The following is a 70,369-nucleotide window of genomic DNA, read 5'->3' as shown; positions in this document are numbered from 1 at the left end:
GAGAACTGACTGTTAAGTTTTCAGGAAAGTAACAGAACATTATTAAAAATTAAATAGTAGAATCTTACAATCAAACAGATTATGTGAAAAACAAAGGTAACAAGAATTCAAAACTCATAATTACTTCACTACGTTTTACTTTTATCTATGCTACTGAAGGTGTTGGCCTCATGTTAGTAGTTTGAAACTGGACTGGATGGGGGTGAAACTGACACCAGGGAAATTGGTAAATACTGGAGGTCAGAAAATGCTACAATTAGAGAGAGGGTGGTTAAACATTTACCAGCAGACCACTGGACCACTGCCACCTTTCTTCAGTATCTGTGAGGCATTGTTGGAAGGACCATATTTATATTCAGAAAGTGAGAGCATAAATAAGTGGTGAACTGGACTGATGTCAACATGGTCCCTATAGACAACACTGAAATTTCCCAACTTGGCCTTAGAGGGTTTTACACCTTACCAAACTTCCAAAATCCTGTGTATGCAGGGACTTGTTGCTACCTGCTGGCCACTGCAGGACCCAAGCCTGACTTGTATTTGAAACATGATTCAATTCCTTTATCTTCCTTCATCAAAATTCCCATACTCTTTCTTGCTCCCTTGTCCTGCCAACCAGACGAAATATTTTTGCTTTTTGGCTTCCTATTGGGATTTACATGTGTGACAATTGCTTTTTTTTTTTTAAGTTTATTTATTTTGAAAAGAGAAAGGCAGAGAGGGAGGGGGAGAGAGAATCCCAAGCAGGCTCTGCACTGACAGTGCTGACTCGGGGCTCGATCCCACCAACAGTGAGATCATAACCTGAGCTGAAATCAAGAGTTGGCTGCTTGACTGACTGAGGCACCCAGGCGCCCCAACAATTGCTTCTTATGTTAGCCATTCAGAGTCCTGTATTTCTTCTGGTTGCTTACTGGAACATGGTGTCTCTGCAACTGGGATGCCAGGCAAATGGAGGTACCTTGGGGTAGGGCAGGCATTGTAGAGTCCTGAAATCTTGCCTTGATTCTACCTATAATTAAATCAGTTCTGGGTGTTACAGTCCTGTCCTCCTACCACCCTGCAATTATGTTCCATTGAAACCACTTCTGTGGAGTGGGAAGGCTGTTGCCTTCTGTCAAATGCTCTTATAGCAAATGATCTTATGAGACTAACAATGAACTCAATTGTTCCCATCTCCTGAGAAACATGGTATTACAGATATTCCCTGCTTTTTGAAAGCTTTTGTTGCACCGCTTCACTTTTCCAAAAGACCTACATTAGTAACTGTTTTCACTAATCTTAAGAAATTGGGGCACACCTGGGTGGCTCAGTTGGTTAAGCATCCGACTCTTGATTTCAGCTGGGGTCATGATCTCACAGTTAGTGAGGTCAAGCCCTGCCTTGGGATTTGAGGATTTGCATTGGATGCGAAGCCTGCATGGGATTGTCTCTCTCTCTCTCACTCTCCCTCCGCCTCTCCCCTGCTTGTGCTCTCTCTCTCTCTAAATAAATAAACATTTTTAAAAAAGAAATTGGAAGAGGATTTTTGCTTTTATAAGAAAAGGAGAAAAGCAGAAATAACGCTGGGCATTTGTTCTGCACAAGCTGTTGCAGAGGTAGTGCACACCCCAAGCAGTGAGCGTGGCACCACCAAACTTCTTTCCCAGGAACCACACTCAGTGTGTCAGCATCCAGCTGCCAGAGCTGTGACCTGAGTGAGCATCCATGCTTTCTCTTGATTTACTTTGTGCGTCTGTTAGCAAGATGTGTCCTAAGACACCAGAAAAGCCTATGAGATTATTTTTTGTGTTTCTGGGAATGCTCAAAAAATGTTCATACAAATTAATGGTAATTGCTTCTTTGCTTTATGCCATTTCAGTTTAGGAGAGGTTTCATAAGAATGCTGTATTTTTCGATGGTGGGTGGGGCAGGGGGAACCTGTGTAGCAAAGGAAGTGGGAATCTACCTGGCAATGAACGTAATGTCTGGGCTGAATAAAACTATTTCTTGCACGTACAAGTGTTATCTGCTATCTTTCAAATGTTTGTGGATACTATTACAATAAATGGAATACAAATATTTAAAAGTGACTGATTCTACAATTGCTTTCTGACAGTATGTTTCTTTCAAGTGATGGGTATGGAACATCCAACTATTGTTATGAAGGAGTTGCTAGAATTACTGCAATTGCAATTGTATACACCTGATGGGAACCAGACGGCTATACCCTGAATTAGAGGCTGGAGGAGTCTACATGGAGTGGCTTCAGATCCTGGAGATTCCAACATTTAATAAACCCAACTCTGAAGAATTTCTGAGGATGAAGAGGTGGAAAAGAAGTTTGAAGAAACAGATTCTACTGTTAGCTCTGCCATCACTTTGACCAGTTCTTTTTTTTCTCAACTATATTTTTCCTTCTCTTGAGTGTGTCAAAGTACTGTCTAGCTGCAGCCCAAGAATTGGCATTTCCCTTCTGGGCTGTCTTTATGACACTCATTTTAAGTGGGAGAACCCCTTCTCAAAACGTGTTAGAATTCATTATAGCTTTTCCTGTCTCTCGCAGGTGGAGAAAACTTTTGAGGTTAGAATCCACATTTCTTTGATCTCTAATGACCAGTGCTAAGCAGAGTGCTTTGCTCATGGTGAGTGATAAGTGATTCTTTATTTAACTGAATTTTACTATGAGGATAAAACCAAATGGAAAACATGTATAAAGTGGTTTATAAAGTGTGAATATATATGTGTATATACACACATATAAAAAACTAAGTCATTATCGGTAAAGTTAATCTTACTTTCTTATCCTCCTTCCACTTATTCTATAAATATTTACTCTCTGAGGTGGTGAGCAGAGGATAATTAGAGAAAATAAATCCGTTTGGGCAACAGCAAACATCAGTCATTGCTCTGATATGTCATTGAGGAGATGCAACACTTTCAACCAGAAGCTGAAACCAGGAACCTAAAGACACTCTCTGATTTGGGTGAGGGCCAGTTCAGCAAGCAAGAAATGAGTGTTTTGGAAAGTCAGACAAAGGGACACTTCTGTTAGGAGGGGCTTAGCCTGAGGTGACACTGGAAGTGTATAATGAGAACCAAAGGGCCACCAAGTGGGCCACATCTCCAAAGCTAGACACTATGTGTCCACCAAAAGAGCGTACAATTCCCTGCCTTGTTTATTTTCACATAGTAGACTTGTAAAACTCTGGACATTTGTGGTAAATTAGTAGTTTTTGTTGTCTTAAAATAAGTGGGGCTAGGAGTACTCTCTTGATGAGTGAAGTCATTCATCATCATTTACTGAGAAATGCAGTTTGGTAAATTAAAATGTATTTGTAGAAACAGGCAGAATATTTTAAATTGGGGCTGCTTTACAAAACCCAGGATAGTTAAAAGCTAAGAGAAAACCATGAGTCTGAGGTCAAAGTAGTTGGAGACTTTTTAAAATTTCAGATTATAGTTGGGAGGGAAAGAGAGTGGAGCTGATGTTTCATCCCAAATCTTTCAGGAATTTCACACACACACACACACACACACACACACACACACACACAGTGGATAATATTTCTTGATCGGAGAATACTTCTTGGCTGCTGTCCTTGAATGGAAAGCCCATGTACTGCCTTGTATTGAAAGTCTTACCTCTGGCTCCCCAGGCTTTGAGCTACTTTCAGAGTTCTTGTAGCTACTAGTGAGTATGGGGAGCGCTTCCATGGTGGCCTGTGAGAGCCAGACAGGGTAGCACTGGGGACTCACTGTAGTTACCACACAGAAGCACAGAGGAAAAACCCTAAAGAAATTCAGGTAGTAGTCTTCCCACCCAGTCTGGTACTCTGCCTCCTCACAGACCTACTTGACTAAAGCTGGCCAGGTTCCTCAGGCTCATCATAGCGCCTTGTAGAGGCCTTTAAGCCTCTGCATCTGCCCCCGTAGCACTGCCTTGACTGTCTCATTGCAGAGGGTAAGGATAAAGATATTGAGAAAGGGGGTGAGGACTGATGTCACCAAGGCTATGGTCTTGTTGACTTCCATATAATGTTCTTTGCCAGACCTGACATGAAGGAAGATGGTGCCAGACCTGTAGCCAATGAAGACCAGGGTGAGGTGGGATCCACAGGTTGAGAAAGCCTTCTGATGGCCGCTAGCAGAGGGGATCCTCAGCACGGTGGTCACAATATAGCCATAGGAGATGAGGGTAACCAGGAAGGAACTGAAGACAAAGGCTAAGGCCATCACAAAGTCCCAGAATTCCTGCAGGCTGGTGTCTGAGCAGGACAGTTGCAGCAGAGGTGCATTGTCACAGAAGAAGTGGTTAATGATGTTGTCATGGCAATAACTGACATAAGCCTGGAAGAAGATAGTGGGCACCATGGCTAAGAAAGGAGCTGCCCAGGAAGCCCCTGCCAACTGGATATACACATCCCAGCTCATCAAAGTTCCACAGCGTAGTGGATGGCAGATGGCCACAAAGTGGTCAAGAGCCATGTCTGACAGGATGAGGAAGGAGGTGGAACCCAGGGAAAAGTAGAAGTAGAACTGGGCCATGCAGCCATTGAAGGAAATGACTTTGCAGGGGACCAGCAGGTCTGAAAGCATCCTAGGCACTGTAGTTATGGTCACCAAGGTCTCCAGCAGTGAAAAGTTACCCGGGAAGAAGTACATGGGAGTATGTACGTTGGTGTTGGCTGTGACTGTGACTATGATGACAGTGTTTCCCATGAAGGCAAGAAGATAAAGCATGAGGAAAGGCCCACACAGCAGAACTTGCAGCTCACCAAAAGAGGAGAAGCCCAAGAGCACAAATTCAGAAGGGTGGCTCAGATTTGTCATGATCCAGGAGCTGGGTGCCTGTATGGGAAGGAAACGAGAGAGAGAGAGAGAGAGAGAGAGAGAGAGAGAGAGAGAATCACTGATCATGAAACAAAATGAACAGGGAGAGCAAGACAAGTAGATGGTCAGCGATAAACAGAGAGATAACAGAAAGTGATAAACAGAGAGAGAAACAGAAAGAAGGAGATAAACAGAATGAGAGTATGAGAGCATCATACATTTAGGGAGTCTTAGAACTAAAAGCATTGAAAGCCATTGATATGGAGAGAGAAAAACAGAGAGGAGTGGATTAAGGAAGACAACACAGCAGCAGACATCAACATTTCTGGAGAAGGAAAGAAGAAAACAAAATTGGAACACAATTAAGAAAGGAAGACCAAATGTATGAGAGGGAGAAACAGAAAGATAGGGAGGGGAGGAAACATGGAAAGAAAGAGAGAATTAGTATAAGTCACCCCCAAGTCCTTACGTATGGGTTGGTACTGGGGGAGGGGGTCTGTGTCATGACTCAGAGACTGTGAACCAAGATTCCTTTTAAAGGGTCCATTCAAGTCTTTCTGGGCTATGTCTCTATTGAGGACTCTCACTCATTCACATTTCTCTAGCTATGATCATGAAATTAATGGGAAGTCAGAGTTTTGTGTTAATAAATTAGGTTCCTTTGGTGGTGGTGGTGGTGCTGGGCTCTAGTATATGCATTCAAGATGGAAAGCAGAAAAGACATACAGGGTCATGGAGATAAACCTCAGAACCAGGCGGCTGCCCTGCCAGTGATGAGAAGATCATTAGCATCCGACCTCCTGGTGCTGTTTTGCTGCTGCAGTGTGTCCCTTCCCCTCCTGACTCCTCTCATTCTTGCATGGTGGTTTGGGGCACAAGCTGTGAACCTGTGTTTGAATTCTGATCTGAAACTTGTTTGTGGAACATAAATCTTCTCTTTATAACATGCTCTCTGAACCTCAGTTTACTCAGCTATAAAATGAAGATAATGATAGTACTGGGTTTCTAGGGCTTCTAGGGCTATTGTGAAGATTAAATGAGTGAACTACTTAGTATAGTGACAGGCACATACCAAGTGCTCCACAAACAACTATGGTCATTGCTATCATTATCCTATGGCTGCCAATGATCTGCCAAAAATTTCTGTCCCATCATCTCTCCACACTTCCTGAAGGCCAACAGATGGTGTGTGTGTGTGCGTGTGTGTGTGTGAATATTTTTACAACTTTATGCTGCCTTAGACTTTAAGTTCACTGAAAGGATACCTTTAAATTTTTCCAATTGTCAAAGGAAATAAACACTATAATACAAACTATCAGAAGTGGAAAGAGCAAAGCTGTGAATAGTTATACTCTGGCTCTCTCTCTGGCCCCATTAAAAGCTTCATCTGAGGCTGTGACTTGGCCACTAGCAATGGCCTTCCAATTTAAAGAAGAGGCTTTGTCCCTCCATTAGCTTCTATCCATCCTACTAATAAACCCTAACAGTAGGTCTAAAATCTACATCCAGAACTGATCAATTGAAACCCAATTTTGATGTCTGTGCTGCACAGGAGCTCAACCCATATGCAAACCTAAGCCACTTACTTTGAGTGTTTTCTTGAGCTGCTCACATTAAGAAATTCACGTCTGGAGATTTCTGCCTAATGGGTTCACTCTGTAACATGAGTGACATGAGATATGTGGTCCACTACCCTTGGTTAGTGTGTTACAGCTGGCAGGAGTAGTAAGGGGCTTCTGTACTGCTAGGTGAGTGGCTCCACAAGCTACAATATCTCCAGTCCTCTACTGATTTCCTAATTAAAGACTTACCCCGTGTCACCATAAAGCCCTGGGCAGCAACTTTGATGAGACCAGAGGAGAAAGGTGCTGTCTTTGCCCCTTTCCTCCCAACGATAAGTGTTCTTGATTCTCTCTACCCACCATGTCTCCAAGTCCCTGGTTTCTTGATGTGGTTTAGAGCTAAGCATACATTGGATGGAAAAGACTCCAGCAGTGTTCTTCAGGGGAATGATGGGAAAACAAGGAATACTCTGGGGATTAAGAGGCACTATTGTTTTTCTTTAGAATAATGAGAACTCCTTTGTTCTGAGTAAGTAACATTTGAGAAAAAGATGTGAATGAAGAAAGGGATAGAGACCTAGATACACCTAAGCAGCTGATGGCTTAGGTTGGTCCATGGCAGTGCTTGCTTTCTGACCCTTCCTGGATTAAAATTATGGCAGACTGGATAGATAGTGAGGGTTAGATACAGTTTTCATTTGGAGATTTTGTCTCCCTCCCAGATCCAGGATTTTGAGATCAGGAGAAGTAGGGAATGTAGGTATTGGACCACATCATGCTCTTGTCTGAACTCTCCAGTGTCATCTGTAGAAGTTGGGGAATTGAAACAGTAAGCTTAAGAAGAGATATCCTCCTCTTGGAGCCATGGCCGCTGATAGAAACATCTTGGGAGCTGAGCAACCTGAAGGGCCTGTCTCTGACTTTTGTGAGAAGATGTACACCTTAGGGAGGGATGAAGGTGAAGGCAACATAGCATAGATAAAGGATCAAGCTCCCCAGTTAACTCTGAGTAACATCCTTCACGTCAGAGAAGTTCAGACTTTATAGATGCCACCCAACTTAGCCCCACCCACAGACAAATAATAACAAAGGGATATGAAGCAAAAGCTTTCCTATGAAGACAGTACAAGTGGATCCCAAGTTTAAAACCCACAAAGCTGGACAGATGGCCTGGCAATCTTTCTGTAGGACCTGAGTCTAGAACTGAGTTTTTAGGGCAAAGCTTTGATTGCAAGGAAGATTTTATGTCTGGACAGAAATGGGGGATAATGTAGAAAGGAGCATATTGCTACTCACTCAACACTTAGTATATACTATTAAAATAAATTGAAAATACATGCCTGAGTCTGTGTCTGAATTCTCTGTACTATTTCATTGGTGTATATGTCTACTGATCTACATGATATCATGTCAATAACATACTGTCTCAATTATTGTAGCTTTGTAAGAAGTCTTTAAGTAAGATTTGTGAGTCCCCCAGCTTTGTGCTTTTTAAAAATTATTTGGCTACTCTAGAACCTTTACATTTACATATAAATCTTAGAGTCACCTTCTCAATGTTAAAGCCAAAATAACAGTTCTGGGATTTGAAAAAAAAATTTATTTGAGAGAGAGAGAGAGAGAGAGAGAGAGAGAGAGAATGCACATGAGCAGGAGAGAGTGGCAGAGGGAGAAAGAGAATCTTAAGCAAGCTCCATGCTCAGCACTCAGTGCAGAGCCCGAAGTGGCACTTGATCTCACAACACTGGGATCATGATCATGACCCGAGCTGAAATCAAGAGTCAGACACTCAATGGACTGAGCCACCTAGGTGCCCCACGGCTCTGGGATTTTGGTTGAATTTGTGTTGAACCTTTAGACTAGATTAGAAAGAATTGGCTTTATAATAAAATCGAGTCTTCTGATTTGGAATATTTCTTCATCTATTTAGGTCTTTAATTTCTTTCAGTAATGTTTTATGACTTTATTTCTTGCACATAGTTTGTTAAATATATCCTTTAGTCTCTCATATTTTTGGATACTATTGTATATTATAGATTTTATTTCCATTTCTAATGTTTATTGCTGGTGTATAGCAATACAACAGATTTTTATATACTTAGCCTTTGTCCTGTGACCTTAATAACAACTTGTTAGTTCTAGTATTTTTTTGTGGACATTTTAGGATTTTTTACGTAGAAGGTTATGTCATATGTAAATAAATAGTTTTATTATTTTTATTTTCTAATTCTATGCTTTTTATTTCATTATCTTGCTTTATTGCATTAGCTAAGACTTCCAATACAATGTTGAATAGAAGTAGTGAGAATGGATATCATTGCCTTCCTTCCCATCTTTCCTAAAGGGAAAGCATTCAGTCTCCCCACAGCCTCCCCACAGGCAAAGGTCCCAGTAGACCACCAATTATAGCCATGTTTGCTCGTGTTGGAACAAGGATGCTAGGGTACCATGAAGCCTGATGCCAGATGTGTGTTGTGCTTTACCATAATCCCTGAACCACTGCTGATACATGATTGCATGAAATGTTTCTGGGGTGGACTGGCAACGGGATGCAGTCTCTGGACCTCTGCAGTGGCACAGTTGTGTGAGTGTTCCTGGGGGCAGGCTGGCACCCCACGATTCCTTGGCGAGACCCTCCTCTAGAGGGTCGGAGCAGGTTCAAACTGAAGGGCCCTAGAAGTGAGAGGTTTAGAAACACAGCCCTATATGAGATAAAATTTGGGAGAGAAGTGCTTCTTGGTAGGCTGAAGGCTTGGTCATGGACAGTGTAGAAGTGGGGAGTGGATGGAAGCCAGAGAAAAAGGAGGGGTGCTTGATTGCTGGTTGGTGATAACACAGAAAATGGGTGATGCCATTTTCACCTCTCCTGTGCATGTGCATACACGCATACATGAGCCAAACTGATCCACCCAAGTAAGCTAAAGAGAGCCACCTAGTGGAGAACCGAGCCATTACACCAAACCCTGACCAACTGTGCCAACGAAGCCCTAGAGGACCATCACAAGTCTCTCCACTTGCTTAGTTTACAGACTATAAAGTGCTAAATAGTTTGACTTCTGGGGAAACTGGATGTAATTTTACTCAGATTTCATTCTGTTTGCTGGTCTATCCATTTTTTTCTTTTCTTATTCTTGGATAGAGAAAGAGAAAAAAATTATTTTTATTTTCCATTTTTGTAAAAAACATTTTTCTTCATTTTTTCCTACTATATTTATTTGTGTGTGTGTGAAGTTTTTAGTCTATTTTACTTTCTTCATTTAATTTTACTCTATTTTATTGTATACAATTACAAAAATTTTAAAAATGTTTTCTTACTGTTTTTCACCTTTATTTCTTTTCTTTCTTTTGCCTTTTTCCTCCTCTATTCTACCAAGCTTCTTTCAACAACCAGACCAAAACACACCAAGGATCTAGCTTCCTTTACTTGATTTTTTGTGTTGTTTTTAATTTTTTTAATTTACTTATTTATTTTATTCTTTTTCTTCCTCCAAAATGATGAAATGAAGGATTTCACCCCAAAAGAAAGAACAGGAAGAAAGTCCTGACAGCCAGGGACTTAATCAACACAGATATAAGCAAGATGTCTAAACCAGAATCTAGAATCATGATCATAAGAATACTAGCTGGGGTCAAAAAAAACATAGAATCCCTTTCTGCTAAGATAAAAGAAGTAATATCTAGTCAAAACGAAATTAAAAATGCTATAACTGAGATACAATCTCGAATGGATGCCATGGAGGTAAGGATAGATAAAGCAGAGCAATGATCAGTGATATAGAAGACAAACAAGGAGAATAATGAAGCAGAAAAAAAGGAGGGGGAACTAAGGCAAAAGAGCACAATATAAGAATTAGAGAACTCAGTGACTCATTAAAAAGGAATAACATCTGAATCATAGGGGTCGCAGAAGAAGAGAGAGAAAAAGGGGTGGAAGGTTTATGTGAGCAAATCATAGTAGAAAGTGTTCCCAACCTGGGGAAAGACACAGACATCAAAATCTGAGAAGCACAGAGAACCCCCATTAGATTCAACAAAAAACGACCATCAACAAGGCATATCATAGTCAAATTCACAAAATACACAGATAAGTAAAGGATTATAAAACAGCAAGAAAAAAGAAAGTCCTTAACCTATAAGGGAAGACAGATCAGGTTCACAACAAACCTATTCACAGAAATCTGGCAGGCCAGAAAAGAGTGGCAGGATATTTTCAACATGCTGAATCATAAAAGAAAATATGTAGCCAAGAATTCTTTATCCATCAAGGTTGTCATTCAAAGTAGGAGAGACAAAGAGTTTCCCAGACAAACAAAAACTAAAGGAATTCATGAGCACTATACCAGCCCTGCAAGAAATTTTAAGGGGGACTCTCTGAGGGGAGAAAAGATGAAACAAAACAAAAAAGGTTTAAAGTAAGAAAGACTAGAAAGGACCAGAGAACACCACCAGAAACTCCAACTCTACAAACAACACAATGGCAATAAGTTCATATGTTTCAGTACTCACTCTAAATGTCAATGGACTAAACTGTCCAATCAAAAGACATAGAGTAACAGAATTGATAAGAAAACAAGATCCATCTATATATGCTGCTTACAAGAGACCAATTTTAGACCTAAAGATACCGTCAGATTGAAAGTAAGGGGATGGAGAACCATGTATCATGCTAATGGTCACCAAAAGAAAGCCAGAGTAGCCACACTTATATCAGACAATCTAGATTTTAAAATAAATCCTATAATAAGAGATACAGAAGGGCATTATATCATATTTCAGGCACTTTAGATTTTAAAATAAATCCTGTAACAAAAGACAAAGAAGGGCATTGTATCATAATCAAAGGGTCTATCCACCAAGATCTAACAATTATAAACATTTATGCCCCCAGTGTGAAGAAACACAAATATATAAGTCAATTAATCACAAACATAAAGAAACTCATTGATAATAATACCATAATAGTAGGGGACTTCAGCACCCCAGTTTCATCAACGGACAGATCATCTAAGCAGAAAACCAACAAGGAAACAATGGCTTTGAATGACACACTGAACCAGAGGGACTTAACAATTATATTCAGAACATTTCATCCTAAAGCAGAGGAATACACATTCTTTTCGAGTGCACATGGAACATTCTCCAGAATAGACCACATACTGGGACACAAATCAGCCTTTAACAAGTACAAAAAAATCGAGATCATACCGTGCATATTTTCAGACAACAACACTATGAAACTCGAAATCAACCACAAAAAATTTGGAAAGGTAACAAATACTTGGAGACTAAAGAACATCTTATTAAAGAATGAACGCGTTAAGCAAGAAGTTAAAGAGGAAATTAAAAAGTGCATGGAAGCCAATGAAAATGATAACACCACAGCCCAAAACCCCTGGGATGCAGCAAAGGCAGTCATAAGAAGGAAGTATATAGAAATCCAGGCCTTCCTAAAGAAGGGAGAAAGTTCTAAGATACACAACCTAACTTTACATCTTAAAGAGCGAGAAAAAGAACAGCAAATAAAACCCAAAGCCAGCAGAAGACAGGAAATAATAAAGATTAGAGTGGAAGACAATGCTATCGAAAAATGAAAAAAACAACAACACTAGAACAGGTCAATGAAACCAGGAGCTGGTTCTTTGAAAGAATTAACAAAATTAATAACCCCCTACCCAGTTTGAAAAAAAGAAAAAGGAAAGGACCCAAATAAATAAAATCAGGAATGAAAGAGGAGAGATCATAACCAAATACTGCAGAAATACAAGCAATAATAAGAGAATATTATGAGCAATTATATGCCAATAAATTTGGCAATCTGGAAGAAATGGACAAATTCCTAGAAACATATAAACTATCAAAACCAAAACAGGAAGAAAGACTAAACTTGAACAGACCAATAACCAGTAAGAAATTGAATTTGTAATCAACAAACTCCCAAGACTTAGGACCAGATGGTTTTCCAAGGGAATTCTACCAAATATTTAAAGAAGAGTTAACACCTATTCTTTTGAAGCTGTTCTAAAAAATAGAAATGAAAGGAAAATTTCCAAACTCATTCTATGGGGTCAGCATTACGTTGATTACAAAACCAGACAAAGACCTACTGAAAAGGAGAACTGAAGACCAATTTCCCTGATAAACATGGATGCAAAAATTCTCAACAAGATACTGGCCAACTGGATCCAATAATACATTAAAAGAATTATTCACCACAATCAAGTGGGATTTATACCTGGGATACAGGGCTTGCTCAATATCTGTAAATCAATCAATGTGATACATCACACTAATAAAAGAAAGGACAGGAACAACATGATCCTCTCAGTAGATGCAGAGAAAGCATTTGACAAAATATAGCATCCTTTCTTGACAAAATCCCTCAAGAAAGTAGGGATAGAAGGATCATACCTCAAGATCATAAAAGCCATATATGAGAGACCCACTGCTAATATCAGTCTCAATGGGGAAAAACTGAGAGCTTTCCCCCTAAGGTCAGGAACATGACAGGAATGTCACTTTCACCAGTTATTCAACATAGTTTGGAAGTCCTAGCCTCAGCAGTCAGACAATGCAAAGGAATAAAAGACATCCAAATCAGCAAGGAGGAAGTGGAACTTTCACTCTTGACAGATGACATGATACTCTATATGGAAAACCCAAAAGATTCCACCAAAAAACTGCTAGAACTGATTTATGAATTCAGCAAAGTCACAGGATATAAAATCAAGTACAGAAATTGGTTGCATTTCTATACAACAATAATGAAGCAACAGAAAGAGAAATCAAGGAATCAATCCCATTTACAACAACAGCATCAAGACCCATAAAAAACTAGGAATAAACCTAACCAAAGAGATGGAAAATCTATACACTGAAAACTATAGAAATATTATGAAAAAAACTGCAGACACACACACACACACAAATGGAAAAATATTCCATGCTCATAGACTGGAAGATCAAATATTGTTAAAATGTCAATACTACACAAAGCAACCTACATATTTAATGCAATCCCTATCAAAATAACACCAGCATTCTTCACAGAGCTAGAACAAACAATCCTAAAATTTGTATGGAACCAGAAAGGACCCTGAATAGCCAAACCAATCCTGAAAAAGAAAACCAAAATTGGAGGCATCATAATTCTGGACTTCAAGATACATTACAAAGCTGTAATCATTAAGACAGTATGGTACTGGCATCAAAACAGACACTTAGATAAATAGAACAGAATAGAGAACCCAGAAATGAACCCACAAATCTATGGCCAAGTAATCTTTGACAAAGCAAGAAGGAATATCCAGTGGAATAAAGACAGTCTCTTCAGCAAATGGTGCTGGGTAAACTGAACAGCAGCATGCAGAAAAATGAACCTGGACCGCTTTCTTACACCATACACAAAAATAAACTCAGAATGGATGAAGGACCTAAATGTAATACAGGAAGCCATCAAAATCCTTGAGGAGAAAGCAGGGAAAAACCTCTTTGACCGCAGCCACAGCAACTTCTTACTCAACACGTGTCTGGAGGCAAGGGAAACAAAAGCAAAAAGGAACCATTGGGACCTCATCAAAATAAAAAGCTTCTGCACGGCGAAGGAAACAATCAGCAAAACTAAAAGGCAGCTGACAGAATGGGAGAAGATATTTGCAAATGACATATCAGATAAAGGTTTAGTATCCAAAATCTATAAAGAGCTTATCAAACTCAACACCTGGAAAACAAATAATCTAGTGAAGAAATGAACAGAAGATATGAAGAGACACTTTTCCAAAGGAGACATCCAGATGGCTAACAGGCACATGAAAAAATGTTCAACATCACTCATCATCAGGGAAATACAAATCAAAACCACAATGAGATACCACCTCACACCAGTCAGAATGGCGAATACTAACAACTCAGGCAACGGCAGATGTTGGTGAGGATGCAGAGAGAGAGAGGATCTCTTTTGCACTGCTGGTGGGAATGCAAACTGGTGCAGCCACTCTGGAAAACAGTATGGGGGTTCCTCAAAAAATTAAAAATAGAACTACCATACAACCCAGCAATTGCACTACTAGGTATTTATCCAAGGGATACAGGTGTGCTGTTTTGAAGGAACACATGCACCTCAATGTTTATAGCAGCGCTACCGACAATAGCCAAAGTATGGAGAGAGCCCAAATGTCCATTGACAGATGAATGGACTAAGGAGATGTGGTATATATACATATACAATGGAGTATTTCTTGGCAATCAAAAAAATGAAATCTTGCCATTTGTAACAACATGGATGGAACTAAAGTGTATTATGCTGAGTGAGATAAGTCAGTCAGAGAAAGACAAATATCATATGACCTCACTCATATGTGGAATCTACGATACAAAACAGATGAACATAAGGCAAGAGAAGCAAAAATAATTTAAAAAAACAGGGAGGGGGACAAAACATAGAAGACTCTTAAGTGTAGAGAACAACCTGAGGGTCGCTGGAGGGGTTGTGGGTGGGGGGATAATTAATGGGTAAAGGACTAAATGGGCTAAATGGTAAAAACATAAACAACAGGCAAAATTGATCAAGAGTCTAGCTAATAAAGAATGGGGCATTCATATGGAGTACTATGCAAAAAAATTAAAAAAAAAAGAAAGCCAAAATGTGTTGATAGGAGAAATTATCTTCTTAAATTTTGGGTTAAATTGTATATTTTTGTTTTATTTTATTGAGGTATAATAGACACACAATGTTATATTAGTTTTAGGGATACAACATAGTGATTTCAGCTCTATACATTATGCTATGTTCACCACAATTGTAGCTACCGTCTATCATCATACAACACTATTACACACCATTACAGTACCATTGATTATATTCTCTATACTGTACCATTCATCCCAACAACTTAGTCCATAACTGAAAGCCTGTATCTCCCACTCCCCTTCACCCATTTTGCCCAATCTCTGTCCCCATCTCCTCTGGCAGGCACTATTTGTTCTCTGTATTTATGCATCTGTTTCTACTTTTGTTTGTTTGTTCTATTTGTTTTTGTTTTTGATCCCACATAGTGAAATGATAGAGTATTTGTCTTTCTCTGTCCAATTTATTTCACTTAGCATAAAATCCTCTAAGTCCATCTATGTTGTCACAACAACAAAGCAAGATCTCATTTTTTTTACGGCTAAGTAATATTCTGTGTGTGTGCGCGCACGCTTGTGTGTGTGTGTGTGTGTGTGTGTGTGTGTGAACCACATTGTCTTTATCTATTCATCTACTGATGGACACTTAGGTAGCTTCCATATCTTGGCAATTAAAGAATTGCTTCAATAAACATAGGGGAGCATATGTGTTGTTTTTAATTAGTGTTTTTGGTTTCTTTGGGTGAATACCTAGTGGTGGGGTTACTGGATCATATCATATTTCTATTTTTAAACTTCTGAGGAACTTCCATACTGTTTTCCACAGTGGCTATACCAATTTACATTCTTACCAGTAGTACAGCAGGGTTGTATTTTCTCCATATGCTTGCCAGAACTTGTTATTTCTTGTTGTTTTGTTTTGTTTTGTTGTTTGTTTCCACTCTGATAGGTGTGGGATAATATCTCATTGTGGGTTTTTAAAATTTTTTTTTAATGTTTATTTATTTTTGAGAGAGAGAGAGAGAGAGAGTGACCAAGTATGACTGAGGGATGGGGCAGAGAGAGAGGGAGACACAGAATCCCAAGTGGGCTCCAGGCTCTGAGCTGTCAGCACAGAGCCTGATGCGGGCTCAAACCCACGAACTGTTTTGAAATCATGACCTGAGCCAAAGTCGGACACCCAACCCACTGAGTGACCCAGGCGCCCCTCAGTGGGTTTTGATTTGAATTTCCCTGGCGACTAGTGATGCTGACCATCTTTTCATATGTCTGTTGGCCATTTTTATGTCTTCTTTGAAAAATGTCTATTCAGGTCCTCTGCCTATTTTGAAATTGGATTATTTGGGGGCTTTTGGTGTTGAATCGTATAAGTTTTTAAAATATATTTTGATATTAATCCTTTATCAGATATATCATTTGCAGGTATGTTCTTCTATTCAGTAGGATACCTTTTCATTTGGTTGATGGTTTCCTTTGCTGTGCAAAAGCTTTTTATTTTGGTGTGGTACCAATAATTTATTTTTGCTTTTGTTTCCCTTGCCTGAGGAGATATATCTGGAAAAATGTTGCTAAGGCTGAAGTCAGAGATTACTGCCTATGTTTTCTTCTAAGGGTTGTATGGTTTCAGGTCTCACATTTTGTGTTTAATCCATTTTGAACTTATTTATGTGTGTGGTGTAAGAAAGAAGTCCACTTCCCTCTTTCACATGAGAGGTCCACTTTTCCCAGCACCAGTTATTGAAGAAACTTTCTTTTCACATTGCATATTCTTGCCTCCTTTCTCATAGATTGACTGTATACCCATGGATTATTTTGAGAAGTGAGAGAGAAAATGCCATAACAGATATCCACAGCATTTTCTGTTAAAAATATGCAGATACATGCTTAGGAAATTTTTCCAAGATTATATGGCAATCTTGTTGGGCTCGGGCAATGTCAGGCATGGTTAGGATGATTGTCCCCAATTTATACCCTTTTTCACCTGGTGATATTCTCAGATTTAGCAGGTATTCTTCAAATGAAATCTCAAATCTAAATAAATGTTTTGTAGCTGCCACTTTTTCTGTCTCACTCTAGTATAAAGCAGATTTACAATTTACATTTGTCAGTTGTTTCAGGTTGTAAATATAACTGCCTACATTGGCTGTCCTTATGCTGTCCCCACTTTGAAGTGCCCAGCTGGCAAACATGGACACACCATAGAAATAAATGTAAGAATCTTGCTTGAATGCATACAGATGCATGTGTGTTCTGAAGAGTGGAAATCTGAGACAATAGCAGAGAGTGAAGTACAATTTGGAGGCAGAAACTCTCCCCAGTTTTCTGGAAGGTCCTCAGAGTTAGGAGCAGGAGCTTCTCTATGAAATGAGTGAAGGAGAAAACAGACTTTGTAGGGGATTTCTGGTGAAGTTAGGACTGTCTGGGACCAACATGCATGCTTTAAGATATTGGTGCACATTTTAGATGTCAATTGTAATGTGTCCTACTGGGGGCTGGGGGATGCTTGTTTTCTCTGAATAGCTAAAAGAATCAGGGAAAAGTCTAGGATTTGGGGCAGAAGGGGTGATCTGCTTGGAGTCTGAGATGTCTTCTTGAAACCTTGACTTGGGGCCTTTGAGGAGGCAGTCTGGGTATGGAAAACCTGTGATTGGTGAGATTTCAGGTTTCTTCATTAAGCAAAAATTTCAAAAGTTCTGGCACTTAATTGGTCAAAAATGGGAATACTAAAACTCTGTTCCGCTTTCCGCAGTCTGATTGCTTAGGGACGCCCTGAACCTGGCGTCCTAATTAAGAACAGGTACCTCAGTGACTAAGTCCCCTTGGGAAGGAGGGTAGTGAGGGTGAAGAAGAGAGAGAGAAACCCTCAGTTCCCCTAACCCTGTTATTTCTGGACTTTTTCCTAAGCTCCTCCCAAGAAAGTTGCTCTGGCTCCTGAGCAGTAACTAGATAGGAGTTAGCCTTGGCTGAGTCCTGGAGAGCCTGAGAAGTGGTGGAGAGACCCCTCTATGAAGGTGAGTGTCTTCTCACGGTTGCTTTCTGCCAAGGAATCAGTAGGAGAAGATCAAGTATAGAGTTATGGGCTTGGCTGCCTGCAAGAAGGAGGTCTAGCTTCTGAGGGGTAGAATAGTGGAGCAGCAGAATTGAGAGGCTCATCTCCAAATCCCCTCTACACAGCAGAGAGCAGATTCAATTCTTCTCTGTCCCAGTACTAAGAACAGTCACTGCTAACATTCTTCTGTATTTTTTTCAGCTAGTGCTCATTATGTAGACATTATATAAATGTAGATCACTGAGAGCTATCCCAACAGTTCTGTCCTTGACCTCTTTTCCCATCATTCCAGCCCACAGAAGCTTAGAGGAGGTGACATGAATAAGGAAAGTGAGGAAGGGAAATGGTAATGTGAGCCATGAAAGCAAATCAAGAAGAGTAGGCTCCATGGGGTATGGCCCAACTACTTTAATGAGCATCAAGTACTATTTAACCATATAGCACACATCCAAGCAACCATCATGTAGGAAAATTTATCAGCATGACTTTATAGCTCAATAATATATATATATATATATATATATATATATATATATATATATATATATACACATGTCCTTGCCTTCATAGAGTTTATATTATAGTATCATAGATGAACAAAGAATACATGAAATTGGTTTCCTGTCCTTCTTCCTTGCCTTATATTTGTTCCAGAATGATGAATAGACTAGCATCATAATTTTACTTACTTGTCTTGTATATAATCTGGCATCCACCCTCCCCTTGAATGTAAGCTCCACAGGGCAGGAAGTTTTGTTTGTTCTATCCACTGCTGAATTTGCTTAATGTTCAATGAAGGAATGAAATTAGTATACATATCATATCAGGTACTAAGAAGTGCTACAAAGAATGGTAAAGTCCAAAAATGAACAAGTTATTCCTAATTGGTGTAGGGTTACTGGAAAGAGTCTTCTGAAGAGATATTTGAGTAATGGGATGGAAAAGTGAGAGGTCGAGATCCAGACATCCACAGGGGCTACTGGCCTCAGATCTATCCTTGTTAGGGACAGGTGCCACCTTTCCTCTCTCCCAACATTTTGCAAAGCACATGGATTTAGAGAAGAATGATTCTGCCCTGGGAAATTATCTCCAGAGAGCTCCAGAGCTCTCATTTGTAGATGTGTCTGCTCTGTACAATGGAAGTTTACACTCTGGGGAAAGCAGGGGTGTTGGTCTTAGTCCTCTGCTGCTTTTCTACTACCCGAAGTTGGGTCTAGACAATTCCAGTAAGGATGACGTGTAGGGTTCAATGTTCCAGGATTTGACCATCACCTAGAACACTGTTATGTCATCTGCTACAGTTAACATAAGAAGAATGACACAGTCCCCGGACTGGTGTGGCTGATCAACACAGCTTCATAAGTGGTCAGTTTAAACACTCTTATCCTCTGTCCCTGGAGAGAAGGCCTATCCTGTGGTGTAAAAAGACAGAGAACGTTTTCTTATCCTCAGTAGAGATTCACGAGTCTTCCCCTATTCCAGACAGGCAGACTTGTGCTAGATTGAAGGTGATCACATTTATGTCTGACCTTGTGCAGAGCATTGCAGTCGGGGCATGTCACCAGGTTTTCAGGTTGAAAATATTTTCTCATCCTAACCTGTCTTCCTTCTCTTTGGAGAACAGGACTATGTGGCGCCATGTTACCAGTCTTTGAGCTCTAGGTTTTAAGACAAACAGAAACAAGGAGTAAATGATGAACAATCTCTCTAGTGCCACTGAATTCTGCCTTCTAGGCTTTCCTGGGTCCCAAGAACTACACCACATTCTTTTTGCCATATTCTTTTTCTTCTACTCAGTGACATTAATGGGAAACACAGTCATCATTGTGATTGTTTGTGTGGATAAACGTCTGCAGTCTCCCATGTATTTCTTCCTTGGTCATTTGTCTGCCTTGGAGATCATGATCACAACTATTACTGTGCCCATGCTGCTTTGGGGATTGATGCTCCCTGGGATGCAGACAATATCTCTGGTTGCATGTGTCACCCAGCTCTTCCTGTACCTTGCTGTGGGGACCACAGAGTTTGTGTTACTGGGAGCGATGGCTGTGGATCGTTACGTGGCTGTCTGTAACCCTTTGAGGTACAACATCATTATGAACAGCCACACCTGCATCTGGGTGGTCATTGTGTCATGGGTGTTTGGGTTCCTTTCTGAAATATGGCCAGTCTATGCCACATTTCAGTTTACCTTCTGCAAGTCAAATCTGTTAGACCACTTTTTTTGTGAACGCGGGCAACTGCTCAAACTATCCTGTGGTGACACTCTTTTCACAGAGTTTGTTCTCTTCTTAATGGCTGTTGTCATTATCATTGGTTCACTGACCCCAACAATAGTCTCCTACACCTACATCATCTCTACCATCCTCAAGATCCCCACAGCCTCGGGCCGGAGGAAAGCCTTCTCTACGTGTGCCTCTCACTTCACTTTTGTTGTGATCGGCTATGGCAGTTGCTTGTTCCTCTATGTGAAACCTAAGCAAACACAGGCTGCTGAGTACAACAAGATAGTTTCCCTGTTTATTTCTGTGGTAACCCCTTTCCTGAACCCTTTCATCTTCACCCTGAGGAATGACAAAGTCAAAGAGGCCCTTCGGGATGGTATGAAATGCTGCTGTCGACTGGTAAAGGATTAAATCTCTCTACATCAGTTTTGGGTGGCAATGTCTTCACTATAAATTATTCACTAACCTAGAAAACCCTAGCTCCTCTCTTATAATTGTCATCTTTTCAAAGATCAGTTTTGTACAACCTCCAATCTGTGCTGTTGGAGAAGACAAGACAGATAAAAATGAAACCTATTCTCTGCACACTAGAATCTCTTTCCTCAGTTTGTGATGGTTCCCCTCTTGAACCATGGAGGCATATCCTTGGGAAATGGGATGATTAAAGAAAGGTAATACACACATGTTTATAGCTCTGTATCCTTCAATTAATTCTCCTACAATGCATTTTTGAGGATGTATTTCCTAGGGAAGGAAGAATGTGGGAAGAAGGGGTGGGGAGGCATCTGGTATAATCAGTCCCAAGGGGCAGATGCTCACTTTGTTTCTTTATCAACTGTTGTAGAGATTTTCCTGTATTTTGTGCAATTTCTTGACGCAATGGCTGTATGCACTTTAAATATTCTATGGTTCTCCTTTCTCTGCTGGTTTTTCTCTGCTGGCCCCATTGCTAGTGCAAAGTATGTACAATGTTATATACTCTATGCCACAGAGCCAATCTAGAGTGGAGATACGGGGATTGGAATACTTTTAGTAAGTCTAAGCGATGTAAAGATATGAAATATTTTGGGACATATTGGTATTGGGACGTATGGGGATTGAGACAAGTAAGAATTAAATGACTAATTCTAGAGAAAGCATCCTGTGTTGTACAACTGCTTAAATCTACTATGTTTGTTGAGACTACTTCCAGACTCAGACTTTAGGCTTCATGATGCTTGTGGTTCTTTGTCTCTGAAATCCAAGTGTCTCAGTACCCTGTCATAGATTTTCTCCATGGGGAGAACCACAGAAATGAGAAGCTACCCTCTCAACTTGCAGCTCTTCAGGAATACAAGGCATGGTTTTATGATAATGCAAGTGTAGGAAGCTCATCATGTTGGAGCAAGGTATTTGAACAAAGGAGGAATTTAAAAGTATTTTCACTATTTTTTATTAAAAAAAGTTTATTTATTTATTTTGAAAGAGAGAATGTATGTGAGTGGGTGGAGGGGGAAAGAGAGAGAGAGAGAGAGAGAGAGAGAGAGAGAGAGAGAGAGAAGAAGAAGAAGAAGAAGAAGAAGAAGAAGAAGAAGAAGAAGAAAGGAGAGGAGAGGAGGGGAGATAGAGAATCCCAAGCAGGCTCCATGCCTTTAGTGACACAGGGCTGGACCTCACTACCCTGAGATTTTGACCTGGGCAAAATTTAAGAGTCAGACTCTTAACTGACTGAACCACCCAGGTGCCCCAGGAAGGTATTGATTAAATGGTAACACTCAGCAACTCCAGCCAGCCCTGAAATGGGTGGAGATATTGAGCCACCCAGCAGTAGATGATGGGATGATTTGCTTTTAGTTGGAACAAATTTCTTTGGTATTTCTTGTATGAAGACTCTGTTAACAACAAATTTTCTGTTTGAGTTTTTCTGGGAGGTTTTTTTTAAATGTTTATTTTTAAGAGAGAGAGAGAGAATTGTGGAGGGACAGAGAGAGGGAGACACAGAATCTGAAGCAGACTCCAGGGACTGAGCTGTCAGCACAGAGCCCAGTGTAGGGCTCCAACTCAAGAACCATGAGATCATGACCTGAGCCAAAGTCAGATGCTTAACCAACTGAGCCACCCTGGTGCCCTGAGTTTTTCTGGGAGTTATGTGTCTTTCCTTTGCTTTCAGTTTTGAAAGGTAGTTTTGGTGGATATAAGATTCTTGATTGACCATGTTTTTTCTTTAAGCACTTAAATATGTCATCCCATTACCTTCTAGTCTTAACTGTTTCCAGGAGAAGTCACCTGTTAATATTAATGGAGTCTCCTTGTATGTGAGGAATCATTTTTTTCTCGTTGCTTTAAAGATTTGTTCTTTGTCTTTTAGTAATTTTAGTATTATGTATTTGTGTGCAGATCTCTTTGAATTCATTTCACTTGGAGTTCATTGATTTTCTTGGGTGTGTAAATTAATGTTTCTCATGAAATTTGGAAAGTTTTTGATCATCATTTCTTTGAAAATTTCTTACTCTCCTTTGTCTCTCCTATTCTAGTGTCACCACAGCTTGTATTTAGTGCACTTAATAGACACCCTTATTTCTCTGCAACTATGTTCATTTTTCTTCACTCCTTTTGTAGTTACTTGGATTATGAACATAGACTTTTCTGAGGAAAACACAGACCCCAGGATACTAAAAGACTTAAAGTTAACCACATAAGAATAAAATATTTAACTATAAAAATATAAATAAACGAATGAATGAATAAATAAAGTGTTACTAAAAATTTTTTAAGTGTTTGAGAGAGGGAGTGCATGTGAACAGAGAAGGGACAGAGAGAGAGTGAGAAGGAGAGAATCCCAAGCAGGCTCCATCAGCACAGATGCTGAAACAAGGATCAGTCTCATGAACCCATGAGATCATGACCTGTGTTGAAATCAAGACTCAGAGGCTTAACTGACTAAGCCATCCAGGTGCCCCAATTTTTAATTTTTAAAATAAAGTTTTGCTTTATTTGTGCATAAAGTTCCCTTCTAAATTGGTAAGTTCAATAAAGAAAAATATAAATGGTTTTTGAAACTATGAAAGAGTCCAACTTGATTGAATATTAAGAACAGATCATTCAGCAAGAACATTTTTTGAATAACAGTTACCTTTCATACAGTGTGCTGAAAATATAGCGGGAAACACAGTGGAAATGGTCTCTTCCCTGATAGAGCATATTTGGTGAAGAGATACACCATACAGAGTGAAACCACACACACACACAAAATATATAATTAAAACTGTGGATCATTCAGGAAAGAAATTGTGAGGTTGTCTTAAGTCTGGGAGTGATCTTTGAGACAATTCCTGTAAAGGTGTGGGGGAGAATATGTTTGGGCAGAGGGGAAGCTGACTGGTAATGAAGTTGCCACAGAGGCTTCAACCCCAGGAGGAACCAATCCCACCGGGAGCCCCGGAGCTAGGATGGCTCTTTAGAATTGTGCTGACTTGTGTCCCTACCTCAAACACAGGAGCTGGACATTTGCACTCCTGCATCTACAGGTCATTGGGTACAGGCTACCTTAGAGGACAGGCTATAATCTTGGTGGAGGCACTTATGCTTAACTGAGGGCAATTTCTAGGGATAACCTCAGCTATGGGGTGGGGGGCAAGTACCTTGGTCCTGAGGGAGGTCTGGGGAAGGCACATAGCATCTACTACAAGGGTATTTGGAGAACACCTGACAGGGAACCTGAATATGTCTGTGGAGGTTAGGGAAAGCCCCTATAAGAAAGGATCATGGGGTGCTCCGTGGCTCAGTGGCTCAGTTGGCTAAGCATCCAACTTCAGCTCAGGTCATGATATCACGGTTTGTGGGTTTGAGCCTGGCATTGGGCTCTGTGCTGATAGCTCAGAGCCTCCTTTGGATTCTGTGTCTCCCTGTCTCTTGGCCCCTTCCCCGTTTGTGCTCTCTTCTCTCAAGGAGATTATTTATAATAACTCTCAAAGAATTATTAAATAAATAAACATTTTTTAAAAAGTTACAAAAATAAAGTGATCATTAACTGATGTGTGGCATGAACAAGGCAAAGCTGGGTGGGAATGGAGCGAGCACATTAAGAGTGCATTAAGAGCATGCACTAAAGCCCTTGAAAGAACTAAAAGAATGTCAGTGCTGCCGGGCAGCATGGGGTGAAGGAAGGGAAAGACAGACGACATTAGAGAAAAGCATTTCTAGAAATCATATAGATCCTTAGGGCACTCGGGACAGTGACCAATGAGCAGTGAGAAGGTTTTAATCAGGGGAGAGACCTGATCCAATCTGTGTCTTAAAAGATCACTCAAGCAGTTATGGGGAGAACAGAGTAGGAAGAGGGAAGTGATGGCAGACGTGAAGGTCAGTTAGCAGACTTTTGAGGCAGGCAATTAAGGATAATTTCCTCTCATCCCTTCTTTTGTGGGCAGGCATTCAGCACTTGGGGTAATAACCCTATCTGTCCTCCTAGATCATCAAGATGGCTCTTTATTTCTCTGGTCCATGTTGACTTCTCCTCTTGCCTGTGTCTCCAGTGTGCTTATGTGGAATATGGAAAAAATATAGACATGGAATGGCCTTCAGGTTTGGCCAACTTTGAGTTTGGGCAGTCACCAGCTTTACTCACATAAACAATCCAGTAAGCAAGGGTAACTTTACGTACCGAGTCTGGTGTGGTCTATGAATGCCCATGAGGTTATCTGGAAAGAGCTGATTCTGACAAAAAGTTTAGCCTTTGCAGAGGGGTTCCATGACCAAAGGTAATGAGTGGAGAGCCTCAGCAGGAGGCTGAGAGGCTCAGTGCATCAATTCAAGGCTCAAGGACTAGCTCAGTTTCTGCTCCTTGCCCCTTCACTTTGGGCAAGGTAGAGATTGTGAAAGAGAGGTCAGACATCCTGTACCTCACTGCCCTGATATTTCAGAAGAGAAAACCAAAGCCAGAGAGTTGAACACTCACACACCGAATTGAATATAACATAGCTAGTGGGTATGAAAAGGAATTAGCATTCAGGTTCCGGATTCTAATCACAATAGTTTATCCACGATTGTTCACTGTCTTGAGATCCTTTAACTTTCACCAAAGACGAATATTTTAAAATTGTGCTCTCATGTTATAAGCTTTACTGGTGGTTTATATCTGTCATCCATTTTACAAACTAAAGTTTGTTTGTAAACTTAAGAGGTGCTTGCAGAAAGTTACTCAAAAAGGTGATAGAACATGGTCAAAGAGAACATCTGTTTGGAGAATGGTCTGGAAATTACTTGTTACATTCTGACATCCATTAGGGTTAGTTAAGCCTGGTCTTCACCTTGTGTTCTTTTAACTTTCCCCATCCTCACACCTAATCCACAACCATATTCGACATACCTTACTTTGTCTACCTATTCTGTTTTAGCCTTCAGTATACCCTAAAGTATATAAAGCCTTATATACTTTATACTTAATATAACTTTATACTTCACTTAACCTTACCTCATTTCTCTACCCATCAATCCCTTAATGATGAGCCCTCTCTTGTTATAGTTTGGGTTTATTTAAAAAATATTTTCAACATTTTAATGTTAATTTTCATACAATAATGTAGCCATTTGATGTGTAAATTTCAGTGAGTTTTAACAAATGTATACACACATGTAGCTATCACAACCAAATTATAAAATATGTTCATCACCCTAAAGGTTTCTTTGTGCTCCTTTTGAATAAATCTCCATTTTCATTCCTAACCTCAGGCTGTTTTCTGTTATTATAGATCAGATTTTTTGTTTCTTGAGCTTATTAATGAAATAATAATATTTATGTCAGGATTCTTTTGCTTACTGTAGCCCTGTGCAGAATTATCCATGATGGTGCATCTATCAATAGATTTTTATTTCTGAGTGGTGTTCCACTGTATGAATGTACCATTTATTTATCCATTCACTTATTAAGCATTACTTGGGTTTTTCGAGTTTGTTGTGAATAAAATTGCATTCATGAAGATGTCTTTTGTGGTGTGTGTTTTCTGATAGATTGGGAAAATATCTAAGAGTGAAGTTGAATTATGGCTTTGTAGGGTAAGTGTATGTTTACTTGTTGTTGTTTATATCACCAGCAGTGTACGAAAGATCCAGTTTCTCCACACCTTCACCAACACTTCATGTGGTCAAAATCAATTAAAGATGTATGTTGGCCTTTGTGTCTGAATTCTCTATTCTATTTTATTGGTTTATGTCTGTTGATCTAATCATAGTATGTAAGTAAGATAGTGTTTTGATTACTGTAACTTAAATTAAGTTGTAAATAAGGTATTGTGAGTCTCCCACCTTTCTTGTTCTTTTTCAAAATTCTTTTGGCTCTTCTTAGTTCTTCATAGTTGCATAGAAATCTTAGAGTCAGCTTTTCAATATTAAAATAAAAACTTCCTGGGATTGTGAGTGACATTTTATTGAATTTAGAGACTAATTTAAAAAAAAAAAGGCATTCAAACAAAGTTCAAGCTTCTGATTCATGAAAATACAATGTTAATTTATTTAGGTATTTCTCAGTTTATATCAGCCATGTTTTATAGTTTCAAGTGTATAGTCATGTACAGTTTGTTGAGTTATCTTTTAGTATTTCATTTTTTGCATCTTATTATAAATTATAATTTTTATTTCCATCTCTGGTTTCTTGCTAGTATGTAACAATACAATAGATTTATATATATTGAGGCCTTTGTCCTGTGGGCCTGGTAATCACTCATTATTTCTGGGAAGTTTTTGTTTGTTTTTGGTTTTGGTTTTGTTTTTGTTTTGTGGATATCTGAGGATTTTCTGCATAATGGATTATGTAATCTGCAAATAAATATTTTTTCTTTATTTCCTAACTGTATGCTTTTAATTTCATTTTCTTGCCTTAATGCATTAGCTAGGATGTCCAGTTTAATGTTGAATAGAATTGGTGAGAACAGATATTGTTGCCTTCCTCCCTATCTTGGAGGAAGAAATTAGGTCTTTCATCATTAGGTTTCATGTTAGAATTAGATTTTTGGTGGGTTCTATTTATGAGTTTAAAGAAGATTCCATTTGTTCCTAGTTTGATCAGAGTTTTTCATCAGTGGATGTTGATTTTAGTGAAATGCCTTCTCTGCTCTTGTTTAAGTGACCATGTGGTTTTTCTCTTTATTTCTGTTCATATGGTGAATTATATTAATCTCCCAATGTTTTGTGTTTTTTTTTTGTTTTTTTTTAATTTTTTTTTATTTTTTAATATATGAAATTTACTGTCAAATTGGTTTCCATACAACACCCAGTGCTCATCCCAAAAGGTGCCCTCCTCAATACCCATCACCCACCCTGCCCTCCCTCCCACCCCCCATCAACCCTCTGTTTGTTCTCAGTTTTTAACAGTCTCTTATGCTTTGGCTCTCTCCCACTCTAACCTCTTTTTTTTTTTTTTTTTCCTTCCCCTCCCCCATGGGTTTCTGTTATGTTTCTCAGGATCCACATAAAAGTGAAACCATATGGTATCTGTCTTTCTCTGTATGGCTTATTTCACTTAGCATCACACTCTCCAGTTCCATCCATGTTGCTACAAAAGGCCATATTTCATTTTTTCTCATTGCCACGTAGTATTCCATTGTGTATATAAACCACAATTTCTTTATCCATTCATCAGTTGATGGACATTTAGGCTCTTTCCATAATTTGGCTATTGTTGAGAGTGCCGCTATAAACATTGGGGTACAGGTGCCCCTATGCATCAGTGCTCCTGTATCCCTTGGATAAATTCCTAGCAGTGCTATTGCTGGGTCATAGGGTAGGTCTATTTTTAATTTTCTGAGGAACCTCCACACTGCTTTCCAGAGCGGCTGCACCAATTTGCATTCCCACCAACAGTGCAAGAGGGTTCCCGTTTCTCCACATCCTCTCCAGCATCTATAGTCTCCTGATTTCTTCATTTTGGCCACTCTGACTGGCGTGAGGTGGTATCTGAGTGTGGTTTTGATTTGTATTTCCCTGATAAGGAGCGACGTTGAACATCTTTTCATGTGCCTGTTGGCCATCCGGATGTCTTCTTTAGAGAAGTGTCTATTCATGTTTTCTGCCCATTTCTTCACTGGGTTATTTGTTTTTCGGGTGTGGAGTTTGATGAGCTCTTTATAGATTTTGGATACTAGCCCTTTGTCCGATGTGTCATTTGCAAATATCTTTTCCCATTCCGTTGGTTGCCTTTTAGTTTTGTTGGTTGTTTCCTTTGCTGTGCAGAAGCTTTTTATCTTCATAAGGTCCCAGTAATTCACTTTTGCTTTTAATTCCCTTGCCTTTGGGGATGTGCCGAGTAAGAGATTGCTACGGCTGAGGTCAGAGAGGTCTTTTCCTGCTTTCTCCTCTAAGGTTTTGATGGTTTCCTGTCTCACATTCAGGTCCTTTATGCATTTTGAGTTTATTTTTGTGAATGGTGTGAGAAAGTGGTCTAGTTTCAACCTTCTGCATGTTGCTGTCCAGTTCTCCCAGCACCATTTGTTAAAGAGACTGTCTTTTTTCCATTGGATGTTCTTTCCTGCTTTGTCAAAGATGAGTTGGCCATACGTTTGTGGGTCTAGTTCTGGGGTTTCTATTCTATTCCATTGGTCTATGTGTCTGTTTTTATGCCAATACCATGCTGTCTTGATGATGACAGCTTTGTAGTAGAGGCTAAAGTCTGGGATTGTGATGCCTCCTGCTTTGGTCTTCTTCTTCAAAATTACTTTGGCTATTCGGGGCCTTTTGTGGTTCCATATGAATTTTAGGATTGCTTGTTCTAGTTTCGAGAAGAATGCTGGTGCAATTTTGATTGGGATTGCATTGAATGTGTAGATAGCTTTGGGTAGTATTGACATTTTGACAATATTCTTCCAATCCATGAGCAGGGAATGTCTTTCCATTTCTTTATATCTTCTTCAATTACCTGCATAAGCTTTCTATAGTTTTCAGCATACAGATCTTTTACATCTTTGGTTAGATTTATTCCTAGGTATTTTATGCTTCTTGGTGCAATTGTGAATGGGATCAGTTTCTTCATTTGTCTTTCTGTTGCTTCATTGTTAGTGTATAAGAATGCAACTGATTTCTGCACATTGATTTTGTATCCTGCAACTTTGCTGAATTCATGTATCAGTTCTAGCAGACTTTTGGTGGAGTCTATCGGATTTTCCATGTATAATATCATGTCATCTGCAAAAAGCGAAAGCTTGACTTCATCTTTGCCAATTTTGATGCCTTTGATTTCCTTTTGTTGTCTGATTGCTGATGCTAGAACTTCCAGCACTATATTAAACAACAGCGGTGACAGTGGGCATCCCTGTCGTGTTCCTGATCTCAGGGAAAAAGCTCTCAGTTTTTCCCCGTTGAGGATGATGTTAGCTGTGGGCTTTTCATAAATGGCCTTTATGATCTTTAAGTATGTTCCTTCTATCCCGACTTTCTCAAGGGTTTTTATTAAGAAAGGGTGCTGGATTTTGTCAAAGGCCTTTTCTGCATCGATTGACAGGATCATATGGTTCTTCTCTTTTTTTTTGTTAATGTGATGTATCACGTTGATCGATTTGCGAATGTTGAACCAGCCCTGCATCCCAGGAATGAATCCCACTTGATCATGGTGAATAATTCTTTTTATATGCTGTTGAATTCGATTTGCTAGTATCTTATTAAGAGTTTTTGCATCCATATTCATCAGGGATATTGGCCTGTAGTTCTCTTTTTTTACTGGGTCTCTGTCTGGTTTAGGAATCAAAGTAATACTGGCTTCATAGAATGAGTCTGGAAGTTTTCCTTCCCTTTCTATTTCTTGGAATAGCTTGAGAAGGATAGGTATTATCTCTGCTTTAAATGTCTGGTAGAACTCCCCTGGGAAGCCATCTGGTCCTGGACTCTTATTTGTTGGGAGATTTTTGATAACCAATTCAATTTCTTCGCTGGTTATGGGTCTGTTCAAGCTTTCTATTTCTTCCTGATTGAGTTTTGGAAGAGTGTGGGTGTTTAGAAATTTGTCCATTTCTTCCAGGTTGTCCAATTTGCTGGCATATAATTTTTCATAGTATTCCCTGATAATTGTTTGTATCTCTGAGGGATTGGTTGTAATCATTCCATTTTCATTCATGATTTTATCTATTTGGGTCATCTCCCTTTTCTTTTTGAGAAGCCTGGCTAGAGGTTTGTCAATTTTGTTTATTTTTTCAAAAAACCAACTCTTGGTTTCGTTGATCTGCTCTACAGTTTTTTTAGATTCTATATTGTTTATTTCTGCTCTGATCTTTATTATTTCTCTTCTTCTGCTGGGTTTAGGCTGCCTTTGCTGTTCTGCTTCTATTTCCTTTAGGTGTGCTGTTAGATTTTGTATTTGGGATTTTTCTTGTTTCTGGAGATAGGCCTGGATTGCAATGTATTTTCCTCTCAGGACTGCCTTCGCTGCATCCCAAAGCGTTTGGATTGTTGTATTTTCATTTTCGTTTGTTTCCATATATATTTTAATTTCTTCTCTAATTGCCTGGTTGACCCACTCATTCGTTAGTAGGGTGTTCTTTAACCTCCATGCTTTTGGAGGTTTTCCAGACTTTTTCCTGTGGTTGATTTCAAGCTTCATAGCATTGTGGTCTGAAAGTATGCATGGTATAATTTCAATTCTTGTAAACTTATGAAGGGCTGTTTTGTGACCCAGTATATGATCTATCTTGGAGAATGTTCCATGTGCACTCGAGAAGAAAGTATATTCTGTTGCTTTGGGATGCAGAGTTCTAAATATATCTGTCAAGTCCATCTGATCCAATGTATCATTCAGGGCCCTTGTTTCTTTATTGACTGTGTGTCTAGATGATCTATCCATTTCTGTAAGTGGGGTGTTAAAGTCCCCTGCAATGACCACATTCTTATCAATAAGGTTGCTTATGTTTATGAGTAATTGTTTTATATATCTGGGGGCTCGGGTATTTGGCGCATAGACATTTATAATAGTTAGCTCTTCCTGGTGGATAGACCCTGTGATTATTATATAATGCCCTTCTTCATCTCTTGTTACAGCCTTTAATTTAAAGTCTAGTTTGTCTGCTATAAGTATGGCTACTCCAGCTTTCTTTTGGCTTCCAGGAGCATGATAAATAGTTCTCCATCCCCTCACTCTCAATCTAAAGGTGTCCTCAGATCTAAAATGAGTCTCTTGTAGACAGCAAATAGATGGGTCTTGTTTTTTTATCCATTCTGATACCCTATGTCTTTTAGTTGGCGCATTTAATCCATTTACATTCAGTGTTATTATAGAAAGATATGGGTTTAGAGTCATTGTGATGTCTGTATGTTTTATGCTTGTAGTGATGTCTCTGGTACTTTGTCTCACAGGATCCCCCTTAGGATCTCTTGTAGGGCTGGTTTCGTGGTGACAAATTCCTTCAGTTTTTGTTTGTTTGGGAAGACCTTTATCTCTCCTTCTATTCTAAATGACAGACTTGCTGGATAAAGGATTCTCGGCTGCATATTTTTTCTGTTTAGCACACTGTAGATATCGTGCCAAGCCTTTCTGGCCTGCCAAGTTTCAAAGGAGAGATCAGTCACGAGTCTTATAGGTCTCCCTTTATATGTGAGGGCACGTTTATCCCTTGCTGCTTTCAGAATTTTCTCTTTATCCTTGTATTTTGCCAGTTTCACTATGATATGTCGTGCAGAAGATCGATTCAAGTTACGTCTGAAGGGAGTTCTCTGTGCCTCTTGGATTTCAATGCCTTTTTCCTTCCCCAGTTCAGGGAAGTTCTCAGCTATAATTTGTTCAAGTACCCCTTCAGCACCTTTCCCTCTCTCTTCCTCCTCTGGGATACCAATTATGCGTATATTATTTTTTTTTTAGTGTATCACTTAGTTCTCTAATTTTCCCCTCATACTCCTGGATTTTTTTATCTCTCTTTCTTTCAGCTTCCTCTTTCTCCATAACTTTATCTTCTAGTTCACCTATTCTCTCCTCTGCCTCTTCAAGCCGAGCCATCGTGGTTTCCATTTTGTTTTGCATTTCGTTTAAAGCGTTTTTCAACTCCTCGTGACTGTTCCTTAGTCCCTCGATCTTTGTGGCAAGAGATTCTCTGCTGTCCTGTATACTGTTTTCAAGCCCAGCGATTAATTTTATGACTATTATTCTAAATTCACTTTCCGTTATATTATTTAAATCCTTTTTGATCAGTTCATTAGCTGTTGTTATTTCCTGGAGATTCTTCTGAGGGGAATTCTTCCGTTTGGTCATTTTGGAGAGTCCCTGGCGTGGTGAGGACCTGCAGTGCACTTCCCCTGTGCTGTGGTGTATAACTGGAGTTAGTGGGCGGGGCCGCAGTCCGACCCGATGTCTGCCCCCAGCCCACTGCTGGGGCCACAGTCAGACTGGTGTGTGCCTTCTCTTCCCCTCTCCTAGGGGCGGGATTCACTGTGGGGTGGCGTGGCCCGTCTGGGCTACTTGCACACTGCCAGGCTTGTGTTGCTGGGGATCTGGCGTATTAGCTGGGGTGGGTAGGCAAGGTGCACGGGGGCTGGAGGGGCAGGCTTAGCTCGCTTCTCCTTAGGTGATCCACTTCAGGAGGGGCCCTGTGGCAGCGGGAGGGAGTCAGATCCGCTGCCGGAGGTTTGGCTCCGCCGAAGCACAGAGTTGGGTGTTTGGGCTGCGCGAGCAAGTTCCCTGGCAGGAACTGGTTCCCTTTGGGATTTTGGCTGGGGGGTGGGCGGGGGAGATGGCGCTGGTGAGCGCCTTTGTTCCCCGCCAAGTTGAGCTCTGCCGTCCGGGGGCTCAGCAGCTCTCCCTCCCTTTGTCCTCCAGCCTTCCCGCTTTCCGAGCAGAGCTGTTAACTTATGACCTCCCAGACGCTAAGTCGCGCTTGCTGTCGGAACACACTCAGTCCGGCCCCTCCGCTTTTGCCAGCCAGACTCGGGGGCTCTGCTTGGCCGGCGGGCCGCCCCTCCGCCCCGGCTCCCTCCCGCCAGTCCGTGGAGCGCGCACCGCCTCGCCGCCCTTCCTACCCTCTTCCGTGGGCCTCTAGTCTGCGCTTGACTCCGGAGACTCCCTTCTGCTAATCCTCTGGCGGTTTTCTGGGTTCTTTAGGCAGGTGTAGGTGGAATCTAAGTGATCGGCAGGACGCGCTGTGAGCCCCGCGTCCTCCTAATCTCCCAATGTTAACCTAACCTAGCATATCTGGAGTAAAACCATCCTTTTGTTATGGCACATTATTCTCTTTAAGTATTGCTGGATTTTATTTTCTCATATTTTACTAAGGATTTTTCCTTTCATATTCACAAAGGATATTGGTTCTTAGTTTTCTTTTCTTTCAGTGTCCTTGGTATCAAGATTTAATTCTGACCTCATAAAATTAATGACCAGCGTTCCCTTGCGCTCAATTTTCTGGAAAATTCTATGTAGAATTGGAAATATTTCTTCCTTAAAAATTTGATAGAATATACCAGTAAAGCCACTTGAAAGTATAGTTTTCTGTGTGGGAGCATTTTGAATTATGAATTCAATTATTTTCCATATTAGGAATACTTAGGAAACATGTTTAATTTCTTTTTGAATCAGTTTTGGTAATTTTTAACTTTCAAAACATTTTCTACTTCAGCAGGTTTTCCAATTGATTTCTCATTTAAGGTATTTTAATATAGTTGTCTTTAATTTAAATGAATTATGATCATATCTTTGGTTAGTAGCAGATCAGGAAATCAAGAGTGCTCTTATCACACAGTCTTCGTGTCAGTGTGAATCAATCCAAAATCTTTGGAGTATAATTGGTGTTAATAGAAACCAATACCTTTGACATATCTACCTTATAAGTGCCCAGTCTAGGGATTTATCAGAAATATCAATGTGTATGGAGTTATGATGTATAAAGATATTTATAGCATCATTTTTCACAATAAAATGAACACAATAAGCAATGATCAGCAGAGGGCTAACTAATAAAGAATGGGCATCCCTATAATGGAACACTATGCAGAGATAAAAGTGGGCAACATGTATAGATATGCTTTATATCTATTTTTTTTGGCTTTATATCTATTTTTTAAAATTTTTATTCATTTAGTTTTCCTGTTACAGGAGCTTCTATTTTTTTCTTTAATTTACATCCAAATGAGTTAGCATATAGTGTAACAATGATTTCAGGAGTAGATTTCTTAATGCCCCTTACCCATTTAGCCCATTCCCCACCCCCCCACAATCCTTCCAGTAACCCTCTGTTTGTTCTCAATATTTAAGAGTCTCTTGTGTTTTGTCCCCCTCGCTTTTTTAAATATCATTTTTGCTTCCCTTCCCTTATGTTCATCTGTTCTGTGTCTTAAAGTCCTCATATGAGTGAAGTCATATGATAGTTGTCTTTCTCTGACTGACTAATTTCGCTTAGCCTAATACCCTCCAGTTCCATCAACATAGTTGCAAATGGCAAGATTTCATTCTGTTTGATTGCCGAGTAATACTCCATTGTATATATACACCACATTGTCTTTATCCATTAATCCATCGATGGACATTTGGGCTCTTTCCATACTTTGACTATTGTTAATAGTGCTGCTATAAACATTGGGGTGCATGTGTCCCTTCGAAACAGCATACCTGTTTCTCTTGTATAAATACCTAGTAGTGTAATTGCTGGGCCATAGGGTAGTTCTATTTTTAATTTTTTGAGGAACCTCCAAACTGTTTTCCAGAGTGGCTACACCAGCTTGCATTCCCATATATATCTATTTTTATCTATTTTTATATGTTGTTAATGAGAGAGAAAAGGTTTTAAAATAGATTTTCACAGGATTTTCTATAAAGAATATGCAGATACATACTTATAAATTTTTTCTAATATTATATGGCAATCTAGTTGGGCTTGGCAACATCAGAAATGGGAAGGAAGATTATTCCCAAATTATACCCTTCTTCATCTATTGACCCTCTCAGATTTAACAGGTATACTTCAAATGAAATCCCAAATCCAGATACATGGTTGTAGCTGCCATTTTTTCTGTCTTGCTCTAGCATAAAGCAGACTTACAATTTACATTTGTCAGTTGGTTCAGGTTGTAGATATAACTGCCTGCATTGTCTGTCCTTATGCTTCCCACTTTGAAGTGCCCAGCTGGCAAACATGGACACACCATAGAAATAAATGTAAGAATCTTGCTTGAATGCATACAGATGCATGTGTGTTCAGAAGAGTGGAAACCTGAGACAGTAGCAGAGAGCGAAGTACAATTTGGAGGCAGAAACTCTCCCCAGTTTTCTGGAAGGTCCTCAGAGTTAGGAGCAGGAGCCTCTCTATGAAATGAGTGAAGGAGGAAACAGGCTTTGTAGGGGATTTCTGGTGAAGTTAAGGCTTTGACTGAGACCAATATGCATGCTTTTAGGATACTGGTGCACATTTTAGATGTCAATTGTAATGTGTCCTATTGGGGGTTAGGGGATGATTTTTTCTCTGAATAGCTAAGAGAATCAGAGAAGAGTCTAGGATATAGGGCAGAAGGGGTAATCTGCTTAGAGTCTGAGATGTCTCTTGAATCCTAGACTTGGGGCCTTTGAGGAGGCAGTTTTGGTATTGAAAGCCTGTGATTGGTGAGATTTCAGGTTTCTTCATTAAGCAAAAAGTTTCAAAAGTTCTGACCCTTAATTGGTCAAAAAAGGGAATAACTAAAAGTTTGTTCTGCTTTCCACAGTCTGATTGCTTAGGGACGCCCTGAACCTGGGCTAATTAAGAACAGGTACCTCAGTGACTAAGTCCCCTTGGGAAGGAGGGTAGTGGGAGGGAAGGAGAGAGAAAGAGACCCTCAGTTCCCACAATGCTGTTATTTCTGGAGTTTCTGCTCAGCTCCTGTTGAGTAAGTTGCTGTGGCCCCTGTATATGCATCAGCAGTAGCCAGACAAGTTATCCAAGTCCTGGAGAGTCTGAGAAGGGTGGAGAGGCCCCTCCATGGGGGTGAGTATTTTCTCAGGGTTTTCCTCTAGGAAGGAAAGAGTAGGAGAAGATCAGATTGGAGTTCTGGGCTTGGCTACCTGTTAGAACAAAGGAGGCCCAGAGCTTAAAGAGTGGTTGAGGACATCACCGAATCCCCTCTACACAGCAGAGAGCAGATTTATTTCTCCTCTGTTCCAATGTTAAAAACAGTCACTGCTAAGATTCTTCTATATTTTTTCACCCAGTGCCCAATACACAGACATTTTAGCAATGCAGGTCACTGAGCCATCCCCACAATACTGTTCTTAACCTGTTTTCCCATCATTCCAACCTTCAAAGGCTTAGAGGAGGTGGCGTGAGTAAGGGAAGGGAGGAAGGGGAAATGGTAATGTGAGCCATGAAAGCAAATCAAGAAGAGTAGGCTCCACGGGGTATGGCCCGGCTGCTTTAATGAACATCAAGTACTATTTAACCATATAGCACACATCCAAGCAACTATCATGTAGGGAAATTTATCAGCATGACTTTATAGCTCAACAATAATATAGATATAAATATAGATGTAGATACAGATACAGATATAGATAGATATATACACACATGTCCTGCCTTCATACAGTTTATATTCTAGTATCATAGATGAACTGTGAATACATTAAATTAGATTTCCTGTCCTTCTTCCTTGCCTTATATTTGTTCCAGCATGATGAATAGACTAGCATCATAATTGTATTTACTTGTCTTGTATATAATCTGGCATCCACCCTCCCCTTGAATGTAAGCTCCACAGGGCAGGAAGTTTTGTTTGTTCTATCCACTGCTGAATTTGCTTAATGTGCAATGAAGGAATGAAATTAGTATACATATCATATCAGGTAATAAGAAGTGCTACAAAGAATGGTAAAGTCCAAAAATGAACAAGTTATTCCTAATTGGTGTAGGGTTACTGGAAAGAGTCTTCTGAAGAGATATTTGAGTAATGGGATGGAAAAGTGAGAGGTCGAGATCCAGACATCCACAGGGGCTACTGGCCTCAGATCTATCCTTGTTAGGGACAGGTGCCACCTTTCCTCTCTCCCAACATTTTGCAAAGCACATGGATTTAGAGAAGAATGATTCTGCCCTGGGAAATTATCTCCAGAGAGCTCCAGAGCTCTCATTTGTAGATGTGTCTGCTCTGTACAATGGAAGTTTACACTCTGGGGAAAGCAGGGGTGTTGGTCTTAGTCCTCTGCTGCTTTTCTACTACCCGAAGTTGGGTCTAGACAATTCCAGTAAGGATGACGTGTAGGGTTCAATGTTCCAGGATTTGACCATCACCTAGAACACTGTTATGTCATCTGCTACAGTTAACATAAGAAGAATGACACAGTCCCCGGACTGGTGTGGCTGATCAACACAGCTTCATAAGTGGTCAGTTTAAACACTCTTATCCTCTGTCCCTGGAGAGAAGGCCTATCCTGTGGTGTAAAAAGACAGAGAACGTTTTCTTATCCTCAGTAGAGATTCACGAGTCTTCCCCTATTCCAGACAGGCAGACTTGTGCTAGATTGAAGGTGATCACATTTATGTCTGACCTTGTGCAGAGCATTGCAGTCGGGGCATGTCACCAGGTTTTCAGGTTGAAAATATTTTCTCATCCTAACCTGTCTTCCTTCTCTTTGGAGAACAGGACTATGTGGCGCCATGTTACCAGTCTTTGAGCTCTAGGTTTTAAGACAAACAGAAACAAGGAGTAAATGATGAACAATCTCTCTAGTGCCACTGAATTCTGCCTTCTAGGCTTTCCTGGGTCCCAAGAACTACACCACATTCTTTTTGCCATATTCTTTTTCTTCTACTCAGTGACATTAATGGGAAACACAGTCATCATTGTGATTGTCTGTGTGGATAAACGTCTGCAGTCCCCTATGTATTTCTTCCTTGGTCATTTGTCTGCCTTGGAGATCATGATCACATCCATCATCATGCCCATGCTGCTTTGGGGATTGCTGCTTCCTGGGATGCACACAATATCTCTGGCTGCATGTGTCACCCAGCTCTTCCTGTACCTTGCTGTGGGGACCACAGAGTTTGTGTTACTGGGAGCGATGGCTGTGGATCGTTACGTGGCTGTCTGTAACCCTTTGAGGTACAACATCATTATGAACAGCCACACCTGCATCTGGGTGGTCATTGTGTCATGGGTGTTTGGGTTCCTTTCTGAAATATGGCCAGTCTATGCCACATTTCAGTTTACCTTCTGCAAATCAAATCTGTTAGACCACTTTTTTTGTGAACGCGGGCAACTGCTCAAACTATCCTGTGGTGACACTCTTTTCACAGAGTTTGTTCTCTTCTTAATGGCTGTTGTCATTATCATTGGTTCACTGACCCCAACAATAGTCTCCTACACCTACATCATCTCTACCATCCTCAAGATCCCCACAGCCTCGGGCCGGAGGAAAGCCTTCTCTACCTGTGCTTCTCACTTCACCTTTGTTGTGATCGGCTATGGCAGTTGCTTGTTCCTCTATGTGAAACCTAAGCAAACACAGGCTGCTGAGTACAACAAGATAGTTTCCCTGTTTATTTCTGTGGTAACCCCTTTCCTGAACCCTTTCATCTTCACCCTGAGGAATGACAAAGTCAAAGAGGCCCTTCGGGATGGTATGAAACGCTGCTGTCGACTGGTAAAGGATTAAATCTCTCTACATCAGTTTTGTGACAATGTCCTCACTATACATTTTTCAGTAACCTAGAAAACCCCACCTTTTATCTTATCATTATTTTCCCTTCAAAAATCAGTAGTGTACAACTTATAATCAGGGCCATCGAAGAAGACATGGAAGGTAAAAAAGAAACCCATTTTCTGCCTATTAGATTCTCATTCCTCAGTTTCTGATGGTTCCCGACTTGAACCATTGAAGCCTATCCTTGGGAAGTGGGAGGATAGGGTAAAGGTAATACATACATGTTTGTATTTTTCCATAGCTCAATTAATTCGCCTACAATGCATTTTTGAGGATATATTTCTTAGTGGAGGAAGGAAGTGGGAAGAAGGGGAGGGGAGGCATCTGCCATAATAAGTACCAAGGGGGAGATGCTCACATTGTTTCTTTATCAACAGTTGTAGAGATTTTCCTATATTTTTGTGCAATTTCTTGATGCGATGGCAATATGCACTTAAAATATTCTATGGTTCTCCTTTTCTCTGCTGGTTCTTCATGTTATCCAGGCTCCATTGCTAGTGCAAAGTACATACAATGTTATATACTCTTTGCCACAGAACCAATCTAGAGTGGAGATATGGGGATTGGAATACTTTTAGTAAGTCTTAACGATGTAAAGATATGAAATATTTTGGGACATATGGGGATTGAGACAAGTAAGAATTAAATGACTAATTATAGAGAAAGAATCCTGTGTTGTACAACTGCTTAAATCTACTATGTCTGTTGAGACTACTCCCAGACCCAGACTTTCGGCCTCATGATGCCTTTACTTCTCTGTCTCTGAAATCCAATTGTCTCAGTACCCTGTCATAGATTTTCTCTATGGGGAGCATCAAAGAAATGAGAAGCTACCCTCTCAACTTGCAGCTCTTCAAGAATACAAGGCATGGTTTTATGACAATGCAAGTGTAGGAAGCTCATCATGTTGGAGGAAGGGGTTTGAAGGAAGGTAGGTTTTTAAAATTATTTTTATTTTTTATTTAAAAAAAGTTTATTTATTTTGAAAGGAGAAATTGTGTGAATGGAGGCAGGTGCAGAAGAGAGTGGAGAGAGAGAATCCCAAGGAGTCTGTGTGCCATCAGTGACACAGTGCTGGACCTCACTACCCTGAGATTATGACCTGAGCCAAAATCATAAATGAGACTCTTAACTAAGTCACCCAGGTGCCCCAGGAAGATGTTGGTTAAATGGTAATGCTCAGCACTTCCTGGCAGCCCTGAACTGGTGGCAGATATTCAGCCACCTAGCCGTGGATGATGGTGTTCCATAGAGTTGCAGAGTACTGTGTGAGGGTGCCTTCCCGTTTGGTGAAGACAGAGAAGTCTACCATCCATGATATAGTTGATTCCACCTCATATGGGCAACATATGAGGTGTTGGGTGGGGTCTTAATCCAGCCCATGCTCTGGTAGCTAACCAATAGGTTGTAATGGGACTGCATTGTCTCTGGGCTTGTAGAGGCAATTTAGGAGGACAGAAAAGAGAGCCTCACTGTCCTCATCGGTTTCTTTGGTTTCTGAACCTTCATCACCGATGCCTACTGCACCCTGTCCTGATCATCCTTAGTTCATCCACCACCTGTCTTCTTCCTTCTTCCTCTTTCCCCTTGTCCTTGAGCTCTCCTATTCCTCTCTTTCTCCTTCTTTCCCTTTCTCTCTTTTCCCTTTCCGCTTGAATCAGGCTCTGATCACCCACTGCTAATGCATTTCCTATTCTTCCCCTTGTCCTCCATCAACAATTCCATTCCTTTCCTGTATCTCAGGGATGCAGTGCTCTAAACTGCTTCTCTGAATGCCCCTGACCATGAGGAAGGAAGGAAAGTTCCAGGTCTAGTGATTTGTGATGGGGCGTGAAACATCTTTTGTACCAAAGGGAGGTTCTTCTGTTTGGTCTTTGATTCTGAATGAAGGAAAGTTAATGTTTATGTTAGTCTGCCTGGGCTGTCATTTCAAAACACTACACATTTGGTGGTTTAAATAAGAAAAAATTGTTTCTCATAGTTCTGGAGACTTAGAAGTCCGAGTTCAAGGTTCAGGCTAATTTAGTTTTGGTGAGAACTATTCTTATGTGATGAGGCCCCCACCCATTGACCTCCTTTTAGCTTAATTACTTAAGAGTCCCCATCTCCCAAATCAGCTGCACTGGGTGTCAGCATTTCAACATATGGATTTTAAGGGAACATAAACCTTCAGTCCATAACACTGTCACTGTGCCCCTGCCCTGCAAGCCATCTTATTCTCAACCAGAATGCCTACTCCATGTTCACACTGGGAGCTGGGAGACAGATATGTCTGCCCACTGAGGCTTAATTTCTCAACCAGCGGTTGTCTCCTACCCCCAAATGAAGTGAGATTCCTCACACCATTTCCTCACTACTATATACACTATCAAGTCTCAATAACATTTGTTCTATTTATTTTTTGTCTTTACTTTTCACAACTAAGTACACAGATAATCAATACAGATATCTAAATATAAATACGAGTAATATTCCATTCTATATACACATCACATTTTCTTTATCTGTTCATCAGTTGAACAGTTGGGCTGTTTCCATCTTTTGGCTGGGGTAGATCATGCTGCTATAAACATCGGGGTGCATATAGCCCTTTGATTTAGTATTTTTGTATTCTTTGGGTACATACTTAGTAGTGCACTTGCTGGATTATAGGGTAGTTCTATTTTTAACTTTTTGAGGAACCTTCATACTGTTTTCCAGAGTGGCTGCACCAGTTTGCATTCCCACCAATAGTACAAGAGGGTCCCTCTTTCTTCACCTCCTCGCCAACACCTGTTGTTTCTTGTGCTGTTGATTTTAACCATTCTGACAGGTGTGACGTGATGTCTCATTGTGGTTTTGATTTGGATTTTCCTGATGATCAGTGGTGTTGAGCATCTTTTCAGCCATAAAAGAAAATGAAATCTTGCCATTTGCTATAACACGGATGGAGTATTATGCTAAGCAAAATAAGTCAGAGGAAAACAAATACTATATGATTTCACTTATATGTGGAATTTAAGAAATAAAACAAATGAGCAAAGGGGAAAAAAGGAGAATGAGAGGCAAACCAAGAAACAGACTCTTAATTCTAGAGAACAAACTGATGGTTACCAGAGGGGAGGTGGGTGGGGGGATTAAATAGGTGATGGGGATTAAAGGGCACGCTTGTGATTGAGTACCAGATGTTTGTATGGAAATGTGAGTCACTAAATTGTACACCTAAACCAATATTACACTATTTGTTACCTAATTGGAACTTAAGTAAAAGCTTTAAAAAAAGGAATTAAAAAACACTCGTTATCATAATTCACATGTAATTATCATATTCAAATCTTAGGTATAATTTGATGTATCTCAGACATGATGTGTTGCAACTTTGTAACTTATTTTAAATATGTGCCTCTTAACATACTTTGTATTCTTAGTTATATGGTCAGGGTTAAAACAAAAACAAAACTGGAGAGAAGACTACTTTTACCAGGAAGTTTTTAGTAGTTTCTGTTCAGGAAAAGTTCCTTGGTGAAAGAAAATGCTAATCCTAGATAGTGTCTGTTATATACATCTGAGAAGACATTCACTTTTTTCCTGTTTTATTTCCTACAGGTATTTCATTATATTCATACTAAATGTTGCATAAATATTGTTGTATAGGATACAAAGTAAAATAAGTTTTTTTCCTTAAAATTTTTTTAAAAAAATGTTTACTTATTTATTGTCACACACACACACACACACACACACACACACACAGAGCATGGGAGGGGCAGAGGAAGAGAGAGAGAGAATCCCAAGTAGGCTCTCCTTTGTCAGCACAGAGCTCAATTGGGGGCTGTAATTCACAAATTGTGAGATTATGACCTGAGCCCAGATCAAGAGTTAGACACTTAACCAGCTGAATCATCCAGGAGTCCCTACATTTTTTTTATTTTTAAATTTTTTTTAGAGAGAGAGCAGGGGAGGGGTGCAGAGGAAGAGAGGAGAATCCCAAGCAGGTTCCACGCTCAGCACTGGAATCTGACAAGGGCTGGGTGGCATAACCCTGGGAAATGACCTGAGCCCAAATCAAGAGTCCAACACTTAATGACTGAGCCACTCAGGTGCTCCAAAATATGAAATATTCTAGTATAAACTAATGTCCCTTATTAGGAGATAAGGAGAAAAAAGGAGTGGTGTGTAATTAAAACTTCTATTTCTTTTGCATAGCCACTGCAAATATTTATTTTCTTTGTTCCTAATGGAAATACCTCCAATGTTTTATTAATATTGATAATAATTTTTAAAACTGAATAGGTTTGTGTGATTCCAAATTTTGATCTTAAACATCTTTGTTATTTTGTCCTATGAACATGAGGAAGTTTTTTCAGTAAAGATGCTGAATATAACTTTTATATAATTTGATTGATTTTTATACATTGAATATCTACTGCAGAAGAAACTTTGCTGAATGTTTTGGAATCATATAGATGGAAGGAAGGTAGTATTGATTGTATACTAAGTACCTTGTAATTTCTGTATATTGTCATTTAATCCTGGCAATAAGCTGTTAGGTGAGTAGTATTGTGTTCACTTAACAGATTAGTATATAGAAACTAAATAAGACTTTAACAGGAACACCTGAGTAGCTCAGTCAGTTAAATGTCTGATTTTGGCTCCAGTCATGCTCTTAAGGTTCGTGAGTTCGAGGCCTGCATCGGGCTCTGTGCTGACAGCCTGGAGCCTGCTTCAGATTATGTGTCTCCCTCTCTGCCCTCCCCTGCTCGTGCTCTCTCTCTCTCTCTCTCTCCTTCTCTTTCTCTTTCTCTCTCTCTCTCAGAATAAACATTAAAAACTTTAAGACATTAAACAACTTGCCAAAATATACTCAGCCATCAGCCATATCATTTCTATCTGATTGGAGAAAAGCAAAATTCTAAGAATCCTATTGTTCATGTGAATTCTGATGAATAGAGCTTTTATTCATTTATGATGGGAATATAAAATATTATGGCCCTGGTAATTCATAACAAACTTAGTAAGCATATGTTGTGCTTGTACACTGTGGCCTATTCTCATATGTTAATGCTTTCTTCATCTGCTTTAAGTGTCCTGATGATCTTATGAAAAAATTCTTTTTTTATATATAAATAAATGTTCATTCATTTTTGAGAGAGAGAGAGACAGAGAGAAAGAGACAGAGAGAGACAGAGAAAGGGACAGAGGATCTAAAGGGGGCCCTGCACTGATAGCAGTGAGGAAGGGAGAGGCAGAGAGGGAGGGAGAGGAAATCTCAAGCTCAATGCTGTCAGTGCAGAACCCAACACAGTGCTTGATCTCATGAACCCATGAGATCATGACCTGAGTTGAAATCAAGACTTGGACGCTGAACCGATTGAGCCACCCAGGTGCCCCAATTTTTAATTTTTTGAAATAAAAGTTTATTTTATTTGTGCATAAAGTTCTCTTCTAAATTGGTAAGTTCAATAAAGAAAAATATAAATGGTTTTTGAAACTATGAAAGAGTCTAACTTGATTGAATATTAAGAACAGATCATTCAGCAAGAACATTTTTTGAATAACAGTTACCTTTCAGACAATGTGCTGAAAATATAGCAGGAAACATAGTGGACATGGTCTCTTCCCTGATAGAGCATATTTGGTGAAGAGATACACCATACAGAGTGAAACCACACACACACACAAAATATATAATTAAAACTGTGGATCATTCAGGAAAGAAATTGTGAGGTTGTCTTAAGTCTGGGAGTGATCTTTGAGACAATTCCTGTAAAGGTGTGGGGGAGAATATGTTTGGGCAGAGGGGAAGCTGACTGGTAATGAAGTTGCCACAGAGGCTTCAACCCCAGGAGGAACCAATCCCACCGGGAGCCCCGGAGCTAGGATGGCTCTTTAGAATTGTGCTGACTTGTGTCCCTACCTCAAACACAGGAGCTGGACATTTGCACTCCTGCATCTACAGGTCGTTGGGTACAGGCTACCTTAGAGGACAGGCTATAATCTTGGTGGAGGCACTTATGCTTAACTGAGGGCAATTTCTAGGGATAACCTCAGCTATGGGGTGGGGGGCAAGTACCTTGGTCCTGAGGGAGGTCTGGGGAAGGCACATAGCATCTACTACAAGGGTATTTGGAGAACACCTGACAGGGAACCTGAATATGTCTGTGGAGGTTAGGGAAAGCCCCTATAAGAAAGGATCATGGGGTGCTCAGTGGCTCAGTGGCTCAGTTGGCTAAGCATCCAACTTCAGCTCAGGTCATGATATCACGGTTTGTGGGTTTGAGCCTGGCATTGGGCTCTGTGCTGATAGCTCAGAGCCTCCTTTGGATTCTGTGTCTCCCTGTCTCTTGGCCCCTTCCCCGTTTGTGCTCTCTTCTCTCAAGGAGATTATTTATAATAACTCTCAAAGAATTATTAAATAAATAAACATTTTTTAAAAAGTTACAAAAATAAAGTGATCATTAACTGATGTGTGGCATGAACAAGGCAAAGCTGGGTGGGAATGGAGCGAGCACATTAAGAGTGCATTAAGAGCATGCACTAAAGCCCTTGAAGGAACTAAAAGAATGTCAGTGCTGCCGGGCAGCATGGGGTGAAGGAAGGGAAAGACAGACGACATTAGAGAAAAGCATTTCTAGAAATCATATAGATCCTTAGGGCACTCGGGACAGTGACCAATGAGCAGTGAGAAGGTTTTCATCAGGGGAGAGACCTGATCCAATCTGTGTCTTAAAAGATCACTCAAGCAGTTATGGGGAGAACAGAGTAGAAAGAGGGAAGTGATGGCAGACGTGAAGGTCAGTTAGCAGACTTTTGAGGCAGGCAAGTAAGGATAATTTCCTCTCATCCCTTCTTTTGTGGGCAGGCATTCAGCACTTGGGGTAATAACCCTATCTGTCCTCCTAGATCATCAAGATGGCTCTTTATTTCTCTGGTCCATGTTGACTTCTCCTCTTGCCTGTGTCTCCAGTGTGCTTATGTGGAATATGGAAAAAAATATAGACATGGAATGGCCTTCAGGTTTGGCCAACTTTGAGTTTGGGCAGTCACCAGCTTTACCCACATAAACAATCCAGTAATCAAGGGTAACTTTAGGTACCGAGTCTGGTGTGGTCTATGAATGCCCATGATGTTATCTGGAAAGAGCTGATTCTGACAAAAAGTTTAGCTTTGCAGAGGGGTTCCATGACCAAAGGTAATGAGTGGAGAGCCTCAGCAGGAGGCTGAGAGGCTCAGTGCATCATTACAAGGCTCAAGGACTAGCTCAGTTTCTGCTCCTTGCCCCTTCACTTTGGGCAAGGTAGAGATTGTGAAAGAGAGGTCAGACATCCTGTACCTCACTGCCCTGATATTTCAGAAGAGAAAACCAAAGCCAGAGAGTTGAACACTCACACACCGAATTGAATATAACATAGCTAGTGGGTATGAAAAGGAATTAGCATTCAGGTTCCGGATTCTAATCACAATAGTTTATCCACGATTGTTCACTGTCTTGAGATCCTTTAACTTTCACCAAAGACGAATATTTTAAAATTGTGCTCTCATGTTATAAGCTTTACTGGTGGTTTATATCTGTCATCCATTTTACAAACTAAAGTTTGTTTGTAAACTTAAGAGGTGCTTGCAGAAAGTTACTCAAAAAGGTGATAGAACATGGTCAAAGAGAACATCTGTTTGGTCTGGAAATTACTTGTTACATTCTGACATCCATTAGGGTTAGTTAAGCCTGGTCTTCACCTTGTGTTCTTTTAACTTTCCCCACCCTCACACCTAATCCACAACCATATTCGACATACCTTACTTTGTCTACCTATTCTGTTTTAGGCTTCAGTATACCCTAAAGTATATAAAGCCTTATATACTTTATACTTAATATAACTTTATACTTCACTTAACCTTACCTCATTTCTCTACCCATCAATCCCTTAATGATGAGCCCTCTCCTGTTATAGTTTGGGTTTATTTAAAAAATATTTTCAACATTTTAATGTTAATTTTCATACAATAATGTAGCCATTTGATGTGTAAATTTCAGTGAGTTTTAACAAATGTATACACACATGTAGCTATCACAACCAAATTATAAAATATGTTCATCACCCTAAAGGTTTCTTTGTGCTCCTTTTGAATAAATCTCCATTTTCATTCCTAACCTCAGGCTGTTTTCTGTTATTATAGATCAGGTTTTTTGTTTCTTGAGCTTATTAATGAAATAATAATATTTATGTCAGGATTCTTTTGCTTACTGTAGCCCTGTACAGAATTATCCATGATGGTGCATCTATCAATAGATTTTTATTTCTGAGTGGTGTTCCACTGTATGAATGTACCATTTATTTATCCATTCAGTTATTAATCATCACTTGGGTTTTTCGAGTTTGTTGTGAATAAAATTGCATTCATGAAGATGTCTTTTGTGGTGTGTGTTTTCTTATAGATTGGGAAAATATCTAAGAGTGAAGTTGAATTATGGCTTTGTAGGGTAAGTGTATGTTTACTTGTTGTTGTTTATATCACCAGCAGTGTACGAAAGATCCAGTTTCTCCACACCTTCACCAACACTTCATGTGGTCAAAATCAATTAAAGATGTATGTTGGCCTTTGTGTCTGAATTCTCTATTCTATTTTATTGGTTTATGTCTGTTGATCTAATCATAGTATGTAAGTAAGATAGTGTTTTGATTACTGTAACTTAAATTAAGTTGTAAATAAGGTATTGTGAGTCTCCCACCTTTTTTGTTCTTTTTCAAAATTCTTTTGGCTCTTCTTAGTTCTTCATAGTTGCATAGAAATCTTAGAGTCAGCTCTTCAATATTAAAATAAAAACTTCCTGGGATTTTGAGTGACACTTTATTGAACCTAGAGACAAATTAAAAAAAGGCATTTTAACAAAATCCAAGTTTCTGATTCATGAAAACACAATGTTAATTTATTTAGATATTTCTCAGTTTATATCAGCAATGTTGTATAGTTTCAAGTGTATAGTCATGTACAATTTGTTGAATTAATCTCTTAGTTTTTCATGGTTTCGCATCTTATAATTTAAAATTTTTATTTTCATTTCTAGTTTCTTGCTAGTAGGTAGCAATATAATAGATTTTTGTATATTGAGGCCTTTATCCTGTGGCCTTGGTAATCACCTTTTATTTCTAGAAGGTGTTCCTTTTTTTTTTTTTTTTTTTGCAGATCTCTTAGGATTTTCTGCATATTGGATTATGTACTCTACAAGTATTTTTTTTTTCTTTATTTGCTAACTGTATGCTTTTAATTTCATTTTCTTGCCTTATTGCATTAGCTAGGATGTCCAGTTTAATGTTGAATAGAAGCGGTGAGAACAGATATCGTTGCCTTCCTCCCTATCTTGGAGGAAGAAATTAGGTCTTTCATCATTAGGTTTCATGTTACCATTAGGTTTTTGGTGGACTCTATTTATGAATTTAGAGAAGGTCCCACTTGGGGCACCTGGTTAACCCACTGGGGCTCAGTCGGTTAAGCATCCAACTTCAGCTCAGGTCATCATCTCATGGTTGGTGGGTTTGAGCCCTGTGTTGGACTCTGTGCTGATAGCTCAGGCCCTGGAGCCCACTTTGGATTCTGTGTCTCCCTCTCTCTCTGCCTCTCCCCTGCTCACTCTGTGTCTGTCTCTCTCTCTCTCAAAAATAAATAAACATTAAAATATTTAAAAAAATAAAAAATAAAGAAGATCTCATTTGTTCCTAGTTTGATCAGAATTTTTCATCATTGGATGTTGATTTTAGTGAAATGCCTTCTCTGCTCCCATTTAAGTGACCATGTGGTTTTTCTCTTTATTTCTGTTCATATGATGAATTATATTGATTAATCTCCTAATGTTAACCCAATCTTGCGTATCTGGAGTAAAATCATCCCTTTGTTATGGCACATTATTTTCTTTAAGTATTGCTGGATTTTATTTTCTCATATTTTACTAAGGATTTTTCCTTTCATATTCAAAAGGGATCTCAGTTTCCTTTTCTTTCAGTGTCCTTGGTCCTTGGTATCAAGATTTAAGTCTGACTTCATAAGATTAATGAGCAGTGTTCCCTTGCACTCAATTTTCTGGAAATTCTGTGTAGAATTGGAGATATTTCTTCCTTAAAAAATTGATAGAATATACCAGTAAAGCCATTTGAAGCTATAGTTTTCTGTATGGGAGAATTTTATATAATGAATTCAATTATTTTCCATATTTAGGAATACTTAGGAAATGTGTTTCATTTCTTTTGAGTCAGTTATGGTAATTTTTATCTTGCAAACATTTCACTTCAATAGGTTTTCCAATTGATTTCTCATGTGAGGTATCTTAATATTGTTCTCTTCAATTTTAAATGAATTTTCATTATATCATTGTTAGTAGTAGATCAGGAAATCAAGAGTGCTCTTATCACACAGTCTTCGTGTCAGTGTGAATCAATCCAAAATCTTTGGTGTATTATTTGGTGTTAATAGAAACCAATATCTTCAATGTATCTCCCTTTTAACCTAAAAGTGTCCAGTCTAGGGGTTTATTTCAGAAATATCAACATGTATAGACTTATAAAAGTATAGGGATGTTTATACCATCATTTTACACAATAAAATGTAAACAAGAGCAAACAATGATCAATAGAGGGCTAACTAATAAAGAATGGGTCATCCATATAATGGAACACTATGCAGAAAGAAAAAAGTGGTCAGCATGTGTAGATTTGGAGGACTATCTTTTATATATTGTTAACTGATAGAGAAAAGGTTTTAAAATAGATTTTCACAGGATTTTCTATAAAGAATATGCAGATACATACTTATAAATTTTTTCTAATATTATATGGCAATCTAGTTGGGCTTGGCAACATCAGAAATGGGAAGGAAGATTATTCCCAAATTATACCCTTCTGCATCTATTGACCCTCTCAGATTTAACAGGTATACTTCAAATGAAATCCCAAATCCAGATACATGGTTGTAGCTGCCATTTTTTCTGTCTTGCTCTAGCATAAAGCAGACTTACAATTTACATTTGTCAGTTGGTTCAGGTTGTAAATATAACTGCCTACATTGGCTGTCCTTATGCTGTCCCCACTTTGAAGTGCCCAGCTGGCAAACATGGACACACCATAGAAATAAATGTAAGAATCTTGCTTGAATGCATACAGATGCATGTGTGTTCAGAAGAGTGGAAACCTGAGACAGTAGCAGAGAGCGAAGTACAATTTGGAGGCAGAAACTCTCCCCAGTTTTCTGGAAGGTCCTCAGAGTTAGGAGCAGGAGCCTCTCTATGAAATGAGTGAAGGAGGAAACAGGCTTTGTAGGGGATTTCTGGTGAAGTTAAGGCTTTGACTGAGACCAATATGCATGCTTTTAGGATACTGGTGCACATTTTAGATGTCAATTGTAATGTGTCCTATTGGGGGTTAGGGGATGATTTTTTCTCTGAATAGCTAAGAGAATCAGAGAAGAGTCTAGGATATAGGGCAGAAGGGGTAATCTGCTTAGAGTCTGAGATGTCTCTTGAATCCTGGACTTGGGGCCTTTGAGGAGGCAGTTTTGGTATTGAAAGCCTGTGATTGGTGAGATTTCAGGTTTCTTCATTAAGCAAAAAGTTTCAAAAGTTCTGACCCTTAATTGGTCAAAAAAGGGAATAACTAAAAGTTTGTTCTGCTTTCCGCAGTCTGATTGCTTAGGGGCGCCCTGAACATGGGCTAATTAAGAACAGGTACCTCAGTGACTAAGTCCCCTTGGGAAGGAGGGTAGTGGGAGGGAAGGAGAGAGAAAGAGACCCTCAGTTCCCACAATGCTGTTATTTCTGGAGTTTCTGCTCAGCTCCTGTTGAGTAAGTTGCTGTGGCCCTTGTATATGCATCAGCAGTAGCCAGACAAGTTATCCAAGTCCTGGAGAGTCTGAGAAGGGTGGAGAGGCCCCTCCATGGGGGTGAGTATTTTCTCAGGGTTTTCCTCTAGGAAGGAAAGAGTAGGAGAAGATCAGATTGGAGTTCTGGGCTTGGCTACCTGTTAGAACAAAGGAGGCCCAGAGCTTAAAGAGTGGTTGAGGACATCACCGAATCCCCTCTACACAGCAGAGAGCAGATTTATTTCTCCTCTGTTCCAATGTTAAAAACAGTCACTGCTAAGATTCTTCTATATTTTTTCACCCAGTGCCCAATACACAGACATTTTAGCAATGCAGGTCACTGAGCCATCCCCACAATACTGTTCTTAACCTGTTTTCCCATCATTCCAACCTTCAGAGGCTTAGAGGAGGTGGCGTGAGTAAGGGAAGGGAGGAAGGGGAAATGGTAATGTGAGCCATGAAAGCAAATCAAGAAGAGTAGGCTCCACGGGGTATGGCCCGGCTGCTTTAATGAACATCAAGTACTATTTAACCATATAGCACACATCCAAGCAACTATCATGTAGGGAAATTTATCAGCATGACTTTATAGCTCAACAATAATATAGATATAAATATAGATGTAGATACAGATACAGATATAGATAGATATATACACACATGTCCTGCCTTCATACAGTTTATATTCTAGTATCATAGATGAACTGTGAATACATTAAATTAGATTTCCTGTCGTTCTTCCTTGCCTTATGTTTATTCCAGCATGATGAATAGACTAGCATCATAATTGTACTTACTTGTCTTGTATATAATCTGGCATCCACACTCCCCTTGAATGTGAGCTCCATAGGGCAGGAATTTTTGTTTGTTCTATCCACTGCTGAATTTGCTTAATGTTAAAATAAGGAATAAAGTTAGTATACATATCAAATCAGGTAATAAAAAGTGCTACAAAGAATGGTAACAGCAAGCCATTCCTAATTGGTGTAGGGTTACTGGATAGAATTCTCTGAGGAGATGACATTTGAGTAATAGGATGAAAAAAGTGAGAGGTCAAGTTCCAGACAGACATCCTAAGGGCCTACTGCCCTCATATCTATCCTTGTCAGTGCCAGGTGCCACTTTTCCTCCCTCCCAGCACTTTGCAAATCACATGGAGTTAGAGAAGAATGATTCTTCCCTGGGAAACTATCTCAAGTTCTATAGTTCTCATTTATAGATGTTTCTGCTCTGTACAATGGAAGTTTACACTCTGGGGAAAGCAGAGGTGTTGGTCTTAGTCCTCTGCTGCTTTTCTACTGCCCCCACGATAAGTCTAGACAGTACTAGTAAGGATGAGGCACAGGGTTCAATAGTCCATGTTTTGAACATCACCTAGAACACCTTTGTATCATCTGCTACAATTAACATAAGAGGAAATGACACAATCCCAGGCCTGGTGTGGCTGATCAACACAGCTTCATAAGTGGCCAGTTTAACACTCTTATCCTCTGTCCCCTGAAAGAAGGCATATCCAGTGGTGTAAAAAAACAAGAAAGGGTTCTTATCCTCTATAGAGATGAAGGAGTCTTCATCTTCAAGACAGGTGATCTTGAGGTAGATTGGAGGTCACCACATTGAGGTGTGGCCTTGTGCAGAGCATTGCAGTTGGGGCTTTTCACCTGGTCTTCAGGTTGGAGATAGTTTCTCATCCTAACCTGTCTTCCTTCTCTTTGGAGAACAGGACCATGTGGAGCCATGTTACCAGTCTTCAAGCTCTAGGTTTTACAAAAACAGAAACAAGGAGTAAATGATGAACAATCTCTCTAGTGCCACTGAGTTCTGCCTTCTAGGCTTTCCTGGGTCCCAAGAACTACACCACATTCTTTTTGCCATATTCTTTTTCTTCTACTCAGCAACGTTAATGGGAAACACAGTCATCATCATGATTGTCTGTGTGGATAAACGTCTGTGGTCCCCTATGTATTTCTTCCTTGGTCATCTCTCTGCCTTGGAGATATTGGTTACAACTATTATCATGCCTGTGATGCTTTGGGGATTGCTGCTCCCTGGGATACAGACAATATCTCTGGCTGCATGTGTCACCCAGCTCTTCCTGTACCTTGCTGTGGGGACCACAGAGTTCGCATTACTGGGAGCGATGGCTGTGGATCGTTACGTGGCTGTCTGTAACCCTTTGAGGTACAACATCATTATGAACAGCCACACCTGCATCTGGGTGGTCATTGTGTCATGGGTGTTTGGGTTCCTTTCTGAAATATGGCCAGTCTATGCCACATTTCAGTTTACTTTCTGCAAGTCAAATCTGTTAGACCATTTTTTCTGTGACCGAGGGCAACTGCTCAAACTATCCTGTGGTGACACTCTTTTCACAGAGTTCGTTCTCTTCTTAATGGCTGTTGTCATTATCATTGGTTCGCTGGCCCCAACAATTGTCTCCTACACCTACATCATCTCTACCATCCTCAAGATCCCCACAGCCTCGGGCCGGAGGAAAGCCTTCTCTACCTGTGCCTCTCACTTCATCTTTGTTGTGATTGGCTACGGAAGCTGCTTGTTCCTGTTTGTAAAACCTAAGCAAACACAGGCTGCTGAGTACAACAAGATAGTTTCCCTGTTTATTTCTGTGGTAACCCCTTTCCTGAACCCTTTCATCTTCACCCTGAGGAATGACAAAGTCAAAGAGGCCCTTCGGGATGGTATGAAACGCTGCTGTCGACTGGTCAAGGATTGATTCTTCTATGTCAATTTTGTGTGGAAACACAGTAATCATTGGGGATTATTAAGTAACCTAGAAAACCCTAATTCCTCTCTTATCATTATCATCCTTTCAGAAGCAAATGGTATGTACAGTTTCCAGTCAGGCCATGGAAGAAGACAAAGAAGATGAAAATGAAACCCATCTGTGCTCACTAGAATCTCATTCATCAGTTCCTGCTGCTTCCACTATTGAACTATGGAAGCATATCTTTGGGAAGTGGGAGGAAGTAGAGAAAAGAAACACATATATTTTTGTAGCAGTCTATAGCTCAGTTAATTCGCTTATAATCCCTTTCTCAAAATGTGTATCCTGATGGAGGAAGGATATGGGAGAAGGCTAAGGGTGCAGGTCTGGAATAATTAGAGTACCAAGGAAGAGAAGCTCACTTTTGTTGTTGCTGTCACCATTGTTATCTGTTGTAGACTTTTTCTATATTTTGTCCAATTTCTTGACAAGATCGCCACATATATTTTAAATATTGTGTTTCTCTCTTACTCTTGTGGTTTATTATGCGGTTTATTCTTGTTCCATTCTACTGCAAAGTAAATAAAATGTTATATACATTTTTTTTTGCCACAGAAGCAACCTAGATTGGTGAGATGGGGATTGGAATACTTTTTTTTTTTTCAGTAAATCTTTGTGAAGTAAATATATGAAATATTTTGGGATGTTTGGGAATTAAGACAAATAAGAATTAAATGACTAATTCTACAGAGAATTAGCATTCTACAGCTGCTTAAATCAACTATTTCTAGTGAGACTGCTCCCAGACCCAGACTTCAGGCTTCATGATGCCTTATTTCTTTGTCTCCCAAATCCATGTGTATTAGTATCTTTCCATAGATCTTCTCTGTGGGGAGCATCAAAGGAATGAGAAGCTACCCTCTTAACTCACAGTTCTTCAGGAATTCCAGGGCATGGCTATTTAGCAATGCAGTTGTAGGATATTCATAATGTTTGAGGAAGGGATTTGATGGAAGGTGTTGATTAAATGATAACACTCAGCACCTCCTGCCAGCCCTGAACTGGGTGGATATATTGAGCCACCCAGCAGTGGATGATGGTGTTCCATAGGTTTGCAAAGAGTGCTGTGTGGGGATGCCTTCCATTTGATGAGGACAAGGAAGACCACCACATATGACCTAGCTGATTTCACCTCATATGAGCACTAGATGAGGTGTTGAGTGGGGCCTTAATCCAACCCATGTTCTGCTAGCCAACCAGTGGGTTGTCATGGGACTTCATTGGCTAGAGAAAGGGCTGAAGGTTGTCACAAAGGTATTCACCCACATCCACATTCATTTTCTGAGGTCTGTCATTTTTTTCTCCTTCAGTAATGCAGAAAGGATGCCTTTTCTAATTTGTACAAAGGCTTTTCATAGCGCAAGAATAGGAACTTTTACATATTTTTGGTGGGAATATAAAATATTTTGGTCCAAGTAATTAGACAGTAGGAAACTTAGTAAACATATGCTGTACATATATAATATTGCCTATTCTCAAATCTGTTGATTGTTTTTTCAGCTTTATTGAGTCTACTGATGAGCTTATGAAAGGAGTTCTTTTCCCCTCATGCAGTATTTTTTAGTTTATAATATCTTCCTTTGATTCTTTCTTACAGTTTTTATTTCTCTACTGAAAACCCTTCTTGTTTACGCATGTTGGTCACCTTTTCCACTATATCATTTTACATATTAATCCTAGTTACATTACTTTTACGGAAGTCAATATTTACTAGTATAATATTTTATTTATTTATTTACTTGGATTATAGTACTCTTTATTTTTAAATTGAAGTGCAATTAACATACAACGTTACACTAGTTACAGATGTATGGTGTATTGTTTCAACTATTCTATACATTACTCAGTGTTTACCACAATAAGTGTAGTCAGCATACAACATTGCTACAATATGATTGACTATTCCCTATGCTGTGCTTTTCATCTTGGTGCTTACTTCATAACTGAAAGTTTGTACTTTTTAATCCTGTTTATCTATTTCACCCATCTCCCAACCCGCCTCCTCTGGCAAATACCAATTTGTTCTGTACTGAGTTTTTTTGGCTTGTTTGTTTTGTTTTGTTCATTTGTTATGTTTTTTTAAGACTCCACATATAAGTAAAATCATATGGTATTTGTCCTTCAATGTCTGACTTACTTCACTTAGTATATATTACTTTCTAGGTCCGTCAATACTGTCTCAAATGGCAAGAGCTTATTTTTTAATGAATGAGTACCATTCCATTTTACACACACACACACACACACACACACACACACACACACATATACATTTATCCATTCAATTATTAGTAGACATTTAGGTTGCTTTCATATCTTGGCTATTGTAAATAATGATGTAATAAACATAAGAGTGCATGTATCTTTTCTAATTAGTGTTTTCATTTTCTTCGGGTAAATATCCAGTAGTAGAATTACTGTATCATATGGTATTTCTATTTTTTTTTTTTTTGAGAAAACTCCATACTGTTTTCTACAGGGGGTGCACCAATTTACATCGCCGCCGATTGTGCACAAGGATTTCTTTTTCTTCACATCTTTGCCAACACTTGTTATTTCTTGTATTTTTTAACTTTAGCCATTTTGACAGGCATGAGGTGATATCTCATTGTAGTTTTGATTTGCATTTCCCTGATGATGAATGATATGGAGCATCATTTCATGTGTCTATTTGCTATCTGTAAGTCTTCTTTGGAAAAATGTCTATTCAGGATCTTTCCCTATTTTTAAACTGGATTATTTGTGGGTGGTTTTTTTTTTTGCTGTTCAGTTGTATTGTTTTTAAATAATAATTTAATAATAATTTTAATTTTAGATCATAATTCTTATCAATATATCATTTGCAACTATCTTCTCTCATTCAGTGGGTTGCCTTTACATTTTCTTGGTGGTTTTCTTCACTGTGCAAAAGCTTTCTTATTTATTTATTTATTTATTTATTTATTTATTTATTTATATTTTTTAATTAATTTTTTAATTTAAAAAATTATTTATATTTTAATTTACATCCAAGTTAGTTAGCATATAGTGTAACCATGATTTCAGGAGTAGATTCCTTAATGCCTCTTACCCATTTAGCCCATCCCCCCTCCCTCAACCCCTCCAGCAACTCTCTGTTTGTTCTCTATATTTAAGAGTCTTTTATGTTTTGTATCCCTCCCTGTTTTTATATTATTTTTGCTTCGCTTACCTTATGTTCATCTGTTTTGTATCTTAAAGTCCTCATATGAGTGAAGTCATATGATATTTGTCTTTAAAGGCTTTTTATTTTGATATCTTTGATTATTTTCATTTTAAAGTTTAAAACTTTTAAAAGTTCATTTTTTTTGATGATGCTCTATGACTTGCCATGTACATCTTAATTTAGAATTCACTTCACATGTATACTAACAATGCCAGTTAGCTAGGGAAACATTACTCCTATGTAGCTCTCTCCCCTTCTTTTCTTACTGTTCTTACAGTGTCTATATAGTTGCAAGCTTAGCAATACATTGTTACAATTATTACTTTATATTTTTTTATTTAAAACCTTTTTTACTTTATATATTTTTTAAAGAACATGGAAGAAGAAAGAAGAGCAAGTATATATTTATAGCATTTGTTGTATTATCCTCATTTACCTTTTCTGGTACTGTTAACTTTTTCCTCAGATTCAAGGTGCCATTTGGTGTCATTTTCTTTCTCCAGATCAGCTCTGCCTCTATCCACCTCCTTTGTGCTATTATTGGCAAAAGTATTGCATTTGTTTATGTTATCCATTCAACAATACAACTATTTACTTATTTTTTAATACAATTGCTTTTTAAATTAGTTAATAGTCAGAGAAAGACAGATATCATATTTTTCACTCCTATGTGGAACTTGAGAAACTTAATAGAAGACCATGGGAGAAGGGAAGGGGGAAAATAGTTACAGAGAGAGAGGGAGGCAAACCATAAGAGACTCTTAAAGACAGAGAACAAACTGAGGGTTGATGGGGGGGCGGTAGGGGAAGATGGATGGTGGGCATTGAGGAGGGCACTTGTTGGGATGAGCACTGGGTGTTGTATGTAAGTGATGAATCACTGGAACCTACCCCCCAAACCAACAGCACACTCTATATACTGTATGTTAGCCAACTTGACAATAAATTATATTAAAATAAATCAGTTAATAGAAGGCAGGGGAAGAAATATACATTTATACTGTCTTACATCATTACAGAATTACCCTTACCAGTGCTGTTTCTTTGCATGTATATGGATTCTAATTACTTCCTGGGGTCATTTGCTTTTAGTTGGAAGAGATTTCTTCAGTATTTCTTATAAGAGGGGTCTGTTTTAGTTTATCTGGCAATGTCTCTTTTTGACTTTCATTTTTGAAAGATAGTTTTTCTGGATATAAGATTCTTGGTTGACTATTCATTTATTTATTTATTTTTATTTAAGTATGGCTTGCACACAATGTTATATTAATTTCAGGTGTACAACATAGTTATTGACCATACTTTCTTCTTTCAGCACTCTGACTATATCATCCCATTGCCTTCTGGTCTTAAATGTTTCAATGAGAAGTCAAGCATTTAACCTTATTGGGGTCCTCTTTTCCCTGAGATGTCTTTCTTTTACTGGTTTGAATTTTTTTCTATGCCTTTTAGAAAATGCACTATTGTGTTTTAGTTTGTGGATTTCATTGAATTTATTTTACTTGGATTTCATTGAACCTTTGTGGATGTGTATATTAATGGTATTAAAATTTAGAAAATAACTATCATTTCCTTAAATATTTTTTACTATCCTTTGTGTCTCTTCTATGCTTCTAGTGCTCCCATTGCATATATGTTGGTGACCTTAATGGAGTCCCATATTTCTCTGAGGCTCTGTTCCTTTTTTCTTCATTATTTTTTTCTTTCTGTTCTTTTTGTTGCATAATTCCTATTTATTTGTCTTCAATTTATTAATTTATTTTTCTATCAGTTAAAAATCTACTATTGAGCTCTTCTACTGAATTTTGAGAGAGAGAGAGAAAGAGAGTGAGAGCACAGGGGAGGGCAGAGAGAGACAGAGAGGGAGAGGGAGAAGCCTCAGCAGGCTCCACACTGTCAGCACAGAGCCTGACGTGGGGCTTGTTCTCACAAACCATGAAATTGTGACCTGACGCTTAACCAGCTGAGCCACTTAAGCGCCCCATCTTCTCTTCCACTGAATTTTTAATTTCACTTATGCTTTTCAAGTCTTGAATTTCCACTTGATTTTCTTTTTTAATTTTGATCTCTTTGTAGAATATCTATGTGGAGAAGCTTTAGCAACATATCTTCCTTTTCTTCCTTAAGCATTTTTTCCCTTTGGTTGTTTGAACATATTTTTATGGCTACTTTCGTATTTATAATGGCTACTTTGAAGTCTTTTGACTATAAAATGTGATATCTGGGCCCTCAACAAGCAGCTTCTGTTGTGTGCCTTTTGTATTGTGTATATGTCGTACTTTGTTTCTTTGCATGTCTTGTAATTTTTCATTGAAAACTAGACATTTTAGATATTATATGAAAACACTCTGGATGCTGGTATCCCACCTCAGGGGCTTGTTGATACAGTTTACTTGTTGATTTGTTTAGTATCCTGGCTGGACTACTTTAGTCCATTTCTCTGGCAGTGTTTACACTCTGGGGTCACTCCTTAGAGGCCACAGTCTTCACCATATGCACAATTTCCCTAATGTAACAGTGGTTTTAACAGGACTCTCTTTGACTGTCTCTTTCCCTTATCACACCTAGTTGTTAGGCTGTACTGATTGCTGGCTAATTCTTCTACTGTTTTTGACAATGTCCTGAGGCATAAATTGCTCCATAGTTGGATTCAACTAACTTAAGATTCCTTTACAGAGGTAATTTTTGAGGTCAGAGTTTGACATTTATTCTGACCCCAGGGAGGCATTTCTTAGCTGTCTCTTTCTCTGTTTCTGTTAAACTAGCTGCTCTATACTTTTCTTTGTACCCCTTTATGAAGTTACCACACTCCTCCTTTGCTCACCACCAAAACTTTTATTGTTTTTGAAAGTACTCTAAAGCTTGAACTTCCCCACACTGTTTCACATAGTCAGTTCCTTCAGAGCTGGCTGTCCCCTGGGAAAAATATCTGGGACATGACTCTGTAGCTGGGATTGAGGACAGTGGTGCAGTTTTTTCCAAGTGACACCCCTGCTTCAGTTTCAGGGTGATGGGGCAGTAGCAATTGTTTTTGAACTTCTTGGCTTGCCTTTCTGCAAGGGAGGGTGATTGAGGCCCTCATATTCTCAATGTGCTGTTCCTGAGGTAGAACCTCTGCTCTATGAATGAAGACTGAGCAGGAGCAGGAAGTCCCAAACCTGTTGTCTGCATTCTCCTGGCAATTAGCTTTTGCAACATGTAGTTGTGAGGGAGGAAGAGGAAGAAATGCAGACCCCTGCCCCTTTTGGGAAGATACTGTAGCCCTTGGCTTGGAGCTGGGGCTAAGGGAGCCCACTGTTCTTGGCTATATCTGCCTGAAGTGGACTTTCCTTCCCATACTGAATTAGGAAGGGGGAGGAAGGTGTTGGGTCATGTTTAAAGTGCCACAGACTCTTGCTGTTCTTGGCATATTCTCTTGAATTAATGTTTCTTCATTTGCTATATGCCTTTAGTACAATTTCCAGAGACTTCAAATATTTTTAAATAGTTGTTTTAAAGTCTCTCACTGATAGTTCCAATATCTGGATCTGCTCTGAGTTTAGTTACATTACTTTTTCTACTAAAACTGGGTTGTTTTTCATGTGTGTGTATGTGTGTGTGTGTATGTCTCATATGTTTTAAAATTAAATTCTTGGGGCGCCTAGGTGGCTCAGTTGGTTAAGCGTCTGACTTCAGCTCGGGTCATGATCTTGTGGTTGGTGAGCTCAAGCCCTGCATCAGTCTCTGTGCTGACTGCTTCAGATTCTGTGTCTTCCTGTTTCTCATCCCCTCTCCTGCTTGCGCTCTGTCTCTCTTTCTCTTTCTTTCAAAAATAAGGAAAGATTTTTTTTAAAGTTAAAAAAAATTAAATTAAATTCTGTACACTATCTGTAGAACAGTTGAGTCTGAGGTAAATAGTATTTGTGCCTCGAAATAGGCAGACCTCTTCTTGGGTTCAGTTGTAAGTTTGAGGAGTTCAGTTAATATGATGAGGAAGTCGAGCTGGATTGGGGGTATTTTGTTGCCTTTAGTGAACCAGATGCTTCAAATTCCTTTAGTGGTAGGCTGCTGTGCCTTGGTCTTAAAGTATCTAGACTGGGTATATGCATTATTGGATTTAACAGAAAACAATAATCACCTTGATACTTTATAGTTGTGAAATGTTTTTAAATCTTCCAACTGTTTTTGACACTGTCGACCTTTCCTTGCTCTACCCATAGATATGTTTGTATGAGGGATAATCCCCTATCTTGTGGCCATTGTTCTCAGTATGCTCAGATAGTCTACTCTTGGTGAAACATTTTTTTCACTGCCCTTTCTCCCAAACTTATTTTCTATTAATCTCAAGGCCACAAATGTACATGGTTTAAGATACAGTTTTAACCAAATCACTCATGTATACAAATGATCTATTTCCCTAGACTTCCAGCATTTCTTCCATAGGATTAGCACTAAGCACCATTCTTTGAAAATTGACCAGGTTCTAAATCTATTTTCTCTTCTTCACCACTAAATAAAGACTTTTCTAGAATTCTCTTTTTTAAAAACTTTTAGTTTTACCTTCTATTCATTTTTTGAGAATAGGATGTTAACAACTGTACTGAAGACAACAAAAACTGTTCTAATTTTATAAAGAGTAATCCAGGTTCTAACATTACACACACAAACATTACATAATTTATCTATAACTCCCTTGAAATTTGCTTGTTGTTGGAATTTTCTCTAGTTACTTGAGACAATTCCATTCTTATATGAGATCTGTCTCTCACTAGATCAAAAAAAGTATGTCTTTTCTGAGGTGATTTTTTTGGAAGTTGTTGTGGAAATGGGATTGTTGGCATCCCCTACTCAGCATGTCCTCTACCAACTCACTGCATCAATCCCCCAGCTACTGTGAGGGTTGGCTTCAGCCAACGGCTCCTTCTTCAGACAACTGCCCTTGACTGGACAGGAGCCCCCTCATGCAGAACGTTTATAACCCACCCTTCTCCAGAGAAAGACTGACTGACTGAGAGAGACAGAAAACCATTCCATTTGTCTCAACATGCGACCAACTCTATGGAACAATTATTTTGTCAAAAGTCCTATGGGACCAGGCTAAACTAGTCCTCAGTTGAGACCACATCTTTGAGTAGCTTTCTTTCCTTGTCCTATTCTGCTTCCCTCACTCTTCCTTTCCAGAGAGCACTCCCACCATAAATCACTTCCTCAGAAATCCTTGTCTTAGGCCATTTCTAAGTAACCCAATCTAAAACAGTTGGTATTAGAAGTGGTCTTAAAAGCAGACACAGATGAGGAGACTCTGGAGGTGGATCACTTGTTGGTCAGATGTCAATTACTGACAGCTTGGATAGACCCTGGAATGATTATAAGGATATATCAAATGCAACTGTTAAGATTTTTTACTCTGGTAGACTAGTATCTGAGAGGTTCAAGGAAAATAGTAACTGTAAGGAAAATGGAATTTGGTAGATATTGTGAAGTGCCATTATTGAGGAAAGAAAATGGCAGGCTCCACTCTATTTAAAGCTAAGTGTGAGACTTCCAGGGCCCTCTTTGGCAACATTAAAGACACTCATTCTGTATAGTCAGAGGACTGACAGAGTGAAAAACAGACACAGAATTTAATTATAAAAGTAATTTAATTTCAAAGAAGGCTCATTCAACCTTGCCAATTCTCCTTGTTCCAAAGACAGGGCCCTGATAGGAAATGAGTGGGACTCTCAGTCTCAGTATGATGATTTCTGGGTAGATACAAATGAGAGCTTTGAACCCCCCAGATTCCTCTAAACTCTCTTGATCTGCAGTAATGACGCATTCCCCTTTTGGAAGACATGCCCCTTCCTTTCCTTTAGGACTAAAAGAAGTCAGATAAGGCACAGGCCTTATAAGACAATGCCATCTTCCTCAGGATCTTCATCCATCTCTTCTCCTTCTACCAGATTCATAAATTAAGTTTAATCTCCACATAAACTAGGGAAGAGCTAAATCTGCCAGCAGAAGAGAGATACACATCAAAGTTTCTGCAAGAACTGACTAACATGCACTAGCAGGCACTGGAAGAGCCTGCCCAGGAGTGAGTTTAGAGGGTGGGGGATCAAAGGATTGTTGGAACTTAAAACTGAATAAGAGAGAGTCTGTTGATATGGAGCCACTCCCCCATCATGCAGGATTAAAACCTTGGCAAGGGTCCTGGGGATAAGGTCTAATGTATGCAATTTTCTGACTCATAGAATTTTGAAAAAGGTGAGAGCCTTCATTAAATTAAGTAAAAATGCCAAAAATTGCCTTGGAAGACTTGGAAGGAAGGAATAAAAAGGCTTAGAAAAGTAGAAATGTATAATGGGGCTATTATATAAGACTGAGAAACCCATCAGTTTGCCATGTTGCTTGGGAGGGAGGACCAAGAAGGTGATAAAAATGTATGGTTAGGGAAGACATCAGCTGAGGCTGTTGTTAGGAGATATTGTTACAGAACTGGGCTTCCTAATGGCAAGAGCATACAGGTGACCAGAATAACAGAGGCCACATGGCAACACTTAACTGTCAGATGCAAAGTGCACATACTTTCTCTATTAGACAGCAAGGTCAAAATGGCAAACAGGAGGAGCCAGAACTGCATCTTTGGATATAGAAAATAGAACATGGTGTTCATGGGGCAAGATATATGGGCAACCAACAAGAGTATTGCTTAGTGTACACAATGAAAGAAAGAATGAATGAGAAGGCTCAGATCAGCTACTCCAATGGAGTCATGATCCCTTTGCGCAATCTCTAGATTTGAACCATCTCTCAGCTCAAGTATCATCAAATAAAAGAGTGTGAAGCACCAGAAGTAGGACCCTATAATACCAGAACAAGTATATTCAACGTGATTTCTCCAGACTTGCCCCTAAAGCCCACAACCATTTACTTGGATAACCATCACTAGAGAAAGGGGGAATACTCAGATATTTTAAGAGCTGTGGGATATAGTAGGAATTGAAGCTTATATTCAGGGATGTGAGGCAACAGCCATGCTCCCTTACTAGAGAAACATGTGGGAGCCAGGTAATTAATGGAGTTTGGATCCAAATATCTCATAGTAGTTTCACTGGATTCATCTATTTTTAACTCTTTTTCTCCCTGTTTTCTTCTCCATTTTCCCTCTTTCTCTCTTCTCCTTTCCTCTCCTCTTCTACCCCTCTAAATTCCAATCTCTCTCTGTCCCTCCATCCCCCCCTCACTCTCCCTCCTTTATAAACACAAACTGCAAATATTCATTCTGCATCAGGCCCTATGCTAAGTACTGAGAATTCAAAGATGAGATCCAGACTCTTCCATCAAAGAGCACACAGTGCAAGGAGGGAGAGTCGCAAGTCACAGAATAGCACATTGTGATAGGATCCCTCTCAGAATCATGCATAGGGGTGTGTGTCAGCATAGAGGGGGAGCCTCCAACTCAGCTAGGAAGGAGTAAAGTAAGGAAATTATTCTCAAAATCAATCGTGTTTCACTTCATGTTTGAAAGAAAAGTGAGCATTATCAGGCAGAAAATGGGAAATCCCCTGTGTTCTTATGCTCATTTTCAACTGGACCTGACTTCCTTCAAGGTTAATCTCTTGGCATGTATTCCTAGTCATGTTAAATAGACGTTTCAGAGAAGACACAGCTGGTGTTCAGTCAACCATAAGAACATTCAGAAAGCCATCTTGTAAGCAGGCACTTCCCCCCAGGAGTTTGGATTCTAGAAAAAAACTGGCTTTTGCCAGATTATATTATTTCTCTCTCACAGATGAGCTACCTTCCTGGAGCAACCTGGAATACTCCAAGATGTAAGTAGAAAACTGTTCCAGTTAGAGAAGCTATACATGCAGAAGAGAAGCTTCCCCAGGAGCCCAGATTCTTTCTCTGAACTCTCTCTTGCCTTTGGAAGATGATTAATAGAGAAACATGAAATTTACAACCAGGCTTAGGCTCAAGGCTCTGCTCTACTGTTTCTGAGTTTTGTGACCCCAAGTCAGATATCCAACCTCCCTAAGAATTACAGGGTCAACCTCTAAGGAAGTTGCAGAGAATTAAAAATATGATATTTAAAGGAGCAGGTCCTCAACCAATGCCAAAGGTGGAACAGCTGTCTGAAGTTATCTACACTTTTCTTTTTACATAAATCATTGTCTAAATTCACATAATCAGTGCCCATGCTAGAAATTAAACTTGGATCTGCTAAATTAAAAGGAAGATGGTGGACTTAAGAGCCAAAGGTCCAAGAGAGAGTATGTACTGAATGGGCAGGTTCATGGTAACAAACACTGCAAATTGCTTAGGTCACTTAGGAATCAGTGGAAATCAGGAAAGATTCACGGTCGAATCCTAGAAAGAATTTGCCAGGGAGCAGAAATGTAGGTAAAATATGAAAGAAAAAATAAACGGCTGAATGTTGGTAGATTAAGGGGTCTGTAAATTAATCTATAGGCAGGACTCCACACTCAAAGTAGGCTAAGACCTCTCTCAGAGAGCAGACCAGATGTGATGGGCTCAGGACACTGGGGAGGCTGGAGTCCACAGCACAGTGATGACATCTACCTGACAAGCCTAGTGATGGTCATTCTGTTCTTTTTAAGGGAGAGATCTGTTTCTTTATAAGAGGAATACCTTGAGGGCCAAGCCACATTAAGGAAAAAGGGGACTAGACCAAAATGATATGTGGTGATCTGGGGAATCTTAAGAGAGGGAGGTGCTGATGAAGCGATGACTCTAGAATATTGTATGTGACAGAGGAAGGAGAGGGTAAGCTGTCTGGTAGACCTCGCTGAACTAGGAGGCAAATTATCCAAGTAAGTGCGTTGAAAGAAGTCGGTGTGCACAAGCAAGGTGTTAGAAATTTCGGGAGATTAAAAAACAAAAAAGAATTAGGAAAAGGTTGATCACATTTAGTGATATGATAAATTGGCCAATCTCTTACTTACATGTGGGTTATAATGGTGATTCTTTCCCCTTGCGTTAAAAGTATAATGCATTGATGTAATTTTGAATAGGAAATTGGAGAGATGAAGGAGGAGACTATATGGTAAATAGATATCAAAATAAGGTCATAAACATGTAAAAGGAAAGACACAAGTAGCAGGGGACTTGACTGGATACAGAGGAAAGTACTCATTGTTTGAAAGGATGGCTCCATGTAGAAGCCAAGAGAAGATACATGGAGGCAGAGGTTGGGCCGGTGCAGTGGGGGAGGCAAAATCCTGGGACAACTAGATCAGTTGGCTGACAATTGGATAGAAAACCTGGGGTCCAATAGGAAAGGATAAAGATTGTCTCTAAATATCAGAGATACAGCAAAACTGCTTAAGAGTGAAATTAACTTTTAGCAACAATTACCACCATTGCTGGGAACACACCTACAGACCTCATGTTGATGACCCTGTATACATTATTTGGAATCCTCACAATGACCTTGCCAAGAAAAGGTTATTATCTCCACTTTACAGATGAGGAGTAGGAGACCCACAGAGGTTAAGAAACACAGCTTGAAAGTGACAGAAATTGTGGGGCGCCTGGGTGGCTCAGTTGGTTAAGCGTCCAACTTTGGCTCAAGTCATGATCTTACGGTTCATGAGTTCGAGCCTCACATTGGGCTCACTGCTGTCAACACAGAGCCTGCTTCAGATCCTCTCTCCCTCTCTATCTGCCCCTCTCCCCCCCCCTCAAAAATAAATAAACATTTACAAATTAAAAAAAAAAAGAAAGTGACAGAAGTTGTATTTGAACTCGAGTCTAGCTGATGCCAAAGCACCACCCTGGTGCTTCCTTCCCAACCAGGGTTATTGCAAGGTACTTGCAAATACGTGTGCACACCAAGCATTGCCAATACACTGAATAAATAATAGGGCCAGTGTAAATGTAGGTAGCTGCTGCTCTGATAAATGAAATGTCCATCTGTTAAAAAAACATTGCTGATTTTGCAGTTTTGCGTGAATTTTCTCAACTAAGGAATATTAAAACTATCCATTTTATAACTCGTAGTGTCAAGGGGAGGGGTTTCATAATTTGTTACCACTTAAAAGAGAGTCCTGCAACTGAAAGGCTCCATGCTGTCTCACCCAAGCTGGCCCCGTCCTGCATCACGTTGGCCCAGGTCGTATGGGTCCTGCAGGCCAATAACACGCACAAAGTACGTACCCTGAAGTTCTTCACGGTGTGCAAAAAGGCACTGTGTACTTTATACAGATGTGTGAATATGAAGTGCATAGAGAAACACGTTATGAAATGAATGAGAAGGAAAGGCAAATGCCTTGAGTCTAAGACACTTAAGTAGAATTTGAATGCTGTTAATTAGAGACCAGAGGTGATAGGAGAAGCCTTTTGCTTAAGATGGTTTCTGCTTGATTATACGTATCTTCATTATATTTATCTCATTTTTTTCAAGTTAATTAACGTTCTTAAACAACTACTGTTACCCCCTACCCTTCAAAATTGAGAGCCAGAACCTTGGGAGATCACAATTCCCAAGTCTCACAGGTGTGCACCTTCTCAGAAATGTGTCTACACCTCCACCTAGTGGCGGCTCTGAAGAATTCAGCTGTGATACCTGGGAGCTGTCAGGCAACAAACTGCGTATTCCAGGGATGATGTCATAAGGAAAAGTGAGAACCAGAGCATATGCTCATTTTTCCTGAGTGAGGAAGGAAGAAAAAAAATGAAAGAAAGAAAGAAAGAAAGAAAGAAAGAAGAAAAGAAATAAGGATAAGGGAGGAAGAAAGGAAGAAAGAAAGAGAAAAGAAGGGAGGAGGGAAGGAAGGGAGGGAGGAGAAATAGAAATGAGAAAAATGAAAAGAAAAAGTTAGGGAACTTTTTTTTGAAACTTGAAAGTAGTAGACATTTCTTTTTTTAGATGTTCATTTATTTATTTTGAGAGAGAGAGAGAGAGAGAGAGAGAGAGAGAGAGAGAGAGACAATGGGTGGAGGAGGAGCAGAAAGAGAATCCAAAGCAGGTTCCACGCCCAGCACAGAGCCCGTGAGATCATGACCTGAGCCAAAATCAAGAGTCAGATGCCTAACTGACTGAGCCCCCCCCCAAGTACCCCCCAAATAGTAGACATTTCTGAAACAAATTAGATTTTCAGAGATTGAGGGAGATCCATGAACAGAGAGACGCTCACTACCTGAGAATAATGAACAGAGTTCATTTCCAAGGATAGGAAAACAGAATTGAACTGATTGTTAAGAGCTGGATTGAACAATGGCCTGAAGAAAGCACAGTGAAGGGGATTCAATATTATGTTGATTCCGTCCAAGACAGCTGAAGACCTGGGGACAAATGTTGGGGCCACAGTTTGAGCTATAAAATCCAGAATGCTATGTCTGAGAAGATCAAGTTCTCAGATACATACTTAACTGGGTTTACCATCTCTGGGGATTATGGGTGGTACACATGAACGTTTTTATGACGATATTGAGTGCTATTAATAATGTAGCCACCGTCTGTGAAGCCCACACCATGTCACAGGTCTGTCATGGGGATTTTGCTGCCTCATCTTCACCATCACCATGTAAAAGAAGTGTTCTGCCCTAGGTTAAGGATGAGGAAAACGGAGATACAGAGATGCTGAAGAACTGGCCCATACTGTCCTAAGAACTCACAGGTCAAGATGGGATTCAAATTCAGGACTATAATTCCAGGTCCTGTTCTTTCCACTACATCATATTACTTTTCTTAGAAGTACATGCATTAAAATTTTAATTTTAATGTTTACTTTAAATTGTATTTATTTGTTGAATTATTAATAAGTTTATGTGGTATAAAGTTCAAAAAGTACAAAATTGTAAGAGCAAGTGAAAATCAAATGAAAACAAAAAGAGCAAGTGAAAAGCAATCTTCTTCCCACCCTAGCCATCCAGTCCGCCTCCTGAAGGCATCCCTCTCTTGCCAGAATCTTCTATATCTTTCCAGAGTATATTATCCACATGCATGATGACCACATGTTAACAGCAATTTATTGAGCCTCCAACATAATAGGAAATTTTATTTGTATGGCGAATGCAGAAAATCACAAGAGGTAAATTAATTTAAATATCATAATCAAAATTACCTTGCTTGCTCCAATAGAATTTGCAGTTCAGTCAAGAGTTAAGTATAGAGGATTTTCAAAATAAAATATGTGTTAATTCATCATTCAATCATTTGAATAGTTTTGAGTGACTACTAATGGAAGGCTTTAAAACGATTTCTTAAATTTTCTCCAGAGCTTGCATGGATTCCCAAAACCCTCTTGAGAAGCTTCCAAATTATCCAGAGGTTTTTCCCCCTTCTTTTTCTTTTATTAAAAAAAGTGTTGTTCTTATTCCCAGATCCCTTTCTTGGTTATTAGAGCGATCCTTAGTCAATCAAGTTAATGTTGGCTGGAGACACCCTCATCAAAAGAGTCTGAGCCAAAAATGCCAGTCTGGATTTTATTTCTGGATATATTATGGGCAAGCTAGCTGGTCATTTCTCCAACCAAATGCCTTGAAGTTTTGAAAATGCTCTAAAACTCTTTTCCCACATGTTGTTTTGTCAGTATGAGTTCAGTTTTTACATGCAAAGTGAATCAGATTCACTGCACTCAGTTTTACAGTACATTTTTGCAAGAGATCCCATTTTTAGCCAAGTCACAGCTGAGCTTTACTTTCAGCTAATTAGTACTTGTTCTCAAATTGGGCAGTTCTAACCCAAGCTAGGAGATGAGATGCAATTTACTTCCTCTCTACTCTCCTAAAATTAACTAAGCTATAAAATGTGAGTATTCCCTTGTTTTCCCCTTTGTCTGTCCCAGGATTTGGTTCCATCATAAAGAATTCAACAGAACTCAGAATGTTTCAACAAATCTTGCCGTTCTGATTTGAACAGTAATGGAGTACTTCCTTTCAAAATCTCAGCTCTTTGGTTGCCAAGCAACCATTAATTTACTGTACCTAGCTAATATTTAAAACTATACTTGATAATTAAACAGAACAGTATGCATTTCATATTCCTGAATATACACAGCTTTGGCCAGGTCACGATGAATATGGCTGGTTTGGGAGCATCAAAAACAAATCACAAGGAATTCTTCTTGAGATTAAAAGGAGAGGGAATCTGCCTGTTCCTATGTACAAGCCCTGTAAGTGGTCTTAGAAACTACAGTGATCTGTGAGGGTCACACAGTTAAACTGTCCACAAAATTGGAGGAAGCCCAGGTACTAGAAGATCCTAGTCCCTAAAGAAGAATTCTATGACTTAGGGATAAGATATAGGGATCCCTTGAAAGGCCCCAACTACGCTTCAATTAACTTGGTTAAGCTGATCCCTTTAATCCATGATTTTTTGTATAAGGACATTTCCAAGTGTGTGTAACTAACTTATTAAATGAGCTTAATGGGATAGAAATAAGTGGCTTTGTTTTCCTTTGAATCTTTGCTTTCTACGTGCTCCATCAGATATCCCTTCCCTCCCTCTGTGTGACATTCAGGGTATATCCCACAATTTTCCAGTCACTTTTCTTACAAAAACAGCCTCATATTGTTCACGAAGACCTGTTATCAGGTCCTAAACCACGCATGCTAGTCTATATTAGAACTTCAATGTTTCATCTCACTTAAAGGTTTTCTTCTCCCCTGGTCATGTCCGAACTGCATCTTGGAGACCTGCAGATGGAAAGCAGGAATGGTTTGCTCTTTCTCTCATCCTTGTTGATCTATTCCAATTCTCCATCTCTGCCCTGAGT

The 70,369-nt window shown here is 39.4% G+C and overlaps 4 protein-coding genes and 1 long non-coding RNA gene across 5 annotated transcripts; 3 read left to right on the top strand and 2 right to left on the bottom strand.

Moving 5' to 3' along the window:
* Window positions 1–831: 831 nt before the first annotated feature.
* On the bottom strand, window positions 832–4,812 carry LOC122212935 (olfactory receptor 6V1-like). Its single transcript, XM_042926933.1, has 2 exons — window positions 3,832–4,812; window positions 832–1,012 (listed from the first exon to the last, which is right to left on the bottom strand). The coding sequence occupies exon 1, from the start codon at window positions 4,810–4,812 to the stop codon at window positions 3,868–3,870; it is 945 nt and encodes a 314-aa protein (XP_042782867.1). The 3' UTR covers window positions 832–1,012; window positions 3,832–3,867.
* Window positions 4,813–19,736: 14,924 nt separating this feature from the next.
* Window positions 19,737–20,681, top strand: LOC122212937 (olfactory receptor 9A4-like). Its single transcript, XM_042926935.1, has one exon. The coding sequence runs from the start codon at window positions 19,737–19,739 to the stop codon at window positions 20,679–20,681; it is 945 nt and encodes a 314-aa protein (XP_042782869.1).
* A 17,200-nt stretch (window positions 20,682–37,881) lies between these two features.
* LOC122212936 (olfactory receptor 9A4-like) lies at window positions 37,882–38,826 on the top strand. The gene has a single exon (XM_042926934.1). The coding sequence runs from the start codon at window positions 37,882–37,884 to the stop codon at window positions 38,824–38,826; it is 945 nt and encodes a 314-aa protein (XP_042782868.1).
* A 13,165-nt stretch (window positions 38,827–51,991) lies between these two features.
* LOC122213572 lies at window positions 51,992–57,193 on the bottom strand. The gene is made up of 3 exons (XR_006199590.1): window positions 57,103–57,193; window positions 53,845–53,993; window positions 51,992–52,454 (listed from the first exon to the last, which is right to left on the bottom strand). It is a non-coding gene; the product is annotated as an uncharacterized LOC122213572 (long non-coding RNA).
* LOC122213571 (olfactory receptor 9A4-like) lies at window positions 52,487–53,431 on the top strand. Its single transcript, XM_042927649.1, has one exon. It carries the CDS (start codon window positions 52,487–52,489, stop codon window positions 53,429–53,431), a length of 945 nt encoding a protein of 314 aa, XP_042783583.1.
* Window positions 57,194–70,369: the final 13,176 nt, after the last annotated feature.

The sequence above is a fragment of the Panthera leo genome, chromosome A2, assembly GCF_018350215.1.
Source record: "Panthera leo isolate Ple1 chromosome A2, P.leo_Ple1_pat1.1, whole genome shotgun sequence".
Lineage (NCBI taxonomy): Eukaryota > Metazoa > Chordata > Mammalia > Carnivora > Felidae > Panthera > Panthera leo.
The sequence above is the reverse complement of the archived record's forward strand: the minus strand, read 5'-3'. Positions and strand labels throughout refer to the sequence as shown.

What these genes read in the sequence shown, in the direction of transcription:
- LOC122212935 (XM_042926933.1), bottom strand. Translation starts at nt 4,812, where the DNA reads ATGACAAATCTGAGCCACCCTTCTGAATTTGTGCTCTTGGGCTTCTCC.
- LOC122212937 (XM_042926935.1), top strand. Translation starts at nt 19,737, where the DNA reads ATGATGAACAATCTCTCTAGTGCCACTGAATTCTGCCTTCTAGGCTTT.
- LOC122212936 (XM_042926934.1), top strand. Translation starts at nt 37,882, where the DNA reads ATGATGAACAATCTCTCTAGTGCCACTGAATTCTGCCTTCTAGGCTTT.
- LOC122213571 (XM_042927649.1), top strand. Translation starts at nt 52,487, where the DNA reads ATGATGAACAATCTCTCTAGTGCCACTGAGTTCTGCCTTCTAGGCTTT.